This window comes from Balaenoptera acutorostrata, chromosome 4 (assembly GCF_949987535.1).
Source record: "Balaenoptera acutorostrata chromosome 4, mBalAcu1.1, whole genome shotgun sequence".
NCBI classification, from domain to species: Eukaryota; Metazoa; Chordata; class Mammalia; order Artiodactyla; family Balaenopteridae; genus Balaenoptera; species Balaenoptera acutorostrata.
Window position 1 is genome coordinate 125,701,826 of NC_080067.1, and position 72,089 is coordinate 125,773,914.

At 38.2% G+C, this 72,089-nt stretch overlaps 1 protein-coding gene across 2 annotated transcripts; it reads right to left on the bottom strand.

The window, feature by feature from the left end:
• Positions 1-26,437: 26,437 nt before the first annotated feature.
• On the bottom strand, positions 26,438-53,615 carry C4H21orf91 (chromosome 4 C21orf91 homolog). Of its 2 annotated transcripts, none has more exons than XM_007164127.3 (5): positions 53,252-53,615; positions 52,170-52,303; positions 29,613-30,149; positions 28,526-28,588; positions 26,438-26,771 (listed from the first exon to the last, which is right to left on the bottom strand). In XM_007164127.3, exons 1-5 carry the CDS (start codon positions 53,374-53,376, stop codon positions 26,605-26,607), a joined length of 1,026 nt encoding a protein of 341 aa, XP_007164189.2. In that variant the 5' UTR covers positions 53,377-53,615; the 3' UTR covers positions 26,438-26,604. The 2 variants fall into 2 exon arrangements, with proteins under 2 accessions (XP_007164189.2, XP_057401783.1); XM_057545800.1 differs by lacking the exon at positions 26,438-26,771 and adding an exon at positions 26,789-27,471.
• Between the last annotated feature and the right edge of the window lie 18,474 nt (positions 53,616-72,089).

Genomic DNA, 72,089 nt, shown 5'->3' on the forward strand with positions numbered 1-72,089 from the left:
AGAATTTCAAGATGGCAACAGCAGAGCAGAGAGGAAATGTGGGACCCTTCTGAGTGCCCAGGTCACGTGTCCATGAAGTTGGTCTTAACCTTGGCCATGCAAAGACTTCCAGCCATTTCTGGAAGAAAAAGCAAATGCCAGGGAAAGACTGAGTGAGGCTGGGGGGAGTTGTATGACGCAGGTGTAGATGGTGGGGCAGGAGGCTGGTGTTAGAGCTGACTTTGCTGGCCCTTTTCTCTCTCCATGTTGTTATGGTGTGGCTCTTTTTCCCCCTTGGAACAGAGCAGTGAAGGGTTGGCATGTCCCTCAGGGTATATGGACTAGGGTGGTCTAAGAAAGAACGTCAAGGACACCGCCAACCCATCACCCCAGTGGAGCAATGAATAGCCCGCTGGCTGGGAGCAGCAGACCCCCAGCCCACTCCCCCCGCCGCCCCAGAGCTCACCAGAGCTTACCAGAGCTTAGAGTTGATGTTGTTTTCCTTATTTACTCCATCTTTTTCCTTTTATTTGTTTAAAAAACTACATATATTATTTTTTCCTCAGAAGCAATTGTATTTATTTAAAAAAATTAAAGAAATCCCTGTGTTTTCCATGAAGGGCCTACTAGATTACCATCCTTGGGAGCCAGCATCTGTGCCATCCGTCTTGGGGTCCTTATTCCCAGCACAGCACCAGATCCCCAGACAAAGTGAGGTACAATTATGTTGAAAAATTGAACCAAATTGTTTTTGGCATTTGCTCTGAAGCTTCAGATTCTCTTCTAGCACGGTATTAGTGTTTAAATATTAAAAAAGAAGATAGCTAAGTTTGGCACACATTTGGGTGATGACCTAAGGTTTTGCCAAGCTTTATTATGGAATTTTTCTTGTTATAATAAAAACCCTTCGCTGGACTTTGAGGAGGGGTAATTTGATACAAAGTAGCCGTGTGATCTGGGTAGCCAGTTAACGAGTATGGGCCTTATTTTCCTTATGCAATAATTTGTCATTTAATTGAGCAATCAATTCGTTAATACCCATTGATTGAGTCAGATTTTGCTAAGCACAGAGGATCCTTTTTTAAAAATTTTATTTATTTAATTAATTAATTTTTTGCTGCATTGGGTGTTCGTTGCTGCACCAGGGCTTTCTCTAGTTGCTGCGAGCGGGGGCTACTCTTCGTTGCGGTGCGCAGGCTTCTCATTGCGGTGGCTTCTCTTGTTGCAGAGCATGGGCTGTAGGCATGCGGGCTTCAGTAGTTGTGGCATGTGGGCTCAGTAATTGTGGCTCTCGGGTTCCTGAGCGCAGGCTCAGTAGTTGTGGCGCATGGGCTTAGTTTCTCCGAGGCATGTGGGATCTTCCAGGACCAGGGATCGAACCCGTGTTCCCTGCATTGGCAGGCAGATTCTTAACCACTGCGCCACCAGGGAAGTCCCGAGGATCCTTTTTCTAAAGTATTTTTTTTATTGAGGTAACATTGGTTTATAACATTATATAAGTTTCATGAGTTAAACATTATCTTTTGACTTCCGTGTATGCTACAGCATGTTCACCGCAAAAAGTTTAGTTTCCATCTGTCACCCTACAGTTGACCTCCTTTACCCATTTCACCCTTCCCCCCCTTCCCCTCTGGTAACCACTACTCTGTTCTCTGTGTCTATATGTTCATTTATTTAATTTATTATTATTTCATATATGAGTGAAATCATATGATATTTGTCTTTCTCCATTTGACTTATTTCACTTAGCATAATACCCTCAAGGTCCATCCATGTTGTCACAAATGGAAGTTTCAATTCTTTTTAATGGCTGAATAATATTACATTGTATTTATATACCACATCTTGTTTATCCATTCATCCATTAATGGGCACTTACATTGTTTCCATATATTTGCTATTGTAAATAACATTTTGATGAATGTAGGGGTGCATATATCTTTTCAAATTAGTGTTTTTGTTTTCTTTGTATAAATACCCAGAAGTGAAATAGCTGGATCATATTCTATTTTTAATTTTTTGAGGAATCTCCATACTGTTTTCTGTAATGGCTGCACCAGTTTACATTCCTACCAACAGTGTACAAGGGTTCCCTTTTCTTTACATCTTTGCCAACACTTGTTGTTCCTTGCCTTTTTGATAATAGCTGTTCTAACAGGCGTGAGATGATATTTCATTGTGGTTTTGATTTGTGTTTCCCTAATAATTAGTGACGATCATCTTTTCATGCAAGCACAGAGGATGTTAACACAAATAGACATAAGTACTAGTTCACACCTTCTTAACAACTGGTGCTTATGGACATGTAAAGAAATAATAATATGGTTGTGACACATGCCAGAATGGTAGCAATAGGAATAAGGGCTCTGTGAACCTAGAAAAGGAGCCCCCTCTCTCTGCTTGGGGAGTTAAGACAGATTTCACAAAGGGAAGTGTACCTGAGGAGTGTCTCCAGAAGTGGTGGATGAGTGCCCCAGAAATGGCCTCAAATTTTTCCTTTTAAGTTTGTCAGAATAGAAGAGTCTCTAAAGCTTCTTCCAGGGCTACCATATTAAGATACAGTAGTCCCAGCTTATCTGTGGGGAATATATTCCAAGACCCCCAGTGGGTGCCTAAAACTACAGATAGTACCAAACACCCTGTATATACTATGTTTTTTCCTATACACCCATACACACCTATGATAAAGTTTAACTTATAAATTAGGCACAGTAAGAGAGTAACAACAATAACTAATAATAAAATAGAACAAATAATAATATACTGTAATAAAAGTTTTGTGAATATGGTCTTTCTCTCTCAAAATCTATTATTGTACAAATTTAATGCCTTTTCCACCTTCACTAACCACTTCTCCTGCACTGTGGCTGTAACTTTTGCAGTTTGAAGTACGGCAGGAAAACAAGAGCACAAATTTCTTTTTCCTTCTTCATAATTTCATGGATAGAAGATTCTTTCTTTTTTTTTTTAAACATCTTTATTGAAGTATAATTGCCTTACAATGGTGTGTTAGCTTCTGCTTTATAACAGTGAATCAGTTATACATATACAATATGTTCCCATTTCTCTTTCCTCTTGCATCTCCCAGAAGATTCTTTCTTACGTAGGTCTTAGCAACCTCAGCATACAATTTTTTCCTTTCCTTAAGTTGAGAACTTTCACCTTTTCACTTAAAGGAAGCCCTTTATGGCTTCCCTTTGGCATATTCAAATTGCCAGCATCACTACTCTTTCACTTTGGGACCATTATTAAGTAAAACAAGGGCTCCTTGAACACAAGCACTATGATATAGTGTCAGTCAGTCTGATAACTGCATGATTCAGATCCCTGGCTGGAGGGAGCAGGACCACGCAAGAGTTCCTTCCTCATGCCACTCAGAAGGGGCTTGCTATTTAAAACTTACACATTGTTTATTTCTGGAAATTTCCATTTAATATTTTTGGACCTCAGTTGACCAGGTGTAACTGAGATCATGGAAAGCAAAGCCATGTATAAAGGGGGACTACTGTGCTAGGATCTAAGAGGTGGCCTAAAAGATGTTCGAGAGTAGTACAATACTTGTTTCTGTATGCTCTTATTTTTTCTCTCAGGCACTGCCTATCTCCTATTCCAAGACATAACTGTTTTGACTACATGGTTCTGTTTGCTGTAGTGAGCAGACTACTCTTTCATATTTTTAAAAAAAATTTTTTATAAATGTATTTACTTATTATTTTTGGCTGTGTTGGGTCTTTGTTGCTGCACGCGGGCTTTCTCTAGTTGCAGCGAGTGGGGGGGGCTACTCTTCGTTGCAGTGCGCGGGCTTCTCATTGCGGTGGCTTCTCTTGTTGCGGAGCATGGGCTGTAGGCATGCGGGCTTCAGTAGTTGTGGCATATGAGCTCAGTAATTGTGGCTCTCGGGTTCCTGAGCGCAGGCTCAGTAGTTGTGGCGCACAGGCTTAGTTGCTCCGCAGCATGTGGGATCTTCCTGGACCAGGGCTTGAACCCGTGTCCCCTGCATTGGCAGGCGGATTCTTAACCACTGCGCCACCAGGGAAGCCCCATATTTTTATTAAGGAGCATAATTTCTGTCCTCACCACCCCCATATACTGGTTTCATTTTTTTCCCTCTACTTTCTTGTTTTTTTAGAGATCCTTGAAAAAGCCTTGTTTTACAGAACCCTCTTGAGCAAGAGCTAATTAGTTTTCTCAGCAAGATTAAAGGTGAATCATCCTCAAAACTCATAGACCTCTTGAACTTCTAGTAAGAGTCTCTTGTCTTCTGATGAAAATTTTTGCTGATTGTTATTTGTTATGCAAACATCTTCCCTAACTCTCCAGGCAGTGGAAGGGAATCTGTTTCTAAAGAAACTATGTAAGATTTAAGAATTTTGCGACTATATTAAGGAAACATTTTCACTTGACTTAAAAAAAAATAAGGTATAAAGTTTAATCCTCCCAATTCTTTAGAATCTGAGACCTTGTTAAAAAGGGAGGCTGCCAAAGATCCAGAGCCCCTGCTATGGGTAGTTTTGACCTTGAACCTCTCTCTCTCTGTTCTCAACATCGCTACAACAGAATTTTGAAGCTTTGTGGGCTTGAGAAAGACAGCAGATTCTTAGAACTTCAGGTTCTCTATCTACCAAATAAAAACATTAATTTCCATCCTGTGATGCATGATGATGTCACTTCAATGTTATTCCCTCAATGTTGTTTTGAATAATGGGGGGTTGGTGTGGATAGGTGGAGAACATTCGTGTACGGGTTTTTTGGTTTTTTTTTTGCTTTTATAGTGTAACACACATAGTGTTTAATAAGGATCCTTTGGTGATTGCTTGTGTCATTATTGAAGGAAGCAGGGAATATTGAAGCAAGCAGAGAAGCTACTAAGTTTTGTGCTTTGCTATTTGGTACAAAGTTGCTGTGGCCTTCATCTCCCAAATTCTGCTCCAGCCCTGGGGGTGGGAGTGGTTTGAAAAATTAGATAGAAATAGGTTTGATGGGAGGCCAACATTTTCAGCCTACCCAAGAACCACCACTCACCACACCCTTATCCAGGCCCCCATAGTCTTTACACTACTGGGGCAAAGACTGGTTTTTGTGTATTTTATGACATTGCTCTGTTTCCTTCTTTCCCCATTGACTCCTCCTTAAAAATTTTGATCTCCATGAGCAAAATATGCTGCTGTCAGCCCTCAGCAGTTCAAGGAAAGCTGAGAAGGTTGAAATATTTGAGTTTGATCTTCTCCGCTGTGTGTTTGTCCACAGATTCAAAAGCAAAATCCTAAAAAAAAAAAAAAAAAAAAAAAAAAAAAAAAAAAAAAGCAAAATCCTAAGAGTTACTGAAACAGGGTTACTTAGTAACTGTCACAACTGCTAGGGCACCAGTATCCTCTCAGCTTACCTTCACCCATGTGCAAACTGTTTCTTTCAAATATTGCTTCTGTTGCTAAAGACAAAATAAAGATGAAGTATAATAACAAATTCCTAAGAAACGTTGTACTATTTGCTCATTCACACTAAGGTAAAGTCGTCCACTTAAAAAACAAACAAACAAAAACCCCCACCCTGCTCAGCAGAATTTGCTTTTGTTTTCCTCCCTGTAATTTACTGCCCAGTTATGGTTTAATAACACAATATACTCTGTCTCACTGCCCCCATAAAACTGGCGAGCTGAGAAACAGCCACGGTCAGATATGTTCCTGCTCTGGGTAAAGAAATAAAATCCTGAAGTTTAATCTTGGTGGAAGTGGAGTTGGGAAATTATAAGGCAAATTGAGTTTTCAGACATTTTTGCTGAGATGAGGTTGCTAGCCACTCAAGCACTGCAGACCTCCCAGGTGCCCATCTCATCCAGCACACTCAAATGCTCTCACTTGGTTTAATTTCTGAACGCGAATTGGTGTTGTTAGTTTCAGGTGATACAATATTGCCAGAGTTAGGATTGAGTTGAATAGTGCTTCTAGAGGTTTTCCAGAGAAAACACTCTTGGGTACCAGAAGGGTTAAATCTACAGTGATTTCAATGTGGTTTTTACTTTCTGTTTTTTAAAAGAAGCATTTTTCACTTTGTGGGATTGAAGCGGATGCAGGAGGTGATGGGGTATAAAATCACTGAATTATAGGAGGTGTCTTTTTATGTGCCTGTTACAAAATGGGAGTTTTTATGACCTAAGGGTAAGTTTATGAATAGGCCGGTGAATGATGGTTGAAGAAACAGCATTCTTTATTAGTTGTCTCCTACTTTGTAAACTAAAAGATCACCTATGATATAGTCCATTTAATTAATATTGCATGACTATTTGAATGTCTGATTTCTCCTCTCATATAGATACTCTTTAGCATAAGGGCTGTTTGGAGACAAATCTCCCGATGCTTAGAAACCCAAACAAGTGGGAAAACTCATGAGTGATAAGAGCAGTATATTTTGTAAATAGATACTAGAATTGCTTAACGTTGGAGCTAGTGGCTACAAGCCCAGACACAGTTAACCAGAGTGCCTGGTCTCAAATCCCAGCTTCACTATGTACAACTGTATGATGTGGTCAGCTCAATCTTGTTGTGCCTCAGTTTCCTACCTGTAAAGTAAAAGTCCCCTCCTCTTAGGTTTATTAAGAGGACTAACTCATGTAATATATGGAAATCATTAGTGATTATTATATCACTTTTTGTGATCATTATTTGTTATTATCATTGATTCCAAGTTCCTCTGGTCAGATATCCTGATTTTTGTACTATTGCTACCCAGAAAAGAACATAATCTGTAGGTTCAAATGTGCTGGTAAACACAGACACTGAAAGAGTGTGTGTGTGTGTGCATGTGTGTCTCTAGATATGGCAGTCTAAACTTCAAATAATAGTACATCAGAGTACTTCATAGAAATGTCTTTGTCTCCTTCCATCTAGGCTATTGCAGGTGCCTCCTAAGTGATCTCTCCTTAGCCATCTCTCTCACCACCCTGTCCCAGAATGACGTTTCATGTAAATGTTAGGCCTTTCCTTCCAGTGGAAGTTTTAAGGCCACCAGTGATAGTTAGCAGGTAAAAACCTTCCCAAAGAAACGTTTTGGCTGAATAGCTTGTTACAGGCTCTGTTTGCACAAGTCGCCTGTGTGGGACTTTGGAATTTGGTAACTCATCAGTGCTGATAATGGTCACAAATATCAGCTCGAGACCAGGAACATGCCTCCAAAAAACTATATTTTTATAAGTAGTTTTCATTGCTAACCACAATCAGCACTGAATTTACTGTTTTAGGCTTCAAGACTCTTCCTCTGTTCAGAAAACAAAAAAGTGCTTTTACCTTAAGGCCAAAATGTAAATGTGTGACATGTACTTTTCCCCAGGCAAGTGACTCACTGCAGATGTAATGACAAGCTATCCTTCAGTTTGATAGTTGATCAGTGAACTGGATGTGGAACTGCAGGAAATTTGCAATGTTAGGAAATTAGATAAGCAAGATTATCTCTAAACTTAACCTCTACTTGTTAAAATTATCTACTATTCTGGCCAAAGTTAATGGCCATCAAAATTTGGAAGGAGTATATTCTTAGATTCAATTCATTCCCTCAACATTAATTTAATGAGAATCTACTAATGTGCAAGGGATGAGGATACAAAGACAAGGAGATACTGTCCTTGCCCATAGGGCATTTTCAGTCTTTGGTGGAGACCGACCCTAAATAAATGCTTGCCAAAATAGAGCTATAAGCAAAGTATTATGGGAGTACAGAGATTTGGAGAAATCTTTTCAGAAGATTGGACTCTTAGAGTGTGTCTTAAACGGTAAAAAGAAGTTTCTGGAGAGAGAATAGGGGCACGGCATTCCAGAAACGGCCAGAGAGCATATATAAAGGCAGAGAGATATAGGATGTATATCCAAACATTTGTTTGGATGTGTTTGGGGAACTGGCTGGAGGGAACATTTCATAGAAAAGTGTAGTGAGAAATAAAGTTAGTAAAAGTATATGTCAATCCCAATCTCCCAATCTCCCAATTGACATATATACACTAATATGTATAAAATGGATAACTAATAAGAACCTGCTGTATAAAAAAATAAATAAAATTCAAAAATTCAAAAATAAATAAATAAAAATTAAAAAAAAAAAGTTAGTAAAAGTAATTGAGTCCAATGGTACAAGCTTCAAATACCCTCCTGATGGATTTGAACCCTCCCTCAGGCACCATACCCTCACATATTTTTAAGTAGGAGTGTGACATGGATAAGTCTGTCTTTGAAAGCTTACTTGGGAGATAGCCTTGCGTATGGATCAGTATGGGGAGAGTCTGTATAGCAGTAGGTATAGGGAGAGTATATTAGCTCGGGCTGCTATAACAAATACCATAGACTGGGTGGCTTAAACAACAGGTATTTATTTCTCATAGTGCTGGAGGCTAAAATCAGTTGCTGGCCATTCGGTTCCTGGTGAGGCCTCTCTTCCTGGCTTACAGATGACTGCTTTCTCGCTGTGTCCTCACAAGGCAGAGAGAGAGAGAGAGAGAGAGAATCCCATCATGGGCCCCACCCTCTTGACCTTATCTAAACCTAAGTACCTCTCAAAGGCCCCACATCCTAACACCATCACATTGAGGGTTAGAGCCTCAACATATGACATTTGGGGGGACACAAACATTCAGTGCATAACAGAGAGAGATTAGAAGTCTCCTTAATAACCAAGGAATTAAATAGCAGGGTTAGAATTAAGGTTGAGATAGTCATGGTGGCAGAGATAGCTCTTAGAGATGTTTTGAGGGACAACATTACTAGATCTTAGCTGACTGATTAAACTTGAGGAGGAATAAAACTAAAGAATTAAAACTGTCAAGTGTAATGATTAAATACATAGGCACTAGAGTGACACTCTCTGAGTTCACCCCTCTGTGTGATGTGGCGCTAGGTTCTTAAAGTCTCTGTACCTCAGTTTCCTCATCTGTAGAATGGGAATATTAACTGTACCTACATCATAGAGAAATTGTGAAAGTTAAACATGATAATGGGTATAAAGCACTAAGAACAGTTTTTGCCCTTCAGTAAGACTCTACAAATGTTAGCTAGAGACTATTTATTACCAACCATAACTCACAATAGTATTCACTAAACTTTTTGAATTGCTTCGTTCAAATTAGTAACATTTCAAACTCTAAAGATCAGGACTTGTGTTAAAAGACATTAAATGATTTTTTCCTTTGTAAAAACTTTTTCATGTGCTTTTTTGTTTCAAATACTATGTTATCATTGAATAGTCTTAATTTATAATATTTGTTGTTTATCTTCTAGGTTTCAGTGAATAAGACCTAAGAATAACAGGTAAGAATTTTTACTAAATTTTTTCCAATTTAATATTTTTATCATAGTTACACATTTATATCATTAAAAAAGGTCAACTGTATGTTCTTATAAGAAATAGCAGTCTCATGCCTCTTCCCACCCCACCCTTACCCTCACTCCCTGATACCGCTTTTTTTTTTTTTAACATCTTTATTGGAGTATAATTGCTTTACAATGTTGTGTTCGTTTCTGCTGTATAACAAAGTGAATCAGCTATATGTATACATACATCTCCATATCCCCTTCCTCTTGAGCCTCCTTCCCACCATCCCTATCCCACCCTCTAGGTGGTCACAAAGCACCGAGCTGATCTCCCTGTGCTATGCAACTGCTTCCCACTAGCTATCTATTTTACATTTGGTAGTGTATATATGTCCATGCCACTCTCTCACTTCGTCCCAGCTTCCCCTTCCCCCCCGCCCCCCGACTCCTGTGTCCTCAAGTCCATTCTCTATGTCTGCGTCTTTATTCCTGTCCTGCCACTAGGTTCATCAGAACAATTTTTTTTTTTTTTAGATTCCATATATATGTGTTAGCATACGGTATTTGTTTTTCTTTTTCTGACTTACTTCACTCTGTATGACAGACTCTAGGTCCATCCACCTCACTACAAATAACTCAATTTTGTTTCTTTTTATGGCTGAGTAATATTCCATTGTATATATGTGCCATATCTTCTTTATCTATTCATCTGTTGATGGACATTTAGGTTGCTTCCATGTCCTGGCTGTTGTAAATAGTGCTGCAATGAATATTGTGGTAAACGTCTCTTTTTGAATTATGGTTTTCTCAGGGTATATGCCCAGTAGTGGGATTGCTGGGTCGTATGGTAGTTCTATTTTTAGTTTTTTAAGGAACCTCCATACTGTTCTCCATAGTGGCTGTATCAATTTACATTCCCACCAACAGTGCAAGAGCGTTCCCTTTTCTCCACACCCTCTCCAGCATTTATTGTTTTCTAGATTTCTTGATGATGACCATTCTGACTGGTGGGAGGTGATACCTCATTGTGGTTTTTTTTTTTTTGTTGTTTTTTTTTTTTGTTTTTTTTTAAAGGATTTTCTTATTTATTTATTTATTTATTTATTTATTTTTGGCTGTGTTGGGTCTTCGGTTCGTGCGAGGGCTTTCTCCAGTTGCGGCAAGCGGGGGCCACTCTTCATCGCGGTGCGGGGACCGCCCTTCATCGCGGTGCGCGGGCCATTCTCTATCGCGGCCCCTCCCGTCGCGGGGCACAGGCTCCAGACGCGCAGGCTCAACAATTGTGGCTCACGGGCCCAGCTGCTCCGTGGCATGTGGGATCTTCCCAGACCAGGGCTCGAACCCGTGTCCCCTGCATTAGCAGGCAGATTCCCAACCACTGCGCCACCAGGGAAGCCCCCTCATTGTGGTTTTGATTTGTATGTCTCTAATGATTAGTGACGTTGAGCATCCTTTCATGTGTTTGTTGGCAATCTGTGTATCTTCTTTGGAGAAATGTCTATTTAGGTCTTCCACCCATGTTTGGATTGGGTTGTTTGTTTGTTTTAATTTATTTACTTATTGTTTTTGGCTGTGTTGGGTCTTCGTTTCTGTGCGAGGGCTTTCTCTAGTTGCGGCGAGCAGGGGCCACTCTTCATCGTGGTGCGCGGGCCTTCTCACTATCGCGGCCTCTCTTGTTGCAGAGCACAGGCTCCAGACGCGCAGGCTCAGTAGTTGTGGCTCACGGGCCTAGTTGCTCTGCGGCATGTGGAATCTTCCCAGACCAGGGCTCGAACCCGTGTCCCCTGCATTGGCAGGCAGATTCTCAACCACTGCGCCACCAGGGAAGCCCTGTGTTTTTGATATTGAGCTGCATGAGCTGCTTGTATATTTTGGAGATTAGTCCTTTGTCAGTTGCTTTGTTTGCAAATATTTTCTCCCATTCTGAGGGCTGTCTTTTCATCTTGTTCATGGTTTCGTTTGCTGTGCAAGAGCTTTTAAATTTCATTAGGTCCCATTTGTTTATTGTTCTTTTTATTTCCATTTCTCTAGGAGGTGGGTCAAAAAGGATCTCGCTGTGACTTATGTCATAGAGTGTTCTGCCTATGTTTTCCTCTAAGAGTTTTATAGTGTCTGGCCTTACGTTTAGGTCTTTAATGCATTTTGAGTTTACTTTTGTGTATGGTGTTAGGGAGTGTTCTAATTTCATTCTTTTACATGTAGCTGTCCAGTTTTCCCAGCACCACTTGTTGAAGAAGCTGTCTTTTCTCCATTGTATGTTCTTGCCTCCTTTCCTGACATTGCTTTATCACTTGATTAAGGTGGAGCCTTAAAGATTTTCTGTTTCTTCTTTGTAAATAATAATTATTTAGGGGGAGATAATTTGAGATGAGGTAATGAAACTGAGCAGGACCCTGTGGGGCTCCAGGGCACGGAAACCTTTCTGTGTCCTCCCTTCTTTGTTTGTAGGAAACAGACTCCAGCCTCCATGACCTTCCCTGAGTCCCAAAGGGCAGGTTCGAACAGTTGCTAATCAGGGGAGGGAGGGAATGCAAGACAAGGGAGGAGCAGCAAGGAAACAATAGTGCATTCTTGGGGCAAGGTTCTGGTTCTGTCTTAAGGGATACACGTAACAATATCTTTGAGGTCTTTACAGAACTAAAACTCCCCAGCAAATGGAGTTAGCATTCTTCATTCCAGAGAAGACCACCTGAGGCCAGATTAAAGGAACCAGAGAAGCTCATCAAGAGATGACCTGAGACCAGATTAAAGGAGTGCAGGCCCTGCACACACTCAAATCTTATCAGCAGCCCCGCCCGTGAGCCATTGCTATAAAACTCTTCACTAAATCCTCCCAGGTTGGGACACGCAGTTTTCCAGGCATGAGCCCTCTGTGTTCCCCCTTTGCCTGGCAAAGCAATAAAGCTATTCTTTTCTACTTCACCCAAAACTCTGTCTCTGAGATTCGATTTGGCACTGGTGCACAGGAGCCGAGTTTTTGGCATTAATAACTCTCCCACCTCTCATGACAAACTCTCCATTTATTCATTTTTAAAAATCAGTATGGACACATATTTTTAAATTTTATTCAACTAATTCACTAATTATTTTGATACTTAAATCGTCTCCCATTTGGTCAATGGAGCCCCTTCAACATAGCTTCTGTGTTCTTTTGACATGTCCACATCATTTTTTGAGGACTTTTTGGGGACAAAAAGACTCATCTTGTTCTTTCCCTGCCTCAGCACTAAAATCAATCATTTCCCTAAAGGGTGCTGATTTAGTGGAGAATGGTTTTAGAAACTAAGATTTGAGTTCTATGTGTACCCACTGCTTTTGTCGGAGGTCACTCTCCCAGACCCTCTCTGTGGACAAGCACACATGGGTATGTTTGTATGTGCATGTATGTATGTATATATGTATGTATGTATCTATTTGAAAATGATGAGTTTACCTCATTATCTTCAATTCTAGTCAAACCCACAGGGTTCCTTCTAGTTTTTTCCCTTTCCAACTTGTAACTCGTTCGGGAATGAGAAACCAGGCTCCCATTATCCTTGATATATTTACTTATCTGATCAATCTTTGTGTGTGTTACCAATTTCCCATTGCCACTCTTCCCCCTGCAGGTGCCCTCTTCAGCCCACTGGGGCTCCGACACCCCACATCCAGGCTCTTATCTCTGTTGACGCCCCCATGGGTGTCCTCCTTACCCCTCTGGCAGCCTGAGAGCCTGCATGAGCAACCCCCCACCTGCTCCAACTCTAACACCCCATACCAGCAGCTCTACCCCTCTACACCCCTGTGGACACCACCCTTGTTTGTCCCATCTAATAGCTCTCAGACTGAATTGTTCCAGAAGGAAAGGAAAAAGGGCAACATAAACTTTGTGCATTTTCTTAGGTCATTTTGCTGGTGCTATTTCTAGTACCTCCAGTCATGAGAGTTTACCTAAGTTGACTGATCAGAAGAACTCGGCACACCCAGACATGTGGCCAAGCTGCAGGCTACAGCAGGCACGAATTCTTGCTTTCCAGCAGTCCCAAGCAGTGAGTAATGGGATAGGTCCTGCTTTTACTTCTAATGAGCATTAAGTTACTGGTAATGACTAAGAAGAGGGTTATTTAACTAACAGTTTCAGATCTTGTTCTAAAGTTTCTTTGTAGCTAACTAGGTTTCCATTTCCAACTCACTTAGGTATGAGATTGGAATGATTTGGAATTAGGCTTCGTAATGAGCTTCCTTGCTGGTCCCCCTATGTTAGCTGTCTTCTCACTGGTTCTAGGGTATGGTACAGAAATACGTCATTTCTACAAGAGATTAATATAATGTAATGTAATATAATGTAATATAATGTAATGTAATGTAATATAATGTAATGTAATATAATGTAATATAATGTAATAATAATATAATATAATATAATATAATATAATATAATATAATATAATATAGGACATTTGGGGCTTCGTACACACTGCTGCCGTTTCCTTCTGTTGACAGAGGAAATCCCACCCATGCTGTGCACAGCCCCTTGAATATATATGACTGTGATCATATTTGACTTTATCGCCTCTGCTTTGAAGAACCAGTCAGGAGCTGTGGAGTATGTGTTTTTCCCCTTATTTTCTAGGTAAAGCAGTGGGCATTTATAAGCTTTGACATTTCCTAGCAATGAGTTCTGCTAAAACTGGCTTTTTGATATAAGAAAGGCACTTGCTATCTTCAGGTTCTGATGGGAACTATTCTTGTAGCCTATCCTGGTTGCCTTCCAGAATGAGGACAGATAAGGCACTCTCTGGGTTCACTAGCAGTTGTCCTGGTTCAGACTAAATCTTGCATTGCCTAGCAGGAGAAACTTACCCTGCCTTTTCTTGTCCCTCTGTTTTCCTCTCCTGGCTGTTTCTGTGGGCCCTCAGAGTGTGGATAAATGTCCTACAATTCCTTTAGACAGAAGATCTTGTGTGAGAGAAATAAAAACTAGGAGTCCAGACAGAGGTGGTATCCTATCATGGGAGCTCTGGAAATGAAATCAGGAGATTTGGGGTTCAGTCTTTGCCTCTGTGGCTAAAAAGTTCTGTAGAATGTTTGCAAGTTTCTTAAGCGATTTAGGCCAGCTAAGGGGATTAGACTAGATCAGCAGTTTCTAATCGGCACTTTGTGGATACCCAGAGCCTGAAGGTCACTCAGAGCTGCTTTCGGGGTTCATGGTAGCAGTTTTGGGGAACTGGGGTGACAGTCACTGAGAAGGATGTAAAGTGGGCTGTGCTGTGATAATCTCCATTGCCTTTCACTTAGGGCAGCAGCAGCTCAACTTTCATATATGTTACACCTTAGTTGTTCTTGAAGGATTTTTTTTTTGAAGAAAAGCATTCTTGTAAAATAAAACAAGAGCAAATCAAATAAAACCTATGAGACTCTCAAAGTCCCCTTTAGCACCACATATTTAGTGGTCTCCTATGACATTTATGTATCTTACATGCTGGTTCACTTGTTCTCCGAGATGAGCCCCATCTGTGTCAATCTGGGAGAGAAATTCCATCTGTACTCTGATGAAGGGCAGCAGAGCCCCGCAGGACATGAAATCTGCTGGCTTGGACTTTGTTTGAACAGGTATGAGGATGAGAAGAGGTGGAAGAAGCAAAGGAAATGTGGTTTTGCATGTCACTAGTTCGACTCCTCCAGCCTTTTCTGTTAAGTGAGGGAAGCTCCCCGATCTCTGTAGGGCAGCAGCAGTGCCCAGGACCCCACATTTTTTGGGGTGCGTTTGTGAGAAGTAGTGTGGCAGCAACAGTGGGGAGAAACTCAGCAGGGGGCCCAGATGCTGCCCTTCCTAGTCTCTGAGCTATCTGATCAGGACAAAGGGAGCAAACTCCCCGTCGTGAGCTAGCCAGCAATTGAGTTATCTACCCGGTTAGTCGTGGGGCACTGCAGAGCTCTTCTCCCACCCAGCACTGTGTACATTTACCTCAAGAATGTGCTCTTTGGGCTGGTGGTGGTTGAGATTGAGTGATATCTTTCTCTGATGCAGAATAACTGTCTGGAGAGTTATTTGTGGGGTGGAGGTAGGAGAGAGCAAGGAGAATAAGAGCGGCACACCAAACAGTCAATGTTATAAAACCTTCAATGATTTATCTAAAATTACTGGGTATTGACTCTACTAGGGGCCATATACATCTTTTACTTTTTGTATAAAACTCAGTCTTCAAATAATTGAAGACCAACACCATGTTAAGAGAAAAAAAGAGAATTAGGTAACTGTCTTTGTTACACAAAGGATTATTTAAAAAATAATGAAAAGCTGTTCCTCTAAGCCCTCTTAGAACACATGGAAAAATTCAGAATAGTATAAGAACCTCTTGAGTACATTTCCTTCTCTGGAAATCATAGAGACCTGAGCTGAGGGGCTGGAGGTGGTGCTGCTTAGAGGCAGCTGCCTGGATGAGGTAACGCCGGATCCATGGTTTCCAGACTTATTAAATTCATGGAATATTAAAATAAACATAGAAATCAATTGTGATGATTAATTTTATGTGCTAACTGGCCTTGGCTTTTGTGCCCAGTTGTTTCAACACCAGTCTAGATGTTGCTGTGAAAATATTTTTTAGATATGATTAATATTTAAGTCAGTAGACTTTGTACGAAGCAGATTATGCTCCATAATCTCCATAATGTGGGTGGGCCTCATCCAACCAATTGAAGGCCTTAAGAGAAAAGACTAAGTTTCCCTGAAGGGGAAGGGATTCTGCCTCCAGACTGCTTTTAGGTCCAAGACTGCAACATCAACTCTTGCCAGGGTTTCCAGCCTACAGCACCCACAATTGGGTAAGCCGATTCCCTAAAATCAATCAACCCCTTCCCCACCCCATCTCTCTGTCTGTCCACCTACCTACCTACCTATCTATCTACCTACCTATCTACCTACCTATCTACCTATCCGTATTGGTTTTGTTTCTCTGCAGAGCTCTGAATAATGCACCAATATAAGATTGTGGTTTTAATTTTTACCAAGTAAGGACTCAAAACCAAACAAATAAATAAAAATGAAAACCAACCATCTACTGTTATCACTTCACGAAGGAAAGAACAATTTTCTGCTCCCATCATAGGAAAGAAGTAATCTCAGATTAAAGGACAGTTCTATTAATTGAAGAAATCATGTCCTCCCAAACAGCTTACTGCACTGACTTTACATTTGTCATTTTCCATTCACAGGTGGAAATGTCTGAGCCAGTCTTTAGGAGTTGTGCTCTGGGTGACCCAGCTTCTGACTGTGTGGGAGAACAGCCCCACTGTCACTCCTAAGAGAAGTCTCCCCAAATACTTTTCCCTGATAAGAGAATGTGGGAAAGTAATGAGATGTCAAGACTTACTGTCCTTTTTTCCTTTCCACAAACAGTACCTAGAGAATTGTAGAGTTGTTTATGAGCCATGTGCATTCTGCCGTCTCTTCTCTTTGTTTTCAGATGGTCATAGAAATATCTGGTTGAAAAAGCACCTCACTGTTTCTTCTTAATGAAACCACACTTCCTTTATGTCCTTTCAGCTCAGTTCTGCTGTTCATGCAGAGGCGGAAGAAATTTTCCATTGCAAGTTTCTTAAAATTCATTATCCTTACAGAGTGTAAGAGCTGGCAGTTCCCCTAAAGATCACAATGTTCAAGTCTACTTTTGACAGGCGAGATAACAGAGGCTAAGAGAGGTGGAGTGGAGCCCAGGAGTGGCAGAGGAGGGTTAGACCCCAAGTTCTCGAATTTCAGTATAGCAATGGCCTTGCTCATTAAAACTTCCTCTTCTAGGCAAAGAATATACAAATCAATTTTCACTGCAGAGTAAAGGAGCTGTTACAGTGGAGGATTACTGGACTGAATGTCAATATTATGACATAGTATGAGCGTGTTTCATGTTTGGTAGTTGCAATCGTTGTAGCTTTTGTTGTGGTCATCCATGTACAATGCTTGGTGTCAGTCTATTTATCTCTTGTAAAAATAAAATACAGTGTGTGTGTGTGAAAAAAAAAAAACTTCTGCCTTCATCACTTTCATTTCAGTTGACTCTTTCCCCCAGAAGAGCCCTTCTCCCTTTACCTCTCCTTTTCTTTGCTTTGAAGTTACAGATCTGACACTCAGTGTTTAGCTATGCCTTGGCTTTCTCCCACATTCTGTGTACGGATGGCCTCTCATAAACCTCCTTTTATCTAGGTTTCACGTTTCCCCACTTTCCTCTGCTGAAGCTTGATACCAACTGACCTATAAGGGCTTGTCCTTCAAAACAGCCTTAGTCCACTCTTGCCTGTAGGACCAATTACCGAGAGGACAAGTGAAAATAATTGCTTGGAAATTATTGCTTAACTTAAAGCTACAGAATTCATTATGTTTCCTACATACTATTTATAGGAACTTTTCAAATTTCTCATTTTCCACACACTTGAAATTTTATCTATTGGGTAGGGATTTGTGAATTTTTGAGCCACAAATTTATCTGAGTTTCAGATTCTGATTTATTTCCAGTAGTGCTCTGTTTAGTTTACTCCAATTGCAAAAATACTCCTCTGTAGGTATTTAGAGTAACAAACTCTGAATGCAAATTTAGAGAAATTCAATCAATGGTGAGTCATGGGTGCCAATCTCCACCTCATCTCAACAGTCCGGCAACCCTTCCACTTGTAGCCAGGACTTTTCTCATTCCTCAAGAAGCAGCTATTCACCCCTTCCCTTGAGCTTCTGACCCCATCATCCTTTCCTTTTCTTTCATGGAGAACAGAAACAGCCAGGTAGGCACTTTCTCAACTTACCCTGCAATGAATCTCCTTCAAATACTTTCATCTGCAGTTTTACCTTCTCTCTAATATCAAAGCCTGAGATGATCCTAGACCTCTTCAAAGACAATTCATTCTAGGTGTGCCACATTGTTCTGCCTCTTCAGTACTTTACTCCTTTGATTATTGCTGCCTCTCCATCTTCAGCCTTTCCACTAGATCTGTCTTCTCAGAATTTACTCATGTTTAAGTACTGATACTCCCCAACTTGAAACAAAACAGAAACCTTGGACCCACAATTCTGACTTCCTCAACTTTGTTTTATGGTTAGACTTTTTAGAGCCCATACCCCAAATCCACTATCCTACTTGCCCACACACACTTCAAATCATTATGATCTACTTTTGCTCCCATAGGTCCAGTAAAACTATTCTCATTAAATTCCTAGTTGCTAAATCCAGTGGACCTTTTTCAATCCTCATTTAATTGCTGGGCAGAATCCTTTTCAGTTGGCCAATATAGCTCTGTTGGCTTTTATATCTCTTAGACCCAAAGCCTACAGGGTTTGTTAAGAGTTCCTGGAACACAATCTCAATTTGATGAAATAATTAAAATGGAAAATAGGTGGGAACCAAATGGTGAAGGCTTTTAATGCTGAGCTGTGAGGATTGATCTTTATTCTCTGGGCAGTGGTAATCTATAAGAGTCTGAGGAAGGAAGTACAATAGTAATATCACATCGTTTGGGAAGTGAACGCTGGGGCAGTGGATGGTTTGGAGCAGTGGTTTGCAAAGTGCTGTGCAGGGCAGCAGGGCCAGCATCACCTGGGCATTCGTCAGATGAAATTCTTGGGTCCCACCCTGATCTACTGATTCAGAGGCTTTGGATGTGCAGCCACGTGACGTATGTGTCATGAAGCTCAAAGTTAGAGAACTACTGGTTTGGAGGAGAAACAGAGACAGAATAAGTACTAGTCATCAAAGGCCTAAAATAGAGTCACAAAAATGTTGTGGAGAGTGGGGTATGTGAAGAGGATGTGCAGTATTCAGTCACTGGATGAGGGCCTTAGGCATTTTTTTTTTTTTTTTTTTTTTTGTAGCTACTGACAGAGAGAACATGCAGTCCTGGTGCTGCCTCTGAAGTCTTATTCACTCCTTCATTCAACATATGCTTACTGTGTTGGGGTCATTTAGTATGACCAGGGAGAACACAGGCCAAGCTCAGAGCTAAAGTTATGATCATCACTGGTTTATATTAGATCACTTCCTGCAAGATCCTGGTAGATACAAACTGTGAGCACTTAACAGTTAATTCGTGGAGGACAGAGAAAAGTGCTCCAAAGTCACCCCACCTATGAACAATGAACACTTTTTTTTTTTTTTTTTAATTTATTTTATTTTTACTTTTGGCTGTGTTGGGTCTTTGTTTCCGTGCGAGGGCTTTCTCTAGTTGCGGCAAGCGGGGGCCACTCTTCATCGCGGTGCGCGGGCCTCTCACTATTGCGGCCTCTCTTGTTGTGGAGCATAGGCTCCAGACGCGCAGGCTCAGTAGTTGTGGCTCACGGGCTTAGTTGCTCCGCGGCATGTGGGATCTTCCCAGACTAGGGCTCGAACCCGTAGTCCCCTGCATTAGCAGGCAGATTCTCAACCACAGCGCCACCACGGAAGCCCAACACTTTTAACAGGAAAACAGACGTCTACATTACCAAACGATTTAATTTCTCTTTAGAACCTTTACATCAGTTTCAGCTGACCCAAGGCAGACCATGTGGTCCTGAGGGATAGTTCCGCTATGTGGTAGCTCTCAGCAGTTCACTTTTAGAAACCAACTCTGTAAGATCTCAGAGCGGGAGAGCACTGAAATGAGGTGTCACAGCGTTCTCAGTTACAAGCCAGAGAAGGCAACTGGTTGATTTAGGCCGAAAAGGAATTTATTCAATGGGTATAGATTGCCCAGGAAGCTTGGAAACCAGGCAGCGACAAAGGTGATTCTTCAGCTACTAGGTTCATGGCCAAATTCTCAGAGCAATGGCTGCTCAACACCAGATGCTAGGAGCTTACCTGTCGTCCCCATTGGATATACCAGATGTTTCCCCTAGTGATAGTTAGACGCTGCTGCTCTCAGCGTGGATCCTCTCCTACCCAGTTTCTTTGCTTCGCCAATTAGGGTGCAGTGTCCCAGTTGCAAGGGAGGTTGGGTGAAGTTTTTGCTTCCTCAGGTAAAAGTGGTCTGTGCCATTTGAACACTGGAATGGGATTCAGATGCAGAGCACATGCCGCCCCTGCCCCCCAAAGAAAAATCCACTGATGTAAACTTGCAAGTCGTGTGTTGAACTTTAGAAGGGATCTAAGACATCATCTAGATCAGATTCCAAAGATAAAACCTTTTAAAACCTTTTAATTAATAATTTAGAACACCAATATATAAATGATTTAAAAGGCGTTCTGCCTGCAGCTCCCCCTCCTTTCTATTCATCATTTTCACACCTACTTACCAGTCTCTAAGACACCTACAGAGGATTCTGGGTCCTATAATGACATTTAAAAATGAGGGCGAACCAATCATTTTACAAGTACTTTGAAAATTCTTAAGGAGGCTCAGAACCTGTGCAGGAACAAAGATGATGAAGCAGAAGGCTTACATTTTACCAACTGTTGGCTCTAGCTTAGTGAATTCAAGCTTAGAAAAGTTTAAGTTATTGATTTCCCTTAACGTCACAAAGCAGTTAAAGCTAAATAGGAGAACAACTTCATTTGTGGTCTGGTGCTCTTTCCAGTACTTTCTCCAAACCAGACTCTCTTGATCTTCATCGCCTCTTCTGGAGAACAAAGTGGTCTTAGACTGTTAGACTTTGAAGAGACCTTCAAGGACGATCAATCTTCTTTGCAACCCATTAAATGTTTCAATTCTCAAACATCCCTTATTTTGTAATCTCCCTCTTATCTCTTGAACAACTGTTTCCTAGTTTCAAACTATTACCACAAGGTATATAAATTACTTTAAAAATCATTTGTGGGAAAAATGATCATTAAAAAAAATTCAGATTCATAGTGCTAACCATGAGTAATTTTGAATACTTTATTATTTTAATACCCTTTTAAAAGCCAACTTAAAAATATTCACAACAGCTTTAGTCATATAACCTTAAACTGGAAACAACTCAAAAGTCCATCAACAGGATGAATGGATAAACAAATTATAATACACACAAAAGACTAGTCAGCTAGAAAAGAGGGAATGAACTACTGAAGCTTGCATTAATATAGATGAATTTCAGAGCAGCCGGCTGAGTGAAAAAAGCCAGAAGCAAATGAGCACATCCTGTGGAATAACATTTATGTCAAGTTCTAAGGCAGGCAAATGCAAATTACGGTGATAGAGATCAGAACAGCGGAAAGGAAATGGCGAGTGAAGAGATTAGAAAGGGGCCCAAAGAGGGGATGGTTACACAGTTGTATACACTTATTAAAACTCAAACAACACACTTAAAATCTGTGTATTTATTGTATGTAAAGTACACTCCAAATTAAAAAGTTGTATAGACATCCAGAAAGCCACAGGAATCTTATTTTCTGCTTCTGAACTCTTGGGACAGAGGGAATATTAAGTATCAAAGAAAGATTCTCACAAAAAAATTAAGAAATTGTTAGATAACAATTCTAAGTATAGACTCCCTAATCGTGAAAAACAAAACTTTTCATTTAGGTCAATAATTTAAAGAAAATATACGGACACAAAAATATCCACTGAAGCTAGCAGATAATAAAATATTTATTTTATTGTTGTAAAATTAAAAATAGTAGACAAGCATATGTAGTTACAGTTCCAAAGCAGAGCAATACAAATATATAAATTATTGCAGTTTTAAAAGGAAAATATAACAGCCAAGTAATGTCTAAATAAACTTTTTTGAAACCAACGTGGTTTTCATCACTGCAGCTTCATTTTCTTTTCTCAAAGGTCTTAGACAATTTTGTACAAATTTCTACTCAAGTTTAAAGCAAGATTAACACACAAATTGTAAAAGTATGAATGGCATTTAACAGAAGTCACTACTGAACACTTTCTAAAATGCCTCTTTTGGAGGCAGTAGAATGGAAATAAACATTCTACACGTTTGAAAGAAGAAATACACATTTACTAAAATTCCCTTTGCTTTCTGTGCAGTTGAGGGAAGTTCAACTAACACTTTTTCTGAAGGGAGGGTGGAGGGCAATACTCATCTTCAAGATTTCTAAATTTGTTTTTAATTTGGTAAGGTTAAAATTGTGGACTAATTCAACATCACTGAAATGCATTAGTAATCTGGATTATTTTAAACTAAAGAGAATAGGAAAAGCATATGTTACAAACTAGGTGCTCAAGAAATCTCAACACTAGAGACTTGCTATGATATGGTTCATAGCAAGGTGACCAAGCTGCTTAATAGGTTAGACAACATTATCATAAGGGCAGTTATGAAAGGATGAAGTGAATGAAAATATTTAAGACGCTGGACGGAACCTTGTTATTCCAAGCACAGTATTACAGCCCTCCTCCAAGATACCTTTACTTGTGCCAGAGCCTTATTACCTTATTATTTTGGTAAATAAACTCTCTCCCACCCCACCACCACAGTCCTCAAATAATTATTTCCACCAACCTAAAGTTAAAAATGCAATTGAACACTGAAATGAAATCAATTATCTTTGCTTTACAGCCACATCTGAACAAAAGATATTTAAAAAAATCTATTTGTAGAGTACTAAACTTTTTATTAAGTACTTAAAATTACTCACGTATCTTACTTCAGCATAAAAATAACGCTACAAGAACTTTACACTGTACCATTTGAAAGTTTTTTATGTCACGTGACTTAATTTTATGGTCACTAACCTGAACCTCCTACTAAGCTACACAAGTAATTTCTTTAAAAGTTCCTACTGAAGTTTTGAGCATATACATTTTCTATTACATTTTACAACATTAATAACACTAGCAGATTTCTTCCAAAACAAAACAAAATAAAGCCAAAACTGGTAAACATTAACACACAGACATCCATCCCAAAATATTACAAAAACAAACAAAACGCAGCAAAAACTGACCGAAAGCCTCAACATGGTAAACACCTAGGTAAAAAAATATATAAACAAAAAAGAATGAACTTTAAACCATTTTCAGTGGTAAAGAATACAGTAAAATAAAAAACCCGAGAAATCTCAAGATGCTTGTCAAGATGCCAACAAAACAATATATTTTGACTATATTACTGAAATCACTTTCCAACATGAATTTATTTTAAAAATAATCCTCAAATGCATATAAAAATGGGCACTTTGTGGTGAAATGAACATATAATATGAAAAACTAATAACATTTCTCTGCTCCAACACTGTGTGTAAGCAACTACATAATGGAAAGAAACACTATCCTGCTGTCTGCATGCATCATCTATTATTGGTCTCTTAAGTGCATGCCTTTAAGAAAAAAAAAAAAAGACTAATTTGGATACTAAATACTAGGTTCAAAGGATAATAATTACAAAGTAAATAGGTTTTTTTTTTTTTTAAGTTTTATTTTTATTTTTATTTATTTATTTTTGGCTGTGTTGGGTCTTTGGTTCGTGCGAGGGCTTTCTCTAGTTGCGGCAAGCGGGGGCCACTCTTCATCGCGGTGCGGAGACCGCTCTTCATCGCGGTGCGCGGGCCTTTCACTATCACGGCCCCTCCCGTTGCGGGGCACAGGCTCCAGACGCGCAGGCTCAGTAGTTGTGGCTCACGGGCCTAGTTGCTCCGCGGCATGTGGGATCTTCCCAGACCAGGGCTCGAACCCGTGTCCCCTGCATTAGCAGGCAGATTCTCAACCACTGCGCCACCAGGGAAGCCCAGTAAATAGGTTTTTAGCTTAAATAAAAGGCTGTAAGCATTTTAAATCTTTAAAGAGAACAATCTTGTGTGGTCAAAATAACTTTAAACTTCAAACTGATTTTTTAAACTTAATTCAACTTGTCTAATTATGAAATCTAAAGTGAAAAAATATTAGTCTTATTTCACTTCCTTTAATCATATAAGCTGTGAAAATGTCAATAACGGCTGATTAGCAGTCTCTTTTTTACCATTTTTGAAACTAAAGGTATATGTGAGGTTTTCTTCTAAACTTCCTCAAAAAGTACTAACAACTCTGCAGAAAAATAGCCTAGTATGGTAACCAATATTTGCGGTATTTCATGTTCTCTGAAAACTCAACTCTATCCCTTATCCTTATTTTAGCATATACAATAATTGCATATTCAAGAAAACTAACATAGGAATATAAAATAAGTTGACCAAATATTTGGATAAACTGCTGTGCAAAATACTTTTGTCAAAAATTTTTTTTAACTAGGATACCCTTCCAAATTAAGTACTAGTGCGAGTACCAGCACCGCAGGTATTTTTTAAGAGCACCTTGCGTTTGAAGGGCCTAAGTAGAAATATCTAAATGAAATAAATTAGAGTCCTCAATTAAGACCTTCGTATATACGCTCCCATCCAACTGTGCCAAACTCATTAGTAACGCTATAAATTTGCCAGAAACTCTAAGAAATAAGCAAACACTTTCTTTGGATAACACTGTTGTATTTGGGACTGCACCATATGGCTCATGTTCTGGCAACAAGCTACTACTTACATCAAGGCAACACATCCCAAACTTTTACGACTGTCCCTAAGTGATCTAAATAGAACCACAAATGTGTACAAGCACCCTGGCTGGGAAGATTCTTAATGAATTATGCCAAAAAAGAGTAAAGTCAAATTTGAAAATCTGACCATAACAACGAAGCACTGAGATACTTACCGGCTTCATCAGGAAATGTCTTTATTCAGCTTATAATTTATAGAGATTTTGATATTGCACACATTCAATTAAAGCTTATCAAAACTAAGGCAATGCATCCCCACTCCCTGGATTTTAAATTCATTCTGGGTGACTCAACGGATTGAGAGAAATTGAAAACATCTTTCAAAAGCTCCCTCCGAAAAGCAGTTATGTCATACTTCAATGAAAACAACATCAGTGAGATATCAATTGATATCCTCAGGCAAATTTAACACATTTTAGCATTACAAAAAGTTGTTTTCTACTAGATTGAGGTGTTTCTTTGCTTAGTCAAATACTCTTTGTGTTCAAGACTAAAATCTGACCCAAACCAGGGCAGGCTGCCAAATTTAAGGCAGAAGTTATTCATATCTTTATGCGTGAAACTGCCAAGTTAATGGGCTTTTCTGTGGATTCTTTCAAGCAAAGGATCCTACCTCATAAATACATTCTAAGTACCAGTTGAAAACAGAATTTAGAGCCCATTTTAATTCTGCATTGGTTTTAGCTTTTACTATATTATTTGAAAACTAATCTAGCTGTTTGAGACAAACTATTAGTTCGGAACTCTTTGGAAACATGATAGGCAAAAAGAGTATCCTCTTAAAAACGGACTTTTTTTGAATTAGAGTTCTGTTTTTCTGTGACTAGCAATCTTCTCTTTTCCTTTAGATTCTAAAGTTTAGAAAATGCTTTCTTTGGGCACTCCTTTCAGTGATGTTGATAACAGAATTTGGACAGTTGAAGGATTCTTGAACTTTTATCTGAAGTGGCACACAAAATGATTTTAATTTTTTTCAAAGATAGGACAACAATTTCATGGCATATTATATTTGAAGATAGACATTACATTTGACTTGGAAGTGAGACTTAAATTCTGTCCAAATCTAACACATCAAAGTCATCAGAATGAAAGTAATAATGACATAGAATAGGCTTTTACTTCTATGGAGACAAGCTGACATACAGAAACTAGATTAGCATTTTCTTCTTGAACTCATAACTGTTTTTGTTAGAAAAAATAATGTCTTTTATTTTCCTGTATACTTGCTTTAAAAGTTATTAATTCCTCTTTCATAAGAGTTATTAGAAGTCAAAACAATTCAACTAGATAAGATTTCTATGCCAAAATACATTTATCTTTGGAAAATAAGATAACAGCTGTAAAAACATTATTAAGAGAATAAAATGCAGTGATCTGAAATACGGGTAACATTCACACATGAAAGTGTAAATATAATATACAGAGCCATTCAAATACACATTTATAAACAGAATGAAAAAGTACCTAAAATACTATTTTTATATATAAAATTTTCATATTAAAATATTGCTCAATAAATAAGAGGTGATATTATGAATTCCATTTACCTCTTAAATGTTATCTTTAGTATTTTAGACTAACCTAAGAACTTTGTTAACCTTCTGTTGTTCTGACAGGTGAATTACATTAAACCATGTTTAACAAAGTCACACTCTAACAGTAATATTTAAGTAGTCACATGTGGTAAAAGTTAGGGAGGGCTGTTTAGTAATTATGGGAAAAAAGATTTCCCAAATGAACCAAAATGATTAACCCTAGAAGACTAAAGTGTAATGATCTGCTTTATTTGACAAAGATGATAAACACTGCCTTAAGTTTTGCAAATTTAATGACCATAAAATAATTGACCATAAATTTCTTCAACTTCTTCAAAGTGTGCATGCCCGGCAGGCCAAAAAAATGGCAGGCCATAGGAAGGATGTGTAAGTTTAGAGTTCAGTTGTTTATGGGTAGGTGTGACTTCATTCCTGTTCGTCCCATTTGCAGACACGGTAACTTGGAATAGTTCTTGAGAAGCTGTTCGATGGCAATGTGGCGGACATGGAGCTCTGAGGCCAAAGAATCTTTTTCTTGCACTTGGTGGGCTAACTCTTCAAAAACTTCTGTAAAGATTTAAAAAGTAGTTCCATTTTTAGTACACAGAAAGCTAATCTATGATTTATATTTCAAGTACTTTAAAATGAATGCACTGGGCAAATGTTTGCAATGAAAGTAGTTTGAAATCAAGCAAACGGTTGTGTTTTGATCATCCTAGGAAGTTGTATGCTTTGCATAGCCAACTGGAATACTGTTTTCCTTTTCTCCATCAAATGAAATTTGAGAGTCAAGCAATGACTTAGAGATGCATAGCAGAAATGGCAGTTACAACTACCTCTGAGATACTTTTCTCAATCTGAACAGATCAACAGGTTCAATCAATTTCTAATATGACTTATGGACAGTAAAGTGCCCATTAGTACCCAGGTCTGGAACCCCCCTAAGAGGCTTTGGAATCAGACTACCGGAGTTTTGAATCCTTGTTCCGACTCTCACGAGTCTCAGGCAAGTAACTTAAACTATGTTTTTTTTTTTTAAAATAAATTTATTTATCTATTTATTTGTTTTTGGGTCTTCGTTGCTGCGCGCGGGCTTTCTCTAGTTGCGGTGAGCGCTTCGTTGCAGTGCTCAGGCTTCTCATTGCAGTGGCTTCTCTTGTTGCGGAGCGCGGCTCTAGGCACGTGGGCTTCAGTAGTTGTGGCACATGGGCTTAGCTGCTCTGCGGCATGCGGGATCTTCCCGGACCAGGGCTTGAACCCATGTCCCCTGCAATGGCAGGCGGATTCTTAACCACTGCGCCACCAGGTAAGTCCTAACTATGTTTTAATTTCTTCTTATATATAACCTCGATAATGAAAGTAAGCACCTCACAGGGTTATTGTGAGTATTAAATAAGATCATACTTGTAAAGTACTTACCGCAGAGTAAGTACTTGATAAATATAAGGTGCTATTATTATTATCTTATTATTCTGAGAGGGTGTGTGGTCAAGAAAGACTACTAGTTTTGGAGTTAAAAAGACAGGGGTTAGAATCCTTAATCTGTTACTGACTGAATGCATGATCTCTGTAAGCAACTAAAGCAACTGTAAGCAACTTAATGTCTCTGAAGCGCAGTTAGTTTCCTCACCTAAATGGGAATCAATTGTAGGAAAAAAAAAAAAAAAAAAGAAACAGTTGGGGAATGTGAACACTGTTTCAGCATCCTATTTGATGATGTTAACAAATTACTAGCCATTTTCTTTTAAAGATGTGATAGAGGTGGTGATTGCCTAAAAAATAATGTTATTTTTTTGAGAAAATCCTACACTATTTACGAACAAAACAAAATGTTGTCTGGGATTTGTTTTAAAATAATCCATGCTGGAGGTAGGGGTGGGTCGAGGGGAATGGGTGCACGCAGAGATGAAGGAAAATTAGCTACGCTTTTGATTATAGTTGAAACTGGGAAAGATGGGTCAACGGTTCCACTATACTATTCTGATTACTTTTGTGTTTGGAAAATTTAATAATAATTAAAAAAAACAGGGCCAATACCACCTGCCTAAAAGAACTGCTAAGGAGCACACCTGCACAGTGCCTGGCACAATAGTAGGTAGTCAAAAACATGTTAGTAAGAGGTAGAGATTAAGTTGTTGTCTCCGTTTTCACCTAAAAAAGAACCTATTTCACCTGCAGTTCATAAAGAAGAATAAGAAGAATTCTTTTTGCTCTGGAAACTCTAACAGGTTCTAATCCCATAATTTAAATGCAGATGAAGCTAACGGGATTTTCTGTATCAAAATTTGCACATGTAAAAAGCACTGACACTGAGTCTTTACCCTGTATTTGTTGTCGGAGCTCTGCATTCAGTTGCTTTACCTCACCAAGAGTCATCGAATTCACTGAAACATGAAAATATATTCATTATTACCATGACAACCTGGGAAAAGAAGTTATCTACACCACCAACACAATATCCTATTTAAAAGAAATATTTGCACTTATATTCCCACATAACATTCGGCAGGGCCCCAAGAGTCATTCATTAACTCCTGAAGTGTTGAGTTTTCAAGTTCTGACCACAACCCACAGTTAGAAACATTTCACTCCCAGTCTACCTCCACCTGTAATAAAAGGTTCACTGAAAAATTCTTAGCATTAGGTCCAGGGGATTCTGATATTTCTCATTCTGTTTCAGTTTTTAAAAAGTGCTAGTCACTACCCATCAAGTTGATTTTGCTTAAGCACTACATGCTTCATGATGTGTAGCTTGAAAAACACTAAAGCGCTGTGGAAATAGTTTGAAAAATCAATTTGTCTACCTAGCTATGTAACCTTAGATAATTCATGTGTAGAATCATGGAGTTTTATAAAAATATACCCAAGGGCCCTTCTAGCTCTAAGATCACTTGATTTTAAGTCAATTAAAATTATCTTAGCTCCTATGAGTTTTTGAAGAAATATATGCAGACTGAATCAGTCACTTTTTCCAAGTGTACACATTACCTTTGGCCTTTAGTGAAATGTCAGATTTCTGCTTTTGAAATGCCACCCCCAATTAGTCTTGTAGGGATTAGCAATGTGCCAGTGTGTGTTTGTCAATGGTTGAGGCTGTACTTCTAAATTATATGAACCCTGAACTTTCCAATTCACAGTTGTTGATTCCATTCCGTTAATAATTTAAAATGGCAATACAAATGATGGGACTGCAGAATTCCAATGGTTTAGGACATACTAAGGAATATTCCAAAGAAATGACAAAGAGTTTTAAGACATCTCATTTTTGCTAGGGTGAACCTGTCATTTAAATACTGTATTTACCAAATCTATAATATCACAGCAAAATTCTTGACACATCACATCTATAAAACATAAAAAAACCCAACAGAACTCCAACCTTTACCTTTTCTTCCTATTTTTACTTACATTCTTCTCTGCTGTAATGTGGATGCTGGGTATGGACATTAGCCTCTGGATTAGAGACTGTCTCTTCTTTCTTCTGTTCCTGGTTGTGACTATGAGGCCACAATTCACTATTGTGGCATAAAGTGGCACCTGAATCTTGTAACACAGCAAGCTCAAAGTCCGTATTTTCCCTCTGTTCCAATATTCTTTGTGTACAGTTTGAGAGGCCACCTGCATTTCCATCTATCCACTTTGCAGAATACTTTGGTACTTGGGAGTCAAACTGTGGGAGTAACTTTTTATCTGGCTTATGCCTGAAATTAAACAGGTGATGCTGGGGATTTTTAGAACATTCGGAATCTGAATCCAGATCCTTATTTTGTGCATATTGTACAATCCAGTTTATCTTCTTACTCAAAATGGTTTTAACTTCTTCGTAAGTACTTTTTGAAAGCTTAGATCGAGGACAATCCTGGTTTGCAATCAAATGGTATTTTTCAAAGCAGTCTTTATGGCCCCTTAATGATTTGGTGTGCAAGAGATTAGATTTTGGTATTCCTAAAGAAAAAAAAGAAACAGAAGAATTGAGACAGTTTTGTTTTTTATAAGGTGCATTAAGAAATACAAATCTTAGTAAAACACAGTCACTGATAATTTGTAAATCAGAGGAAAAATGCTGAAGAATATTGGTATTAATATAAAATACAGCCTAATAATTTATGCTTCAATTTAACTATTCAGTAAATTCTGAATAGCAGAAATATTAAATTCTTATGAATAGTAAAGCCTTTCTAAGGGCTTAATGATTCAATTTCAACCTCAGCCCAGAGGCATGTTGTTGCATAATATTAAAAAATACTACTGAACCAGCAGTTTACATTTACAGAATCTTGGCCTTGATATTATAGTGCTTTCTTCACTAATCCTCCTGAAGTACACACTTGCAAAACATTTCTGTTATAGGCTCAGTAACAGAAATGCTTGACAATTTTTTTCCCAACAAAAAAACACAGTAAATCATGAACTTAAGTTATTAGTTATGTTTTTACTGGGGAAAGATAAACCAGAACCAGAAAAATACACATTAATAAAAGCCTCAAAAAGTCGATGAACTGTTTATTTTTTTGAGTAAGAAAAGCATCTAAAATGTTTTCACATGTTTGATACTTATTAAAACTTTATCAAGATAATTTTATCTCTAGAAGAAATGCATTACACACAATTATTACTCATATAGCAACACATTCAGTCTACCAAAATACAATAACCAGTATAATTCTTCAACTCACAAGTGTTCATTATGCACCATAAATAATGGAAATATTCGTATTACATGTTTATATTTCCCAACTTTTTAGTACGGCTTAAGCATACTATCTCAATTGCTTTTTAAAATACAGAATACCTTTTCAAATACACAACACACTTCGAAATATAGAATACATTCGTACGTTTTCATAAGTTCAAACCATTTAAGTTCAAACCATTTAAGGTCAAACAGCAGTGCTTTTATACTGAAACTGAAAACTGGAACTGAAAATTAATGCCTGCCAGAATTAAGCAGTCTAAATCTGCTTAGCTTTGAAAACAGAGTTAAGTGGAGAGCCACTCAGGTGCTAGGTTAAAAAAAAAGTTTTAGCTGACTCGTCAGAAAAAATTACATTCTGTATTCACCCCTTGTTTTAAAAATTGAAGTCGTAACAATTTTATTAACTGAACTGCAAACGCTGGCTAATACTAAGATAATGAAGTATTTGTACTTTTTTTAAAAAATTAATTAATTTATTTATTGGCTGTGTTGGGTCTTCGTTTCTGTGCGAGGGCTTTCTCTAGTTGCGGCAAGTGGGGGCCACTCTTCATCATGGTGCGCGGGCCTCTCACTATCGCGGCCCTCTCACTATCGCGGCCTCTCTTGTTGCGGAGCACAGGCTCCAGACGCGCAGGCTCAGCAGTTGTGGCGCACGGGCTTAGTTGCTCCGTGGCATGTGGGATCCTCCCAGACCAGGGCTCAAACCCGTGAACCCTGCATTGGCAGGCAGACCCTCAACCACTGAGCCACCAGGGAAGCCCCGAAGTATTTGTACTTTAACGGCATTAAATCAGGTATAAAAGTGCTTGTGAATACTAATTTGTTCCAAAATGACATAACATCAGCCAATGGCGGGTCCTGCTAAGACTGCCAAAACCAGTGCTAACTGGGCTGTCAGTTCCCTCACAAGTAAGCTATGGGGCGCACCTCCTAAACACTAACAGTTTAAGCAGACGAGAGCCAGCGACTCTCACCAGGTAAATTCAACTATCTCAGCCTTGTTTCTTCCACTGAGTATAAAAACTTAACTTAAACAGAATTTCATACACGTTTTATTTACCCCTTTGGTACTTGTACTGCAACTGTGTGTGTATATATTTTTTACCAGTTATTGTCTGGTTGGGTCCAATTTCCAGCAGAATTAAAATATTTAAGCGCAAAACCTCACAGCTGTATTTCAAAACCTGGTAAATTAACATAAAAAGGAAGTTCACAAACCTTGATTAGAATGAAAATATTAAATGTATTGTTATTATGCATGTTTCTTATCATAAATAAGACAAAAAGGTAGTTAGTATCAATTATAGACAAAATAAGAAATACCTCCATTCTGCTGTTTGATTCTAATACTTACTGCTAGGCAGAGAGAACCTGATAGCTTGCTTACTTTACTAACTTTGGAAGATTCATCAAAGAGCTTCCTTACTCTTTATAAACTCTCCTAGGGCTCACTGCCCTAAGATGAGGCAGACGGCTAGCCAGTCCCTGAAACAGTAAACAGTCTCATTCTCACTCGGTCCACTGCCACAGCACCAATCATGTAGCAATGATTTAGCTGAATCTGAACACTGTAAATTGTTTCTCCTTTACTATGTATGAAAGGAAATCCTTCAGCATATAAAAAGGGTTCTAAACTAGGCTACAGAAAGGCATTATTTTTTGCTGTTATATTTTGTTTTTTTGGGTTTTTAAAATTCTATTTGGAATGTTCAGAAATTGTATTAAAAAAAGATAAAAAATTATATGAAACAACAAATTTCCTGATGTACCCCAGAGCTTCAACAACAAATCAATATAATAGATGTTTATTTGAAGAATAATGTGGGCTTTTAAAGATATTTTTACCCAACGTTGCTTCTTAGTAATTCATGTAATATAACTTTTTGTCCTCCAGAAATAATTTTTTAACTTTTACTTAAATCCCCAAATGAATGCTTGGAACCCAGTAAGCACATGATTATATGCATATTGGTAATCTGCTGAGATAAACAGCAAGTCAGAGAACTACAGTATTCAATTTACTGTGAAAATACATAAATGTAAAATAAATTTCCGATTCAGACACTCAGGTGAAAAATCCCCTATAAAAGACATAAAAAAAGTCATGGCAGGAAGAGTTCTGAATGTGGGAAATATTTCTACTTAGATGTCCCATAGGCTCCTTAAATTCACCTTGCCTAAATGACACTCCTCGTCCTCCATTTTTACCACCCAAACCCAGTCCTCTTCCTGAGTCTGGTACCACCACCTGCTCAAGGAAGAAACCTGGGTGTCCTCCTTGACAGTTCTTCCCTGCACCCCCATCCCAGATGTTTTACTGTCCATCTTAACAGATTTTGTTCCCCCTGAAGTCTAGCAGTACAGCATATTAAATCCTCCTTCACTCCATTACTACTCCCACTACATTATCTGGGTCTTCCTCACCATCCCGTCTAGTTCTCACTTCCTGTAAAGAAGGCTTTTCTAACCAGTAACGTCTGAGTTAATCACAGCAGATTTTACAATTGCTTCTTCACTGGCCTTTATCTCCTGCTAGAAGGTCATTTCTGTGAGAAAGGGGACCATCTGTTTTATATGCATCCTTATTGTCCTAGTGCCTGGCACATAGCGAACACTCAAGAAAAATGAAATGAATAAAGGAAAATTAAAATTATATTAAAAAACAAACCTAAAACTTATTACCAGTTATTATTGGAGGTCTACTGCCATGAAGTTTTGCCCATCCTAGCAAGGTAACTAGGATGTGCAGATAGGCCAGGCTCTCAGAAGTTAAAGGCATCTTCCAGTGAAGTTACGCCTATGTTTATAGTTTAACGTGCCATTAGTCCCAAGAACTAATGAGTGGCACTGATACAGAAATGGCATTCCTGTGGCATCATTCAATCTGCCAAACAAAATCAGGAACTTCTACTCAATTACATATTTTTATTAGAAATGTACATACAGTTAATATACAAGAAGGCTATTTTATGTAAACTGTAGCTCATTCATCAGATCTGTACCTGTAACTTCTTTAGCTCACTAAACATTTAAAACTTGAATCAGTTTTAAAGTTCAATTTGAAAATGTTTGTCTTATAAACACAGTTTAAAATATCCCATGCAGTAGCAGAAGAAACAAAAAATTTAATACACGGACTACTTCATATACTTGAACAAATTACTTTTCAATCTAGAAAAGAATGTGAGTAGCCCACTTAATTTGTATCAGCAATATAGGTGTAATTGTATGAACTCCTGAAGTGATTTTGTTTTTTCCACTTTATCAGTTAGAATATGAGAAACAACCACTGCTATTATCAGAGATCCCAGTGAGTTTCCCAACTGACCTTACAATTTTAATTGCATTTACAAGTGTAAACAGCTCTGAGCACCATTTATTTCTTCAGCAGCTTTTGAAAGGGAATGAATCTAAATGCAATTAAATAAGTTGATACTTTTGAGAAACTGAGTTATAAGTAATTTCCAAACCAGTTCAACAAAAATTGCACTAAAACTTCCTTACTAATAAAAATTCTGAGGGCCAATATAATTGACATCTTAACTATCATAAAATCTTTAAAACATATCACAAAGATGTCCATGTAACTGTGTCTTGAGTTCATGATTATTAGAGAACCAAGACCTTACTTGGCAACTATAATTGCTAATATTTTTAAAAAGTATGTACTAGTTTCTTCTGGATAGAGGCTGTTTAGAAATTTATATAGGCAGTGCATTTCTTTTTTATTTATTTATTTATTTTTGGCTCTGTTGGGTCTTTGTTGGTGCATGTGGGCTTTCTCTAGTTGCGGCGAGCGGGGGCTATACTCTTCGTTGTGGTGCGAAGTCTTCTCATTGCGGTGGCTTCTCTTGTTGCTGAGCACTGGCTCTAGGCACGTGGGCTCAGTAGTTGTGGCACACGGGCTTAGTTGCTCCGCAGCATGTGGGATCTTCCTGTACCAGGGCTCGAACCCGTGTCCCCTGCATTGGCAGGCAGATTCTTAACCACTGCGCCACCAGGGAAGCCCCTAGGCAGTACGTTTCTGTATGAACAGTGGTATTTTAAAAAGTTAAGCTGTTTCTATTCAATAGTTTTCTTTTTAAAGTCTTCCCACTTTCATTTCTGATTTTGTTACACCATTCTCACATACTTTGAAAACCCTCCCACTAACCCATCTGGCATTGCTATCCCCATTTTTATTCTTTAAATTCCTCTTTAGGATCAATTTGCTTTAAGAAAACTCGGTTAAACTCATAAAAGAGCAAGAGCCACTTAAATGTAGATCTTCCTGTCTACCTATCACTGTCACCCTTTTAAAATAAAGATATTTCCATGCATATATTTAATATGCCTATTGTAGTAACATAATTTTTCCTCTCACAGGATGATACTCCAAATGGCACTAAAAAATAGCCACAAAACCCAAAACACTTAAGAGTTCTATGACATGTCCCATTACCTTCTGCTTTTACCCCCAGCCTCTTGAAGAAGATCTTATTTATGATTTGGTGGTAATTAGGTAAGCTAAGCAATCTTTCCCTGATGGTTCCCTAGCTGGTCCTGTCAAACAGTACCATCTCTCAGCCGACTACACTGATGCTACAAGCCTTTTATTTCACACGTTCTCAAATATCATATCATCTGACTGACTGCCTCATGCATGTTTACTCTCTGTCAGTTAGCCTTCCTTCTGAATTTGACTACTATATTTCATTTCTCAAAGGACTGGCTTCATATAATTTGGTATTCCATAGGTACAGCAAATATAATACAACCAATAGTTGGATGTAAAGCTGTAATACATGTTACCATATCAGGAGACTGGAAAGCTCTAAGGGAGTAAGCACTTCGACTTTTACTACAAACTTAAAAGAACCAGAATTAGAGAACTGGCAGTATTTGTTTTCCAAATGGTGGGTTTGTGTGTTCTTTCTTAATTTTTAAATAAGACAAGATAATTTAGTTATGATTTAAATTCCAGGTTGTTAACAGGCTGTGAAGAAATTTTAAGCACACTGCCTTTAGACATGACCAACGTTTGTGCAACCATTCACGCAGTACTGCTTCAAAATCTTTTTTATGGAGGCTCACATTTTGCCCAGAGTAAAGACTTTTCCAAGAGTTAAGGTGTTTTCTTTTTATGATGATCTTATCTTGGTTGCTAGGAAAGGGAGAACAAGCACCTGCATGTTTACATGTTGCCCATATTAAGCCATGTTTATGTGCTTCTTTAAGTAAGTGTTAATTGTAAAGATGGAGGGAGAGCTAAACTTTGTTGTACTACGAATGGAAGGACTGAGCTGCTACGCCTTTGTTTTTGAGGATCAGGTTCCCATTTCTGATAAAAGGACTAGAGGAAAAGTTCTGTAAGTAGAGGTGGCACAGCCACAGCCTGCAGTCTGGATCCATACTGCAGCAAGTTAAGTTTAGCCTACAAGTGTTTTTTTTTTAAAAAAAGATTCACTTACAATTTTCAATTTCTTGGTTTCTCTTAAAAACAAAATCAGAAGATCTGACAGCAACTGGCTAGTAATGAGAAGCAGCTACTGCCTGAAAACTGGGTAAGTTTCCTTTCTCACGAAAGGAAGGATAAGGACTGGAGTGTGCAGGTACTTGTGACCTAGCAAGCTCCGCGGCCATGTTGGTTAGTGACTCTCATGCTATACTCAGACTCTGTGATGACATAGGTCTGGATTGCTTCTGTGTAAATAATGGCTGTCCCAATGATGCTTTGACACCCAAAGCGACCAGGCTACTCTGCATTTGATGATCAAGCAGCAGCCAAGCCATGATTCAAGAAGAGTTATTACCATTATATCTACCGCCAGTCACACACGCAGTGGGAGGATATGCTCAGGTTGTCTATCCCGTCACTGACAAAAGGCAGATCAGCCCGAAGGTGGGAAGGCGAGGATGGATAGTTGGAGCACCTACTTCCTTCCTGAAACCCACAATAGGACAGGCTTCTACCTCTTGGAAAATTTTACCAGTTGTCCTATGTGCCTTAGTGAGTACTATGATAAACAGTGCTCCTTTCCCCACCCCCTCATTGCCACTTACAGTCTGCCGTATTCAAATACCCAACATAGTGTTTAAAAGTAATAGGTAATTGCTTATGTCCACATTGGAAGCAGATGGAATTACTGGCAACTGTACTAAGCCGATATACAGATGGGTTCAGCAACTTGCTTCTTCCACATTTTGAGAATCACTGCCTTAAAGAAAGACATACCAACAGGTGGTCTTTAGACAGCATATTTCTGCTTAGGAGATGTTTATGCCATTTTAAAATTTTTGTGTGTGCTAAGAGGATTAAGCAGTTGGTCAAAGCAGCTTAATCCAATAAAGGAATTATAAGGGCAAATTTCAATCAGCAAACTGTTCAGAGAGATGATGTTAAAAGATAAATCTCAACCTCAAATAACCAAGGTAGCCACAGTGGAACTGAGTTCTTGTATTGATGGATGTATAAACTGCAAATGATTTGTCAAAAAGAAAACCTTTCTCAGTGAATTTTACTTTTTCATTATAATGGTTGGGAAATTGGGGAAACACACCTACATAACAACTGTTTATTACTAATAGGGTACAAAAAAATAACAATCCACACTCAATTCTGGTCTCAAACTTAGCTACCTGTTTTAACGAGAAAGGTCCAATAGAACTCTCTGTGAAGATGGACACGTTCTCCATCTGTGCTATACAATACGATAGCCACTAGCTACATGTGGCTACTGAGCCTTTGAAATGTAGCTAGTATGACCCAGGAACTAAAGTTTTAACTTTAATTTTAATTAACTTAAATTTAAATAACCAAATTGTGGTTAGGTTACCATATTGGACAGGGCAGCTTGTCCATAGGTAATTGATGAAGTAAAAGGGTACTGGAAAAAAATATGAATGGAAGCTATCCATGGTCAGGATGCTAAGCTCACAGCAGCACAGAATATAAAAAGCTAAAATTGTTTTTCTAGCACATTAAAATATATTATATTTAGACTATAATTTTTAAGTGGCACAAAGAACTAAAAGTTATATTATAAAAAATTTTAAGTCAATAATCCAGTTGACCCAAGTAACCCTCTACTTGTTCCATTTTTCTCCTAAATAAAACTTCCCTAAAAATAGGCAAGGTTAAAAAGATACACATTACCTAAACAAAAAACAGTCTGGAAAAAAGGCTTTCATAGTAACACCGGATGAAAGAGGATAAACCATTAAGACAAAGGAAATTTATGGGTTCAAAAGCAAGAAATGTGATAGCCATATGCACTCTGCCCTTTATCTCCTGAACTGCCTGCCATCTGCCCAGTTAAGGTTTTGACTGATTTATTTTCTTACAAATAAGAAAAACAAAATAAAAAGCTGTCCTGCAGCTATTTATAAAACATCTGTTTTGCATCTCAACTTCTCTGCTTATATTTGAATCACTGTTCCTGAAATTCTAGTTGACTATTCCTTATATAAATGCTTTATAGCAGTATCTATTAAATTAGAGATTTACTAGCAAGTGAATTTGAAGGCATTTATAATTCAATTACTACTATAGGTAGTAAATGGTAAAAATTAAGACTGATGGGAAACAATCACTACTATTCACCAACCATTTGATTAGAAAAACTAAAGATTAAAAAAAGGCGATACCTGATGAATCATACTGCAAAATATTAAAAAAAAATTGTGACTATGTATTATAATTGAATCATAGCAATTCTAGAGTAAAAAGAACTTTGATTAGAACAAAGGGTTTGGAGAACTAGTGTACAATAAAATCATTCCATGATGAAACAAAGTTTTAAAAATTATGGTCCAATGCAATGCAACCTTTTACAAAAATATCAGCATAGTAGAATTTTACCTATTGACACGAAAAAGATGTTTCTGATATATTAAATTAAAAGACTGGTTATAAATAGTATATATAGCCTGATTTCATTTTTTAAACACAATTTACCACGCACACATGCATACTCTACTGCAGAAAATAATTCAGAAAAACAACATACCAAAAATATTAAGAGATTATTGGTAGATGGGTGGGATTATAAATCTTAAAATTCTTCTTGCTTCCTGTATTTTGATTTTTCTGTAATAGGCATAGTTTGCTTTTTTAATGGGAAAAAAACTTTATTATGGGAGAAAGAAAATCTTTTCTCATTTTAAATAGTGAAAATTTAAAACATTAAAAAAAATGCCCATAAAGAAACATTTTGGTTTGGGAAAGGAAATAGTGTTCCTTAGTCCGAGACAAATTAGGTTTTGTACTGTATGTTTCAATGAACTAAGTAAAACAAAAAATTTACAACTGAAATGGTAAAGATACACATACCTAAAATATACCAATATTCTGAATTTTTTTTTTTAAACTGAGAGTTTCCTTAGGCTAACAATGTATCTATCAAAGGATAACCTTCAAATGAAAGAAGTCCCCCTCCCCCAAAGTAAGATTATAACGACAGTACAGTTTTATCTGGCAATCCTTGTTGGAGGCCCGGAAGGCTTCAAAGGGAGTGAGGGAAAAAGACACTGATACATGAACAGAATTCATACTGTTGAAAGACACTGTGGGGAAAGGATTGGCTGGGCAGCTCCTATGTGAAGGAAATTACGGCAGCTAGAGCAGAAAAATCTACTGAAAGCCAAATTATAAAAAGGTAAACTCAGGATAAAGTCAAACCTCCTCAATGTACATAAAGAAATGAATTATTTTGGCAATGGAGGAGTTGTTCAATATACAAACAAATCATAGTAATCTTTTCAGTAGAATTTCATCTTTTCAGATGAGATGAAAACAAAACCCTTCTATATTTCAATTTAAATCAACACGAACATTTGCATCACATACTATATTTACCAAAGAGCTCCTACATTCATCGTCTTTCTGTGATCCTCGCAGCAGCACTGTGAACATAGGCAACAGTGTAATTTATCATCACCTCTATTTAATACATGTACTCCAGAACTTAAGCAATTGCATACTAGGAGGAAGAAGTCAATGGTTCAAGACAGAGGGAACTAGATAAACAAAAGTGTGCAAGTGAGAAAGAAATGGAGGAAAAGAGAGGAAGGGAGAGAGAGCATGCACAAATGACTGGCTTGTAGAGTGCCTTTGAAGGGTAATGAAAGATCAAGGTAGACAGTTAAGCAGATACCTGGTCATGAAATGTCCTACGTGTCATGTTAGGGAGTTAACAGCCTAACCAGAAGAAAATAGTAAGGAATCGAAGAGTTCTAGGAAAATGAACAGCATGATCAGATTTGCATTTTAAAGACCTTTCTGGTGATACTGAGAGAGAACTAGGGGTTTGCGGTAGTGATGGGGAAAGGGGGATAAAGTCTATGAAACTGATTAAGTGGGTCTTGAAGTAGTATTGGTGAGAAGGAATAAAGGCCTGGTCAAAGGTGTAGCAGTGGGAATGAAAAGTCAGGAACAGATTGGGGAGAATCAACAGTACTCAGGGACAGACTGCATGGAGAGGGTGGGTGGGAGGGAAGCAGTGAGGGAACAGGGTAGGGTTGCTGCAAGGCCACAGGCCAATTTGCCTTTGAGAACTGAAAAACCATCCCTGCCAGGGTGCATGGCTTGAAAAGCAGAGCTTAGGTAAGATTTCAGCCATAATTCATCACTGCATCTACACAACTTTATATGGACAGTCCTGAAGAAACTGGAACCACTCATTCGCTAAGGGCAGTTTTTCAAAGTTTGGTCCTGAAACCACCTGCATAAGAGTCGGCTGGGATTCTTATTAAAATGCAAATTCCTAGACTCAACTGTAGACCTACTGAAACAAAATTTCTGGGGTGTAGGGCCTGGAATTCCATGTGAACCAAAGATGAAGGAAATAAAAATGCATGTGTATATGGAAATAAGGAGAGAAATTTAGTTTGAGAAACTTAAATTCAAGACAGCTGTAGAATATCTAAATGGAGAGGTCCAGCAGGTGGTTGGATATATATTGATAGGTCTGGTGCTTAAAAGATAGATTTGGCCTGTGATATGTTTGTGGAGTTCCATTAGCTTACAGAGGTATAGCTGAAGCCAATGCAGTGAAAGAAACAGATGAGTGCAATATGAGAAAAAAAGAAAGACAAGGACAGAATTCAATGAAACACTAGTATTTCAGGGACCTGTAATAAGCAGTGACCCTAGGAAGAAAAGAGGGCAGAAATAAGAGGCCCGAGATATTTTATCACAGAACCCAGGGAGCTGAGTGTTTCAAAAAAGAGGGAAATGTTAAATGTCAGATTTTGAAAACGGCAGGAACATGAACCTATTTATTGTGTTGATAACTAGGAAGTCACTGGTGAAAGCAAAGGAGGTATGCCAGTTACAGGGGCACGGAAGATTAATTTGGGAGGAGAGACAGAGGGAGACAATGCATGAACACCGCTCTTTCAAGAACTATGGCTTAAGGGAAAGAGAGGAAAGCTTTTTCCCTTGATTTTTTCTTTTTTTTAGACATGGGCGACATGAGCATTTCTGCCATTCTAATCATCTTTTTGGTCAATCTGCCAGGTTACGACGGAGAAGATTACTGTAGGTAGGCAAGATGATGTGTCAGTATACGATAAAACAAATGAAGGAGAGGATAAATGAATGAAGAGTGGGTGGTAGAAAAGAGAGACAGAATGTAAGAAGCATGAAATTAAATTGTTCTGTAATTAGTCTCTACCGAGAATTGTGATATTTTCTTTCCGCAGATACTTATGACTGCTATTTCATTTGGTTAGTAAATACACTGGTAATCTAAGGCTGAGTTTTCTGGAGAACTGTCTGATTTACTATATAGGAATTATATTTTATTATATTGTATTTATTCTACTTTGTAGTAGAAATATAGCCAAATTGTTGATTGACATTGAATTGAAACTTGATTGTTGATATATTGAAATTATTCTGGTGAGATTTGGTCAAGATTATGAAGGATACTTTAATACTAAATAACAGAAATGTGCTCAGGGCAAATACTAGGAACAGTGTTAGTGAGGAAGTAGTAAGAATACAAAACCTTTAAAATCTTTCCCAACACTTAAAGATACTAAAGATCCTCTTTAATATTTGAAGATAAAAATCTAGAAGTATGAATAAAAGAGGACTTCATGTTAATTTTGAAACACTTCCCCTCCAATAACAACAAACTTCAACATGTGAACTCTGTTTTCAAAACAGACTAGGAATTATCATTCACTAAATTCATTGTAGATATTATTCCACCAGTTATCATGAGTTTTACATATTAAAGATGTCATTTAAGTATATCTGTATAACACTTTAGAGGTTGGAAGGCGTTTTTACTGTCTATTAAATTTAATCTCCACATTATATAGGAAATAAACACTAAGTGTGAATTTTAAATAAGGTAATACATGGAAAAATGTATCAGCGATTGAATTTATTATTCATAGAAGGCAAATAATCCTATATCGCCTTCCAGTGTACCATATAACTTATTCTAATGTCTTTGCCGTCCTCTCATGTAAGCGTCACAAGTTTATGTTTGTTTTGTTAACTGCCTTATCCTTAGCTACCAGAACAATTTCTGGCACACAGCAGTTGCTCAATTAATATTTACTTAATCAATGTGTATAAAAATTGCTATGAACATAGCTTTAACTCTGAGATTCAGATTTTGATGGGTACACACAAACCATTATTTTGCCTTACTGTTATACAGTTGAGACAGTAATGCCAAAAAGCTAACAGAAATAGATACACTAGTTTAAAATTTTTTGTAAATAAACAGACACTTTTCCCCTTTATTACAAACTATAAATCCAAGCCTCAGTGTTTAATGGGTTTATTCCCCTTTTCTAAATGCTAATGTGTGCCAAACTGGATTAGAATAATTTAAATCCACTCTAACTAGAACTATAGTTGATAACATTTTGATAATTCTGCAATGTTACTTAGCCACTTTGATTTCAATCATTTATATATTTTGCATGTAACACCTTATCTGAAATTCACAATGTTAATATCCTTTATAATATGGAGATTAAATTTAAGATGCTGTAAAAGCACCTTTGAACATCTACAGTGCCTTATAAAGTTATGTTGTCTTACCACCTGTTTCTTCTCTCTCTTTCTGGAAAAGTGTTCCAGGCGACTACCGGGGCAGATGAGCAAAAGGAAGATAGCGTGCTAATTCCAGGATTGGTGCTAATCTTTTCACTGTTGTTTGCACTGTCTGCCTCCACTTACTTAGAACCCTATTCCCTCTTCAGAGGAAGACTAATCAGGATAAGTATGTTAGCCTCTATTACTTGAATGGTTGGAAGGACAGAGAGCAGTGTTAGAAGAACTGCCTCATCACCAGCTGACACCTGTATGATTCTGTAGCAAATGTCAGTGTACAGCTCAACTTCCTTGTCCCTTCTAGGCAGGGACTAGCAAGACTGTCATGTGTGTGCCTCTTCTTCCTAGTTCTTTCCTCCTCTCTGATAATCATCAATCTAATCCAAGAGTTCTAAAAGACCACATTTTCTTGACAGACTATTTAGATTGTAATCTATATAGAGATTGCATCATCCCACTCTATTAGGTCATGAGAAATGTCTATTTTTGGATATTCCACCAAATGTGTATTAATCAAATAATATCATAGGTAGAAATAACTTTTAAAAAGCAAGCATTTCTTGGGACCCAAATTTTGTTCCTTGCTTGAACATTCACATTTGTGTAATTCATCTGTAACTTTGCCTGAAAGTTACTTAATATCTCCTAGATTCTTAAGAGTTCACGTAATTTTTTTTGGAAGGAGAAATGATTTAGGCACTTGGACTTTTTGGAATCAGATACCTTAGGTTTGGACTTCCACGCTGTGTGATTTTGGACTAGTTTCCCAGACTCTCTACTCATTTCCCTCATTCATCAAATTGGGATAACCTAGCACCTAGCTCATATAGTTGTATTAAGAACGAAATAATGCATGTAACACAGAATACCTGACAAACAATACCTGACTATTATTTAGGTAAGTCACTTACCTAAAAGTGTAAATCAACTGTCAGAAGTATCTGACAGTTGGACTAGCTTCTCCCAACTAGAGAGTGATTATTTCACTTCTTCCAGAGTAGACAGAGAAACTTATCTTTGTCTTCTTTCTTCACAGGCATTATTTTGCATGCAACAGAAAAATTACTCTTTATTTCTGGGAAGCTAATTTCTCTTTATTAACTCTCCAGTAACAGTTATTCAAATTATTTCAGTCATGAAAAGTGTATCCCTTTTCTGAGAATAGATATTAATATTTTTGACCTAAGTATTAAAAGATTTTCAATCTAGATTTAATTTGTTTCCGTATAACTCATAAAACATTTCTTTTCATCTTTGTCAACACACTGGAAGGAATGAATTATGAATTTGAATCAGAATGTCATTTTTATCTAACAAATCCTTTATTTATAATTATGATGTTTCTATTAATAAGATATTCTGGGTTGTATATTGTTTCTTTGTTTTCAACTTTAAATCACTGATTTAAAGAACATACTTTTATTATTACTGATTTAAAAAGCACTCTGGATCATCAAATGCCTTGGGGGTCATCATAATGAGCAAACATCACTATGCTGAGGTGTTCTGAATAACAAGAGTTGCAGTGTGTAAATGAATGCAGAAACTCCCACTCTAAACACAGCTCTGTTTAAGACTTCTTGTTCTGTGTTTGGAGAAAAATACTATGTCTGTTTTCTATCTTCCTGATTGAAAAAGATAACCAGATATCACTCTTAGTATTATTCGCTACATTTTTCTTCTGAATATGATACAAAGTTCTTCTATTAGTAAGATTTGTAAAACTTTTAGGAGACTCCAGAAAGATCTCAGGCAATTCTGTGAAAGGGCAGAAAAATAGCAGAAGAGTTTCACTGTGGGCCAGTTTAAGGGAAAAATATAAAAAAAGACAGTTCTCTCAAGTCTCCTTTAGACTGATTCACTCATCAATCACATACTCATTCATAACTTCTTGTCAGTCCTTGTACTACTGCTGATAATATACTGGTAAATAAAAGACTCTAATCCATGTCTTTATGCAATTAGAAATGGGGGAGGGGTGGCGCATTAAACAAACACATAAGCAAATAGTTACAGCAACAAATTATAGCAAGTGCCATGAAGGAAAGGGCGCTATGAGGACAAGCAGGTTGGGGCTGACAGCGGTGGCAGGGGCGGGAAGAAGTGCTAGGGCAGGGAAGGCCGCTTTGAGAAGCACCTTTCCAAGCGCCACGGCAGGCAGGTTCTTTCCTGTGGCGCTGCCTCGCACGCATTTTTGCCAGGCATGTAAGTCTGTACCTTCTCCACAGTGCGCTTCCAACCCCAACGCTTCTGATTGCAAGGGTGGAGGGGAATTCACTTATTTAATTTACTCATTCATTTCGAAAGGAGATACACGTGGTACAGGAATAATAGTTTAACTTTAGACATGTAGTCGGAAGTACTTACAGGCTATACAAGTGAAGATGTCTACAAACTAGTTGCATATATAGATGTGTAGCTTGGGGGTGGGGAGAAAGAGGTAGGAGGAGATCTGCTAGTTATCAACACATAAAAGGCCATGAAAGCCCAGACAGAGCGACCATGGAAGGTCTAGGACAGAGCATGCCAACATAAAAAACAACAACAACAAAAAAGACACTACAAAGATTATCAGGACTAATCAGAGGCATTAGGAAAACCAATAAGTGAATGCCATCAACATAGCAGGGCTGGTCTGCAATTTAAAACTTAAAATATGGCAAAGGTCAATGTCCATTTCTCACAGTGGTTACAACTGCTCTGACACCAGAGACCTGATCTGAATCCCTTCTGTGTCAATTACTATCTGTATGATTTTAGGGTAACTTTATTTGACCTCAGAACCTTCATTTTGCCACATATAATTGAGGGTACTACTATTTACCTCTTAGTCCTGATGAGAGACCTCTATAAACATTAGCTGCAATAAATGCTCTATTATGCTTAAAAATCAGTTGGTAAAGTAAGGGTTTACAACCATCCTAGTCACTTCTACAAGCATTTTAGCCATATACTGTTATCACTAAATAGGAGAAAATAAATATTAATCATTTCCTATTTAAAACATACATGGGCATATACCTGTAGCTGAACTGACAGAATAGTAATATACACAGTGGGAATTCCCTGGAGGTCCAGTGGTTAGGGCTCCGCGTTTCCACTGAAGGGGGCACAGGTCGATCCCTGGTCAGGGAACTAAGATCCCGCGTGCTGAGTGGCGTGCCCACCCCTACCCCCCAAAAAAAACAAAACCAGAAGTAACTTGCCTATGGTCTCACAGCTACTAAATGTGGATTCAAATCCAGAGAGTCAGGCTCTGGAGTGAGTGCCCCCACCAGGAGTTTTTGGACCTCAGTGGCACAGAATTAGGAACCTGTGCTCCTAATCACCACGCTACAATTACTCTGCAGCTTCATTGTGAGCATCAAGGGCAAACAAATAAATCTGAGCTCCACTGCTTATACTGCCAAGTATTCTTGGAACAAATGTCAGCAACTGGAGTTCAGCCTTTTGAATTAGATTCTGGCACAATAATTTCAAGATTAAGAAATAAAAATATAAAACTGCTCTTACTGGTAACATTTGAGAACCAGTATGACACAATAAACTTAGGTATCTTGCCAAGAAAACCCAACTAGTAAGTGGCAGGGTCAAGATTCAAGGTCTGAGTCCAAGGCCCACATGCTTAATCACTAGAGCAGAAGTGAAGCAGTAGCAGATGTATCCAGCTGTAGAAAAGCAATCTTCCCTGTAAAGGTATGAGGAAGGTGGAATTACCACGTTAGTCTATCATGAACAGAGGCTGGGAGAAAGCAGGAAGTAGTTTTCCTAAGTTTATAATATCTAACATACCTATAGTGAGCAGTAGCATTAATCATCACATTTTATGTACCGAGATGGGTCAGAAACTTGAAAATTCTTTTAAGCTTTTTGGCAACAAGTTCACATGAGATCTGGCTGCATGCCTATCCTCAGAATACAATGCCTCATTCTGTAAAAATCCCTTCTAGTTCAAACTCCTGGGTTAGAAGAATCACCAGAGCATTCCTTGTTGGTCTTAGTTTTAGCTCAAATAGTTTGTCTTCAATGTGGTAACCTTTAATTACTAGAAAGGCCTCTCTATGGCCGATTTTGCTAGGTGCACACTCAATGTCCTTTGTCCCTTTCTTTGGAAAACACTGATTTTATTTGGAGCAGCTTCTCTTGAAAGGGCAGTGGAAATTATAAGAAATTGTTAGGTGGGACTTTAGGAAAAGCTCCTTTTTAGATGCAGGAGAGAATGCTAACATGTATCTTTTGTCAGATGTCCTTTCTTTTCTGTCTGAGAATAAGGAAGCAATGGCTGGAGTTCTAGCATCCACCCTGGCTCATGAGATGACTGACAATGGCAAATATGTGTTAAGGAAAGTGGATTAGAAAAACAGAAGCAGCTTGAGTCTTTCTGATCATGGAGCTACCATACCAACTCCAGATTCAACTTCTTTTAATACAAGACATATAAATATCCATTCCATTTTATTTCATCATTATTATTTGGATTTTCTATTACATACAGCCAGACCTAACTCCTAATGGAATATACTATTCCAACTGAAATTCATGTACGATCTCCATTTTAAATTCATCCTAGACTTTAAAATTAGAAAGCTTAAAGTTAAAAGGAGAAAAAGTTGGGAGTAACTAAAAAGAGGCCACCATTATTAGGACTGGGATAAAAATCTGGAACCTGGCTCCTCAGATGTGGGTTGTGAGTTAAGTCACAAGTCTTTACCAGATGTTGTTAGCCTAGTTTTATTTTTAAAAAATATTCTATAATTTAAAGTTATCACCAATTAAACCTACATTTCACTTCTATCCCTCCTTACTCCTGTCCAAAGAATGAGAGTTTACTATCAGAGCCATTTAAAAAGTGTTCAGATTTATTTAAAATGGAATTAAAAGGCAGTTAAAGAAAAAAAAAAAATTAACCTTTCATCTGTATTTCTAAGTATATCAAAGATAGCCAAGCTAAAGTTCAAAAGGTATATTAGGCTTTATATTTAAAAGTGCTCTTTTAGTTAATAGCACGGCATGATGTTTGTCATTACGGGAAACAAGAGAAAGAGGTTAATGCCAGATTGAGTTAGCAATATACAGTCTCCTTATCACAAGTAAAGTGGTGGGCTTTTACTTAAGTGGGAAGATGCTGATGTGCCAGAAGCAAGTCAAAGGAAGAGCTGTTGACAGGCTTTGTAGTTAATAATCAGTCCTGACTTCCAAGCTAAGTCAAGATTTGATATTGAGATTCAAACTGCTTCCTGACTGCTGACCATGTGAACCATGTTTTGGTCAAAGACAGAGAATCAAGGAAGAATGAGATTAAAAGTGAGCATTGGGGGCTTCCCTGGTGGCGCAGTGGTTGAGAATCTGCCTGCCAATGCAGGGGACACGGGTTCGAGCCCTGGTCTGGGAAGATCCCACATGCCGCGGAGCGGCTGGGCCCGTGAGCCACAACTACTGAGCCTGCGCGTCTGGAGCCTGTGCCCCGCAACAAGAGAGGCCGCGATGGTGAGAGGCCTGCGCACCGCGATGAAGAGGGGCCCCCGCTCGCCGCAACTAGAGAAAGCCCTCGCACAGAAACGAAGACCCAACACAGCCATAAATAAATAAATAAATAAATAATTAAAAAAAAAAAAAGTGAGCATTGGGTTCACTGGTGCCTTAACCAACAGAAAAGACCTATAGACTTTTCTGGCTGTAAAGATTACTAAGGATCTGCATTAGGGTCTGTTTCTAGAAAAGTTCCTGGGAAGTTCATCAAATTAGAGGAGAATGAAGTCTGAGATGGATTTTACAGTGCAAGATGGACTAGTAAGCATTAAAAATGCTTCCTAATCAACTAGCAAGATCAACTCACACTGAAAACTTTGGCATAAGAGGAACTGATCTTGTCTTATAAAAAAGTTTCTCTCTGTAGAATAGAAAGGAAGTCAATTATTAAAGGAAGGTAAAAATACTAATTATTTGCACAGTATTTTGGTACAAAATGAAAACTGACAGTATGAAGTAATAGATTGGAGCCCTGGATCTCTCTCCCATCCCCCCCCCCCCCCCCCCAACCTGTAGTTTCATTTCTGACTTTCTTATATTACAGTTGAGTTTCATTACTGGCTCCTGACCACTCTGGGCTACCTTCCTCCCAGACTTAATAGCCTAGGGATTGGTAGTCAGTAAATAACTTTAGAGATTTTAGCACCATGAACCATGAGGCATATTAATGCATTTGATCATACATGCATATAGCGTCTTAGTGTCAAGGACAGGCCATCAGTATTAAGAAGTTTAAGCATCTATCTCCTAATCCTAGAAGTAGACAAGTAATTCTAATGGTGAATTATAAGTGCCCCCCAATCAATCTCCTTAAAGTGCATTTCTTAGGTCCTTGAAGTATATCACCTATGGGTTGAAAGTATATGAAATGTAGGTACTCGTTTACTTTTAAGTACTGTAAAGTGACAGAAAAAAAGGCAACTTAGAGCCAAGCTCAGAATATGAAATCTCTCCTACAAGATTAGACTGTCTTTTATCTAGCCTCTTAGCTGAAAAAAGAATAGAAGGCTTTAGAGCAAACTCAGCAATTAGAAAGCTAAGAAACCAAGTAACAGAAACATTACCATACTACAAAAAAGTTATACCAAAAACAGTAAAGTTAAATGTCATATTTTTTTAAAGTCCCTCTTACTTATCTATTTATTGACTGGCACTGTGCTGAGAATTTGGTAGGGGAAAGAAAACTTCAAAAACATTTTAAAAGGTTTACTGACATAGACAAAGAATATACTTTGTTATTTTTCAGGTATGTGATTACTTTATTATCACTTTTTTCCACTGATTTTTTAAAAACCTGTATACTGATATAAAAATCGAAATTTTGAGAAATTCAGGGTTCTCATTTCCCTCCTTTTCCCCTAAAATTCCTAATACTTAGAAAAAAATCTCATGATATTAAAATGGTTATACGCACAAGCTCATCACTGTAGTGAATCTAAAATGTATTTGTGAGATCCAGGAATTGACTTCAGATAAATTGAGAAGAAAATTCTAAAGTAATTTTTCTTATGAAGATTTAATTGGCATTTAAAAATATAAAACCTTGAGTGTACAAAGAATATAGAGGGAAACAGTTCTAATATAAATTGAGAATTATTTTCATCTTTTAAGTTAAAGACAACTCTTATTTCAACACGTAGGGCTTATGACAAGCTTATATACTGAGTTAAATGTTATCAGAGATGAAATATTTATAAGATGGTACCTGAGGAATACTTGTATATTCTCTATACAATGATGAAGAACCAGTTAAAAGGCATTAAAAACAGGCTAGAAAAGCAAATATGAAAGTTTACATTTTGGTAGAAAAATCCTATCACAGCATGAACAACACTAATGATTTAGCAGGAAGCACTGATAAGGAAAAGTTGGCTGACCGAATATCAAGGAGAGCAATTAGGACTCAGGAAAACAGGTTTCTAATATTAGCCCTATCAACTAAAATAACTACTGACAGTAGATCAATGGAATTAAAATCACATATACTAGAACTAGATTGGCAGGCTTCAAAGCCCAGCACTGTCATTCATTGCTGAGCAACTTCAAAGTGCATTTTTTAGGTCTTGAAGGTTAGACTCTATCAACTTTAAAATGGATAATAGTAGCCATCCCAGAGCTATTTTGAGCTGAATAAGATAATCCATGTAAGGTGCTTAGTACAATGCCTGGCACGTAACAACAGCTTGCCATCACTGCTAGAGCAACCTTGAACAGTCCAACTACCTGGTTGTCAGTTTTCCTCAATGTAAATACAGGTTTGGCTGAGTCATTTGTAATGCCTTTGCCCATCTAAAACTAAAATCTACAATGTAAAAGAATATATAGGGCCAACTCTATGTCTAAAGAACATACATTTATATCTTTCACTCTAGCATGATTAAGGACATGGTAATTTAAGTGCTACAGAAGAATCATGTTTTTAAGTCATCCCTTTGAAATTAGTTATAATGCTACATTTACTAAAGCCACAGTTTTATGCGTTCTGTGCAACCCACAGGAAATCCATGATCTTCCATCTATTATCATGTTTAGCAACTACAGTTCTGAGAGTACAATGGCAAAACTGTCAAAACCAATATGATCTTACATGGAAAATGAATGTCATATAATTAACTCTACATGTTTTTAGTAGTCTACTTATGGTTATAATTTTGACTTTTACTACAGTGTCTAAATATATTAATTTGGTGCCTACAACAATTTCTGAAAAACAAGTCTTAATAGGAATCTCAAGGTAGATAATCCTATTTTTTTTTTAATGGCACGAACATTTGATATTTCCTATTTAATAAATAGAACAAGTAGAGATAATACAAATTAATCTAAAGATCTAACAAAATCTCTCTACTGAAATGTTACAATTCAAAATTCAAATGGCAGGCCAACTTTTTTTACTGCCAGAATATTAAGATGCTTTTTTAGTGTGACTCAAATATTAAAAAAAAAAATCAGAATTTATCATGGTAACATCAAGATTAAGGAAACATATCCCACATGTTTCTCAGGGACAAACTACTGATACCCACAGACACATTAACTGTGCACCAACCCAAATACTTTAATAGAGATTTTTTTTTAAGTATTTGGAGAACTCTTTTTCGTATACTCTTAAAGATACTACTGAGAAATTTTAAAAGCCTTTTTAGTTTAAAAAAATTATTAAAGGTGTGTGTGATCATTGAAAAGAGGTTATCTAAAAATTTTAAAATGTGTTGCAGATAATAAGATAGCACTGGGGAAAAAAGTTATAGCTCACCTCAGTTAGGTACTAGCACAGTAGGCCAAAAGAATAAAATTACATTCGCCTATCAATGTAAATGTTTGGTTATGTTATTTCATAATATTAAAACAAAACAAAACACACACACGTGTTAAAATCTGACAACTTAATAAGCTCTCAAACCAGCAAAGTTTACTAGTCAATACTCATTCCTCATTTTTATATTAGTAAAATTGGGATTAATGCCGTGGGAGTTAAAAAAAAAAAAAAGTTTCTCTTAAATTCATAGCTGTGCTACCTTCAGTTTCATTTCCAGAAACCCTTATCTTTAACAGATCTCCACTTCATACTTGACACAATTTACAATCATTCAAGAAATTTTAGTTTTACCTTGTAACTAGTTCAGCATAAAGTAGTTCTGTAAAGTTCACGCCATAAAATTAATCTACACTGTGTCCTTACCATCAATATTTAGCTCAAAACAAACGTGGCAGAAGGAGAGTGTTTCTTTGTCTGTTCCCAGTTTACAAACACTGCAGATGTTGTCATCATTCAAATCAATGCTTACAAATTGCTCCTCTTCGTTCATAGTGCCCCTATTAAGAAACAGAAAAAGAAAGTTATACAATTTCAAGAACTTGCCATTACGGCAATATTAGGAACTTCTAGGAAGACAGAAGGATGCTGTTCAGGTTATCTAATGCAACAGCCCCATCAAACAAGCACTGCCACACTTGTACTTCAATATTATACTTTTATTGTGCAAAGACACAAAGCTAGTAAAACTTAAAGCCTAGCCGTAAGTGACACTACGCCTAAGCGCCTTTTTTGGTCCTGTGTTTTATTTAGTGGAGGGGCTCTGACGGAAAGCAGTTTTCGGGTATTCTAGTCCACCCCCATCCCCGACCAGGTGTAGAAGGAGCTTAGCAGCGACACCTATTCAGCTACCGGGGTCTGTCAACCTACTTAACGCTGTTAAAGGTAGGACGAACGATCTGCTCGGGACACTGCTTTGCTAACTTCATTGTGGGAACCTTAGATGCGTTTCGCTAGCTCGGCGTAGCGAGGTTTCCTATTCGAGATCCGGGGCAGGAATAATGCACATGGAAAAGTGAACACTAGGGATGGGGGCCCGGCCGTTTACAAAGCATCCTCACGGAAGGTCGGGCAGCGGCTCCGCTGTGCGGCCCGGGCACGGCCGGAGGCGGGGTGGCCAAGGCAGGCTGGGGATCCCGGAGCCCGGCCGGCGGGAGCGCCGCGTCCCCTCGCCCCGGGCTTCCTCCCACCCAGGAAGAAGGCGTTCGAGGGCCACGGCAGCTGGTCCATCTGGACTCAGCGCCTCTGGGAGCCGGGTCCCCGGCGCTGGGGGCGCGCGCTTGCCCCTCAGGGTGCCGCGGACCCGTGTCATTCTCTCCGACCGTCCGTCGGGGCAGCCCGCGCGGAACAGCGCCAGGGGCCGCGGGGCTCAGAGTGCAAAGGCGGCGGGACCGAGGGGGTGGGGACCGGGGCGCAAGCAGTCGTGTGCAGGGGAGCTGGGGCTTTACCGTCCGCTTCGTGCGCCGCCGCAGCCGATCCGCGCGGCCCAGGGTCCTCCACTATTGTTTCCGGCCGGCGGCCACCGCGGAGAAGGCTGCCGTGCGCCGGCCCCGCCCCCTCCCGCCGGTGCCATCCCTCGGAGGCTCTGGGGGGGGATGGGGGACGGCGCGGCTGATAGCGAAGCCGCGCGCTCGCTCGGCGGCCGCGGGCACCGCCGTTCCCCTGCTGCACCGACGCCGCGGCCTCAACTCGGATTTTCTCTTGACTCCGCGCCTCTTGGCCGGGGTCTCGCTGTTCTGTGGAAGGTAGCTCCTCACACGCCCCCTCCTCTAGGCAAGTAGATAGAGGAGTCCGTTAACCACCTCCCCCTTCAGCGTAGTGGAAACTACTGCCCCCGGGCGGGGGCCGCAGGGGGCGGGGGCAGAAAAGTGACGAGTGGATGGGTGAGAGGGCCAGAGATGCGTGGGTGGAACTTCGTGTGAAATCGGTAGACTGAAGCAAAATAGTATCATTGAACTTTGAGTTAGGTGCCAGTTGAAGTATTTAATGAGGGAAAAGTTCGTTTTTAAGTTTCATAATTTAGGGATAATCTTAAATACAGAAGCTTATTTTTTACAGATTGTCTTAGAAATGGGGCGCCCCTCCCCTGTAATATGGCGCATTCCTTACACGCCCACGAGTCTAATCCCACCTCTTACTTTAGGTCCTGCCTCTTTAAAAAGATGATCTCTTTTTGCCCACTTTGCTTGACATTTTAAACCATTTTTTTTAAGGTTATAATTCATGTAACACTTTCACTTACATTTTCTATTGTAATCCTCAAAACAGCCAGAGAAGAGAAACGAAAAGAGTTCTCTTCTTTTGCATTCGAAAAATGACTAACCCAGATTATCTATTGGTTAGAAACAGAGCTGGGACTTGAACCCAAGGCTGCTGACGTAAAATCGCTGCTGTTTTCCAGAGGATCATAAACAGCTGTCCTGGTTACACCAACAAAGAGAAAGGGGACTAGGTTGTCAGTCTACATGTAACCGGTGGTAGGAATGGATTCCATAGATCTTGGGAACTTCTAGACCGAATTGGCACTTGATATAAACCATCAGTGCCCCAGACAAGTGGTCTGTGTTTTTGCTACTTGAAGTGTAGGAGATGAACCAGCAACATCGGCCTCACCTGCCTGGTATCTTGTCAGAAATGTAGACTATCGAGTCTCACCCAAGACTTCCTGAATCAGAACCTGCATTTTAACAAGACCCCCCAGGTGATTCCTATGCAGATGAAAGTTTGAGAAGCACTAATTGAAATAGAAAAGTCTATGCGTTTTCTACTTGAATTTCACATTCTAAGTAAATATGACGAAAATGTTTTACATCTTGGATTCTACCCATCTTTTCAATGAAAGTGCTTTCTCAAATCACTAATGAGGGGCTTCCCTGGTGGTCCAGTGGGTAAGACTCTGGGCTCCCAAAGCAGGGGGCCTGGGTTCGACCCCCTGGTCAGGGGACTAGATCCCACACGCATGCCACAACGAAGATCCGGTCTGTGTGCTGTGGCTTAACGATTTTCTTGTATCGAACAAGTTCTTTTCATTTCTCAGGGTTATCTCTCTTTCTGTGGCATTTTGCCTTTTTAACTCTCCTTAAAACTTTCACCTTGTTTTTTATTTTTAAATTATTTTTAAAAGTCTACACATTGGGGTTTAACTTACAGAAATAAAATGTTCCCGTTTTAAAAGTACAGTTGCTGAGTTTTGTCAAATGTATACAATAGTGTGTCCACCACCCCAGTTAAGATACAGAACATTTCCACGACCCCAGAATTCTCTATGCCCCTTCTCAGTCAAGCCTCCCACCAACATCTGATATAATTTATATCACTAAAGACACGTTTTACCTGCTCTAGGACTTTATGTACATGGGAATAAATGGTATGTATTCTTTTGTGATTGCTCTCATTCAGCATGTTTTTGAGATTCACAATGTTTTGTAATAGTAGTTCCTTTTTATTGCTGAATAATATTCCACAACTTGTTTATCCATTCACATATTGATGAATACTTGAATTGTTTCTAGTTTGGAGACTATTATAAAGCTGCTATAAGTATTAATGTAAAAGTCTCTTTGTGTGTTTATGTTTTCTTTCTCTTAGGTAAATAACTAGGAGTGGAATTGCTGAGTCGTATGGTAAGTGTACACTTACTTTTAATTTTAAAAGAAATTGCCAAACTGCTTTCCCATGTGGTTATGCCATTTTACATAGTTAGGACTGTTTTGTTTTCTTGATGATTTGACCCTTTTATCACTGGTGGTATTTTTATCTCTGGTGGTATTTCTTCTCCTGAAATCTACTTTATCCGATATCAATATAGCCACTCCTGCTCTCGCATGATTAGTGTTTCCATGTGTTTCTTTTCTCCTCTTTTTATTTTTAACCCCTCTATGTCTTTATATTAATGTGCTGCCTGTTTCTATTAACAGACTATTTTTTCCCCTGCTGGGTACGTCATATTTTCTTGCTTCTTATATGATATGCATTGATTGGTTGCTGAACAATGTAAAAGTGATATTGTTGAGTGTAGTAGGCAGAGTAGCTCCCCAATGATGTTCACACCCTAATCCCTGCATCCTTTGAATATGTATGTAACATAGCAAAAGAGATTTTGCAGATATAATTAAGGTTGTGGACTTTACAAGGGAGATTATCCTAGATTATTGGGGGGTGATCCCAGTTTAATCACATGAACCCTTAAAAGCAAAGAACTTTCTCCAACTAAAGTCAGAGAGATGCAGCAGAAGAGGAAGTCAAAGTGATTGGAAACTTTGAGTTAGCATGGCTGTAGGAGCAAAGACTGGATCCCAGCTGACAGCCAGCAAGGAAATGGGGACTTCAGTCCTAAAACTTGGAGAAACTGAAGTCAGCCAAAAAACTGAATGGATTTGGAAGTTCATCCAGTACCTGGCTGACCTCTTGATTTTAGCCTTGTGAAATTCTAAATGGAGGATTAGAAATCCATTGTACCTGGACTTCTTACCTACAGAACTGTGAGATAGTAAATGGTATTGTCTTAAGCCATTAAATTTGTGTTAATTTGTTATGGCAGCATTATAAAACTAATACATTGAGTGTCTAGATTTTTAAAGAGTGTTGGGCTTTATTTGGGAGTCTGTTACTCTAGTAGCATATTAAACTTTGTGAGACTCTAGACTATCCTTTTGCTATAAGAATTTCTAGTTCTCTCTTAAGGAGTGGCTTAGGCTTTCTATTGTATGTCACAGGTCTTTAATAAAGTTTCTGTACTCTACTTGGAGAAAACTCAAATTATTACTTTCCCTATGAGTTCCAGTAGTTGTTCATATTGTAGTTCCCAAGTAATTCTTTTTTCCCTGGTAATTAATTTTTGCCCAGCCTCTTGGAGCTTCACCCTGTACATGCACAGCTTAGTATTCAGGCGAAGACTTAAAGCGTATTCTGAAACTCTTTCTGTGTATAGCTCTTCCTTTCTAGCATTCCTGATTACAAATTCCAGACATCTTGTACTCCCCAGACTCAATCTTTGTCTCCTCATCCCAGCTTTGCTTGGATCTCCTCTTGTGGACCATGGTTTGAAAGTACCTCCAGGCATAAAACCAGGGCAATTGTAGGGCTCACCTCATTTGTTTCCTTTCTTTCTGGGATGACATGTTTGCTCTGCGTGTGTTTCAGTGTCTGAAAATAGATATTTCATAAATTTTGCCCTGTTTTCTAACTTTGAAGAGCTATTCTGGTACTCCTTACTCCATCCTGGCTAGAATCCCTTGTTATTTTGTCGGTGGATCCTTCATTCATCAAATAAGAGCTTCTTCCCAGGTCTCTTTGCTTCTGATCTAGTTTTTTTCACTCCATCTTTCACAGTCCGTTATGAAATAAACACAGGTGAACTCCCCTTCTCAAAAACTTGTCATGGCATCTTGCCTTTCTCATAACAGTAATACATGAATCTATTCAGCATTTAGACAGTTACAATGGGATTTCCAGTTTACTGTCTCATTTGATAAAACCTAACATTTACTTGGATAGTCAAGGATTTTGTTTTTATGTATTTATTTTTTTAAAAAAAATTATTTATTTATTTATTTATTTTTATTTATGGCTGTGTTGGGTCTTCGTTTCTGTGTGAGGGCTCTCTCTAGTTGCGGCAAGTGGGGGCCACTCTTCATCGCGGTGCACGGGCCTCTCACTATCGCGGCCTCTCTTGTTGCGGAGCACAGGCTCCAGACGCGCAGGCTCAGTAATTGTGGCTCACGGGCCTAGTTGCTCCGCGGCATGTGGGATCTTCCCAGATGAGGGCTCGAACCCGTGTCCCCTGCATTGGCAGGCAGATTCTCAACCACTGCGCCACCAGGGAAGCCCAAGGATTTTATTTTTAATTAACTGCAATCCTTTCTAATTTAGTAACTGAGTAAAGTGTGCAAAAATGTGTTACAAACTGTAAGGGGCTATACAAAGATTAGTTGTATAATTTGTTCTTGACCTAAAACAGACATTACCTTGACTTTAGGCTTAAATCAGTTAGGAATCCTTTCAGATGAAAGTAACAGAAAACCTGATTAACAGTGTCTGAATCAGGTAAGGTTTTATTTGTTTCACCGAACAAGATCTGAGGAACCATCTCCCGGCAGTGGTTCACTGGCTCATTATATCAGGACTACCCTCTCTGCATCTATTCTGGCTTTCCCTTTCAAGAGCAGAATGGCTGCCCTACAGTTAAGCAACATATTGTCTTCCAGGCAAGAGGACAGAAATGGAAGATGTAGGGAGAAGTGGGAGGGAAAGCTGCCTCTTTCATTTTTGCGAGGAAGGAAAAGCTTTCCTGAGAGACTCCAGTAGATTTCTGCTTATATCTAATCACTAGAAATTATATGACAACAATGGATTCTAGGGAAGTGAGTATTTAGTTTTTTCAACCTCTATAACAGAAGGCAAGGAAAAGAAGTTAGGTGTATAAACCAACAATGACTGCTAGAAAGTTTACATAATTTTCTTTTCTGAATATCATTTTTATGTCTGCTCTGGTGCAAATGACCCTCGCTCATCATTCCAATGAATGTCTGCTATAAAAATTTCTCTAATCTTCTCGCTTTTCTGAATCCCCACAACTCTTGTTCATGCCACTGCTATTCTTGGTATTTTTTCTGGCATGTTCCTATTTTAAAGTAAAGGATTCAGTATACTTAGTGTATCTATTCATCCATCTATTACCTTTGCTGTCTTTGCTTCTCTTTATGTGTTAATTCGTTCTCTGCCTTTGGAGATGTGCTTCATCCATTTAGCCTGGAAGATTGACGCATGCAGCCCCAGGCTTAGAGCCTTCCAGTACCATGACCCTAAAGGACCCAGAAACTCAAGATGTGTGCGTAATCAATTGCATTATTATTTCCACTTCTTCATACCCTCCCTCTGCCATGTGACTTCATAGCTCACTGTAGTGGGCAGAATATATTTCCCCACCCTGTTGGAATATTAATGAACATGACGTGAGCAGAGACCTTAAATGTGCTGTGTGATTTAGCTTGGCTTCTTGTGCCTCTGTCATATATCACTAAGAGAATTTCGCCCAGATAGTTGCCAGTGCAAGGAGGATGAGAGATGTGGAGAAGACCTGCGTCCAATCAGCAGCCTAAAGCTAGGGAGGCCTACCTGACCTACAGACCTGTGATAGATGCTTGTTGTTATAAGCACTGAGTTGTGGGTTGTTTTGTTATGCAGCATATTGTAGTGATGGTTGTTAATACAGCAGGATTCTAAATGGCCAAGTTTAATTCATATGCTCATTTCTGAATCAATTATAGTGGCTAGTATTGGGATGGCCAAAAAGTTCATTTGGGTTTTCCATTAAGATGGTACGGAAAAGCCGAATGAACTTTTTGGCCAAACCAATATATATATATATATTTTTTTTTTTATAATTTTTTTTTTAAATTTAATTAATTAATTTATTTATATATTTTTATTTTTGGCTGTGTTGGGTCTTCGTTTCTGTGCGAGGGCTTTCTCTAGTTGCGGCAAGCGGGGGCCACTCTTCATCGCGGTGCGCGGGCCTCTCACTGTCGCGGCCTCTCTTGTTGCGGAGCACAGGCTCCAGACGCGCAGGCTCAGTAGTTGTGGCTCACGGGCCCAGTTGCTCCGCGGCATGTGGGATCCTCCCAGACCAGGGCTCGGACCCGTGTCCCCTGCATTGGCAGGCAGATTCTCAACCGCTGCGCCACCAGGGAAGCCCCAAACCAATATTTTAATTGGCCAGGCTTGGATTACATTCCCACCTCTCCCAACTCACCCCTCCCCAGAAAACAGGTTGGCTCAGGAATGGGGCTGCAGGGATTAAAATTTGATCTCATAATATGGGAGAAGAACTTCTCCAAAGCAAAGTGGTTGTTGTTACCGGAAGAAGGGAGTTGGTTTGAAAATATAACAAAGAGGCGAAAACTATTGTAATTCACTCTGGTGTTCTTTATATTTCAATACTCATTGCTAGAATGTAAGCCGGTTGTTTGCAAGGAACCCTGCTTTAGTCATCTTGTATTTCAACACTACCTTACAGATTGTGCTTGTCAGTTAGGATTAGGTTTCACTGCAGTAATATAAAAACCCTGAATACAAGTAACTTTAAAAGATAGGACTTTATTTTTTCTCTTACATTAAAGTCTGGAAATGTGCAGTCTAGGGTGGGTGTGGTGGCTCTGACCCACAAAGTCCTCAGGAACGCATGCTGCTCCTAGTTTTCTACTCTGTCATCCCTAGGACGTGGGCTCATCTTTTTGTGCAAGAGATAGCCCCTTTCGTTAGAGACAAATGTTAAACAGTAGGGTGGAGGAAGATGAGAAGACAGGGCAAAGAATATATACCAGCTGCTTTTTAAGGATATTTCTGAGAAGCTGCTACAAAACATTTCTGGTTACCTCCCACCCTTCCAGTGGTAAGAGCCTGGATGAAAGGGAGACTTGGGATCAGACCTTTATTCCAGCATCCGTGTGCCCAGCTAAAAATCAGGGCTTCTAAATAGGGACAGTGTATATTAGAATAGTCAACAAGCAATCTCTGGCACAGTACTCAATAGATATTTCTTGAATGAATGTGTTAAGTGAATGAATCATATATTAAAAATTAAAATTGGTCAATAAACTCTGAAGACTAAATTTTCAATCTTAGATTCAATGCTGGCTTAAATAACCTATTTGAGGTAAAATACCTATCCTATTTCTCACTTTTAGCAAGCAAGAAAGCAAAAATTGACTGTTTTAGAATTATTTTTGCTTTACACTCAAATTGAACAGTGTGGTAGGCTTATTTCAGTGTTGTTGATCCATTTTCTAAAAGTCTAAGTTTTATAGGATTATAGACAAAGTTTAGTGCTGCTCTATTGGAATTCTTAACTCTGAAGAAAATGTCTCTCTTAAAATTATGGGTCCTCTTAAGCTTAGACCAGCATCCCTTCGAAAGTTTGGGCTACAAATATTTGCATTAAAGGGATTTACCACCTGTAGTTTCAGTAACGCTGACTTTATGGGTAAGCTGTCTGTTGATCCATTGTCCTGTTGTGCCAGCAGAACAAAGCAAACCTATTTCCAGTCTGTAGATGAATTCACTGTTGGCATTGCTGGGAGAAGATTGGGAGTTAACTACTAAGCTATTGATTTTTTTTTTTTTCCACTGTGGTTCAAATCCAGTCTTTAGTAATGTGCACAATTCCCGCTGTTAAATTCAAGGTGATAAAAGGAAAGTTTGAGATTGATGTCTGAAGTTAGAAAACAGTCTGTTTCACAATATTTTACCAGAGGTTTATTTTTATATTTCATTGTATAAATATCAGATGTCTGGGTGTGGAATACTCAAGCTAGAAATTGAAATCCCGACATATTTCTCAGTTAACTATTAGTGCACCTATTGAGTTAGATAGAGAATTTTAAATTTCAGAATTTTAAATTTAAAATTTTCAGGATTTTCTTTAATTCAGAGAGGTTTGTGGATGGGAGATGATAGCATTAATGGTAAGTGAAAAAGAATACAACTTTTTTGTTTTTGGAATTTCTACTAAACGTGTACTTTTTCACGAAAGTTAAAACTAATTCAATTTTTAAAATACTTTTTTTCATTCATTTAATCATTCATTATTTGTTCATTTAACAATTTCTTATTAAATGCTCTTTATATTTGAGATACTTTTCTAGGTATTAGTTATACAGTAGAGAGCAAGAGAGTGCCTGCTCTTGAGAAATTTACCACTGATGCAAGGGTCAGGCATTAAGTAATTGCTTTTGGAATGGAGTTTTTAATGGCATTGAAATATATTTGCATTTTAATTGCCATAGCACTATAAAGATGTCTAAGTACCACATTGGCATATATTTTTGTATTCTGCTTTTTTTTTCATTATTCTGATAAATTTTACATGTTAAGTATAGTAATGATTCACTTATCTATAATCTGTAGGAAATGAGGGGTTCCACCACAGTTTTTTTTTTCCAAAATAACTGGAAAATGATAGTTTTTAAAACTTTAAAAATTTTAGCTATTTTGAAAGAAAGCTGCAATAGACTGAATGTTCTCCCCAAATTCATATGTTGAAATCCTAACCACCAGTGTGATGGTATTTGGAGGTGAGGCCTTTGGGAGGTGATTTGGTCATTAGGGTGGAGCCCTCATGAATAGGATTAGTGCCCTTCTAAAAGAGACCTTAGAGGGCTCCCTTTCCCTTCTGCCACATGAGGACTCAGTGAAAAGGTGGCTGTCTATGAACCAGGAAGTAGGATCTCACCAGACACTGAATCTGCCAGCACCTCAATTTTGGACTTCCAGCCTCCAGAACTGTGAGAAATAAATTTGTGTTGTTTAAAAGCCACCTAGTCTATGGTGTTCTATGGTATGGGTAATAGCAGCCCAAACTAACTAAGGCAAAAGTTTTCAAAAATGTATCAACATTATGTTTTTTTTTGCCATCTTAAACTATATAGAAGATAATTTCTACATTAGCTGGGGAGTTAAATTTCTGTGTTAGAGTAGACTAAGTTGTAGTAAAAATAGACTTAGAAAATCAGTGACTTAATGAACAAGAAGGTTATTTCTCCCTCATGGAATAATCGAGGGTGCTCCAGGTTGGTAGCAACTCTCTTCCACATGGTGATTCAGGGACCCGGATTCTCCCATCTTGTCATCTTGTGACTCTTTTATCCTCTGACACCTTGTCATCAGGTCAAGGCTTGTTCACCACCTCAGGCTCAACCAGTGGAGAGGGGAACAGTGTGGATGAGGCACACCTCTCTTAAAGGCTGGAGTACTGAAGAGGCAGGTGCATATCACAGCTACTCACATATCATAGCTGAGATTTTAGTCACATGGTTACATCAGTCTGCAAGGGAGACTGGGAAATGTGACCTAATTATGTGCTAGGAATAAGGAGTGGATGAATATTTGTGGGCAGCTAGCTGTTTCTCACATAACCTGCAATTCTGGCTGCCAAGTGTTTGCGTATGTCCTTCTCACATTCATCCTTTCTCTATGCAAGACACATAGAGCACACTCACCCCTTTCCCAAGGGAGACTGCACAAAGTTCCATCTACTTACTGTATCCAGCTCAAATCCAAGGATTTCTGAGTGATGTTTAGTCTTTTCACTCAGGTCCAGATGTAACTCAGGTAGGTCAGGGCGGCCCAAAAAATTAAAACCCCTATTCAGGTAAGAAAACAATGAGAGACACAGCAGTCATTGGTCCATAGCACTGATGGAGACCAGCTGGGCAGGTGTCTCAAAGACCTCTGCTCTGGCAGCGGTGGAAGTTCCTTGATTGCATCCTGTTTTGCTTTCTGGGAGGGAATTCTTAACCATTGCTCTTTATGGTCCCTTGCGCTACCTTCTGGAAGGACCTTCCTCATCTATTATTCTTCTTGGCCACATCTGAAATGGGTTGTGGGAATATGTTCCCCTTAGGGGCTGTGTGTATTTTGCAGCTGTTTGTAAACCTATAGGTTGTTTTAAGGCTCAGAGTCAGATGGCTCTTTGGTTCTCAGGCTTATAGATTCTTTACCAACACAATTTCCTCAATCTTAGTAAGCTCTTAGTTTATTTGCTTCCAATATGTCTGTAAGCACAATCAAAATTTTTTCTGGATATATTCTATACAGTACTTCAGTTTTTGCTTTCTTCTTCTTCTGACATGTTCTTTTATTTTAGTCGCAGTTATCTTGAGGCCATCTGAAAAATTAGGGTGGACTGGGAAGGCAACAGTCTGACCTTTTGCTGTTTAATCACTATCACTCCCTTCGGAGGCCTTCTCTGATCACCCTACTTAAAGCTTCCACTCAGTCCCACCTTGCCCCAATCTTTAAAAAAAATCATTACTTTCATGTATATATGAAATATATATATATGAGATACATTTATCTTATTTATCATACTTATTGTTTATTGTCTGTCTTCCTCCTCTAGCATGTAAATTCCATGAGGTTTGGAAGTTATATTTTCTTCTCTCATATATCTCAGGGACAGAGAATAGTGCCTGCCAAATATTTGTTGAATGAATAAATGAATGAATGAATGATTTGAGAGTGTGCTGACTTTTCAGGATCTGCTGTATACTATTTTGTTAATGAGCTATGCAGATACTGCTGGTTATAGCCATTTCCTCCTCTTCCATGTAAACAGAATCCTCATTTTGTTCATTGGTAGAATAGGGTAGGGAGGATCCATCTTTGTTCTCTGTTCTCTAGCCATAGAGAACTCTTCTATGCCAGTTATGGAAATTCCATTCTTCTTCATCTAGTCTAACAATGGACAAGTTTCAGTCTTGGCAAATGAGAGGTAAGCAAAAATGTGGTAGAATGGAAAAACCTCTGGAAATAAAAAAAAAATTCTGCTCACCCCCTTCTTTTTGCTTTGGCTATTCTTTACTCTTGTGTTGATGTGATGTTAAAGCTTTACCTGCCATCTTGTGACCATGAAGGCAGACATTGCTAACATACTGAGGTTAGAAGAGTGGAGAGATAGAAAGGACCTGGACCCATGTGGCATAATTGAATCACTGCAGCAACCTTGGATTCACCTTTTTTAAAATAAGATAATAATGTCTACTTCATTTAATCCATTTTTGGTCTGCTATTCTGTTACTTGTTGATTGTAGCTGAAAACATCCTAATTGATAGAGTAGCAGTATCTTCAGTAGCTGCTGAGACTAACTGACCACTATTCTGTTCATGCATATCCTTGAGGAATTGACAATAAGGGTACAAATGAATAATCACAGAGTCATCTATCTAGCACACTGTTATCACAGAGCAAGTGCTTATTAGCATTCAAATTCAGTATAACTAGTGGAACTGGTTAGTCTTTTAGGCACTCCTAGTTGGATAGAGGTAGTCTATCCTGTCATCTCTGCAATGGGCCCACATGGATTCTACTGTAAGGCACCATTTGAGAGAGGCTCTTTTCTATTGCCATAGAGGGAGTGACACCAGTGTAGACAATTTTGGCCATATTGTTTATTTCTTATCCACTCAGACATAAACTCATTGGTGGTGAAGATTATAGGGTTAAGGAGTTGGGTGGGTTAGTTTTCCTCTTTCTCCTCCTTCTCTACCCCTAGATACTTCTTAAACACCCAGGAGAATGGAACTGACTCTGGCTAGAAAGTGTTGATCAATTTGTGGCAGCTTAAGTACTTTGCTACAGGCTATTGGTAACATTTGCATGTATGCCTAGAAAATAAATTAGAATTTCAGATTGTTAAATATTTCAGTTTAATCATCTGGAAAACTGTAGTGTTTTTTTGTCTTCAAAAATAAAACAAAACAAAAAAAGCCCTGCAGCTTTATCCGCCCAAAGTAGCTATCTAGTCATTGATACATTGAACTTTTTTTTTTGCAAAGTCATTCAATATGTGCAAATGGTAATCTTAGCTGACAAATGAGGATGTGGGCTTTCTATCTGGAACTCAGTAAGAGAAGACTATATCCAGCTCTTTTTCATAATTAAAGTTCAAATGACAAATTCATGTATTCTCAGGATGAGTCTCAGTCTCTCTACAGTGCATCATAATATTAGGTTCATTGGCTTACTTTTTATGTTGGGCTCATTAAAAGTTTCTGTAGGAAAAAGGTTTATATAGCAAAACTCTAAAAAAAGTAGTGACTTAGAGTATTATACTGATTTCTGATAGACTTAACAGATAGATTAATTTATATGCTCATGGGAAACTGTTCAGGAGCTACTCTTAGTTTATTTAAAGTTTGTATCAAGTACCTTTAAGTATAAATATCCTTAATTTTTTTCTGTCTGCTTTAGAATCGTTTGGGGATTTCCATTCTTTGTTTCTGTCTACTCTCTGGTCACTAACTTCTCTAATGGTATTTGGCTCTTCCCTTTGTTTGCTTCTGGTTTGTGATATTTAATGGTTAGGTTCAGTTAACCAGATGTAGGGGAGAGATTATAATTTTCATCTTTGATACACATAAACTTCGTATTTTAAAAAGAGGAACTGCTTATGTATATATCTGAGAGGAAAACAAAAAATAGAATATTGTCAAAAATGTCCGGGAACGTAAGGCTAGCAGCTATGCCTGTACCTAAACATGTTTTGATTTTCTTCTGAGGAGGTCAAAGTATTTCATATATTATTTCATGTTCATGACATTCCTACTGTTGTACAGGAGCAGATGCTATCTCCACTTTATGTTGTGGCATTGAAGAATGACTTATCTGTGGGACAGAGATGAGAATGAGTCTAACAGCAGTGAATTTCCCAATCATAAATTCTAGAGTCCCTGCAAGGGGCCTGCATAGTTATGAGAGTCATCACATGCAGGGAGCCCCAAACTGTGGTTTCCCACCAGGTTTTTATAGTTCATGTATAGTTTCTCTCCTGCCAGATGCAATTTATAATTTTTATATCATAAGAAATATTGCCTAGTAGCACCACTTCCATTCTACCTTTTTCAGATTTCCAGGGAAACAGCGCTGTAAAGTTAACCAGGGTCAAGTTTGTTCATAAAGGACAAGAGGTTTTGTTAATGCTTTACCTGCAGTTGTGTAGTCTCTTCTGGACTATTAAGACTGAGTTGGAGTCTTAGCAGATCTTGGTCACTGATCAAGTGTACACTCACCCTGGTTCTTGAAAAGCTGGAGTGGGTTACGTGTAATTTTATAGCTAACAAAAATATTTTCCAACCTTGTTATTTTATAAATAAAACCCTGTTATTCCATGTTTTGTATTTACAACTTTTGGTAGAGATTGAATTAACTCTTGGCACTTGCCCAGTAGTACAGATCAAACGTAGTGGAGAACACAGCCCCACTGTTAGGAATTCCCACTGAATTAAAATGTTGTAATCCAGAGTGAAACAACCTTCAGCACATAATCTGACTCTCTACTTAATACATCTAAAAGGGCATAGACAAAGACAGATCTTCCCAGGCATGTAGGAAATACAGGCATACCCCAACAGGATTTCTCCTAGTTTAACATTTTTCTAGTAGAATGCCTGTGACTTTTAATATGTCATAAAGTATACGTATCTCAGCTGTAAGAAAAATTTATACTTGTGCTTCTAAAATATAATATGCTCTATATTTTTTAGGTGTAATTTACATGTGGTGAAATGCACACACAAATTTCAAGTACACAAGTCAATAATAAATCAATACACGCAGGCAATCCACACCACTGTCAAAATATAAAACATTTTCACTACCTTAGAAAGTTCCCTTGTATCCCTTCCTGTTCAATCCCCTATCTTTCCCCCTACCCCAAGGCAATCACTATTCTAATTTCTATCAATATCAATTAATTTTACCTGTTTTGAAATTCATATAAGTGGAACCATAAAGTATGAACTCTTTTGTGTCTGGCTTCTTTTGCTCATCATATTTTTGAGATTCATCTATATTATTGTTTGTAGCAGTAGTTCATTTATCATTGTATGAATATACAGTACTGCAATATGTTTTTCTGCTACCTCTTGTTGGACAATTGTGTGGCTTCCAGTTCTAAGCTATTATGAATATGGTCGCTGTAAGTGTTTTTTTTTTTTTTTTTTCTTTTCTTTTTTTTTTTTTTCCTGTAATGTCTGAAACATTTATATTAACATATTTCCATACATATTTCCATACAAATACAAATATAAGATTTTTAGAAATTTCATGTAATGTCTGAAACATTTATATTAACATATTTCCATACATATTTCCATACAAATACAAATATAAGATTTTTAGAAATTTCATGTAATGTCTGAAACATTTATATTAACATATTTCCATACATATTTCCATACAAATACAAATATAAGATTTTTAGAAATTTCATGTAATGTCTGAAACATTTATATTATATTTTCATACATATTTCCATACAAATACAAGATTTTTAGAAATTTCATGTAATGTCTGAAACATTTATATTAACATATTTCCATACATATTTCCATACAAATACAAATATAAGATTTTTAGAAATTTCATGTAATGTCTGAAACATTTATATTAACATATTTCCATACAAATAACCCAATGAAAGTTTAGTATTAGTTGTTTTGTTTGTTTTTTTATACTGCAGGTTCTTATTAGGCATCAGTTTTATACCCATCAGTGTATACATGTCAATCCCAATCGCCCAATTCAGCACATCACCATCCCCACCTCATCGCAGTTTTCTCCCCTTGGTGTCCATATGTCCATTCTCTACATCTGTGTCTCAACTTCTGCCCTGCAAACTGGCTCATCTGTACCATTTTTCTACGTTCCACATACATGCATTAACATATGATATTTGTTTTTCTCTTTCTGACTTACTTCACTCTGTATGACAGTCTCTAGATCCATCCACTTCTCAACAAATGACTCAATTTCGTTCCTTTTTATGGCTGAATAATATTCCATCGTATATATGTACCACAACTTCTTTATCCATTCGTCTGTTGATGGGCATTTAGGTTGCTTCCATGACCTGGCTATTGTAAATAGTGCTGCAATGAACATTCGGGTGCACGTGTCTTTTTGAATTACGGTTTTCTCTGGGTATATGCCCAGTAGTGGGATTGCTGGGTCATATGGTAATTCTATTTTTAGTTTTTTAAGGAACCTCCATATTGTTCTCCATAGTGGCTGTATCAATTTACATTCCCACCAACAGTGCAAGAGGGTTTCCTTTTCTCCACACCCTCTCCAGCATTTGTTGTTTGTAGATTTTCTGATGATGCCCATTCTAACAGGAGTGAGGTGATACCTCATTGTAGTTTTGATTTGCATTTCTCTAATAATTAGTGATGTTGAGCATCTTTTCATGTGCTTCGTGGCCGTCTGTATGTCTTCTTTGGAGAAATGTCTATTTAGGTCTTCTGCCCATTTTTGGATTGGGGTGTTTGTTTCTTTGATATTGAGCTGAATGAGCTGTTTATATATTTTGGAGATTAATCCTTTGTCCGTTGATTCATTTGCAAATATTTTCTCCCATTCTGAGGGTTGTCTTTTCGTCTTGTTTATGGTTTCCTTTGCTGTGCAAAAGCTTTGAAGTTTCATTAGGTCCCACTTGTTTATTTTTGTTTTTATTTCCATTACTCTAGGAGGTGGATCGAAAAAGATCTTGCTGTGATTTATGTCAAAGAGTGTTCTTCCTATGTTTTCCTCTAAGAGTTTTATAGTGTCCAGTCTTATATTTAGGTCTCTAATCCATTTTGAGTTTATTTTTGTGTATGGTGTTAGGGAGTATTCTAATTTCATTCCTTTACATGTGGCTGTCCAGTTTTCCCAGCACCACTTATTGAAGAGACTGTCTTTTCTCCATTGTATATCTTTGCCTCCTTTGTCATAGATTAGTTGACCATAGGTGCGTGGGTTAATCTCTGGGCTTTCTATCTTGTTCCATTGATCTATGTTTCTGTTTTTGTGCCAGTACCATATTGTCTTGATTACTGTAGCTTTGTAGTATAGTCTGAAGTCAGGGAGTCTGATTCCTCCAGCTCCATTTTTTTGCCTCAAGACTGCTTTGGCTATTCGGGGTCTTTTGTGTCTCCATACAAATTTTAAGATGATTTGTTCTAGCTCCGTAAAAAATGCCATTGGTAATTTGATAGGGATTGCATTGAATCTGTAGATTGCTTTGGGTAGTATACTCATTTTCACAATGTTGATTCTTCCAATCCAAGAACATGGTATATCTCTCCATCTGTTGGTATCATCTTTAATTTCTTTCATCAGTGTCTTATAGTTTTCTGCATACAGGTCTTTTGTCTCCCTAGGTAGGTTTATTCCTAGGTATTTTATTCTTTTTGTTGCAATGGTAAATGGGAGTGTTTCCATAATTTCTCTTTCAGATTTTTCATCATTAGTGTATAGGAATGCAAGAGATTTCTGTGCATTAATTTTGTAACCTGCAACTTTACCATATTCATTAATTAGCTCTAGCAGTTTTCTGGTGGCAGTTTTAGGATTCTCTATGTATAGTATCATGTCATCCGCAAACAGTGACAGTTTTACTTCTTCTTTTCCAATTTGGATTCCTTTTATTTCTTTTTCTTCTCTGATTGCCGTGGCTAGGACTTCCAGAACTATGTTGAATAATAGTGGTGAGAGTGGACATCCTTGTCTCGTTCCTGATCTTAGAGGAAATGCTTTCAGTTTTTCACCATTGAGAATGATGTTTGCTGTGGGTTTGTCATATATGGCCTTTATTATGTTGAGGTAGGTTCCCTCTATGCCCACTTTCTGGAGAGTTTTTATCAGAAATGGGTGTTGAATTTTGTCAAAAGCTTTTTCTGCATCTATTGAGATGATCATATGGTTTTTCTTCTTCAATTTGTTAATATGGTGTATCACATTGATTGATTTGCGTATATTGAAGAATCCTTGCATCCCTGGGATAAATCCCACTTGATCGTGGTGTATGATCCTTTTAATGTGTTGTTGGATTCTGTTTGCTAGTATTTTGTTGAGGATTTTTGCATCTATATTCATCAGTGATATTGGTCTGTAATTTTCTTTTTTTGTAGTGTCTTTGTCTGGTTTTGGTATCAGGGTGATGGTGGCCTCATAGAATGAGTTTGGGAGAGTTCCTTCCTCTGCAATTTTTTGGAAGAGTTTGAGAAGGATGGGTGTTAGCTCTTCTCTAAATGTTTGATAGAATTCACCTGTGAAGCCATCTGGTCCTGGACTTTTGTTTGTTGGAAGATTTTTAATCACAGTTTCAATTTCATTACTTGTGATTGGTCTGTTGATATTTTCTGTTTCTTCCTGATTCAGTCTTGGAAGGTTATACCTTTCTAAGAATTTGTCCATTTCTTCCAGGTTGTCCATTTTATTGGCATAAAGTTGCTTGTAGTAGTCTCTTAGGATGTTTTGTATTTCTGCGGTGTCTGTTGTAACTTCTCCTTTTTCATTTCTGATTTTATTGATTTGAGTCCTCTCCCTCTTTTTCTTGATGAGTCTGGCTAATGGCTTATCAATTTTGTTTATCTTCTCAAAGAACCAACTTTTAGTTTTATTGATCTTTGCTATTGTTTTCTTTGTTTCTATTTCATTTATTTCTGCTCTGATCTTTATGATTTCTTTCCTTCTGCTAACTTTGGGTTTTGTTTGTTCTTCTTTCTCTAGTTTCTTTAGGTGTAAAGTTAGATTGTTTACTTGAGATTTTTCTTGTTTCTTTAGGTAGGCTTGTATAGCTATAAACTTCCCTCTTAGAACCGCTTTTGCTGCATCCCATAGGTTTTGGGTCGTCGTGTTTTCATTGTCATTTGTCTCTAGGTATTTTTTTATTTCCTGTTTGATTCCTTCAGTGATCTCTTGGTTATTTAGTAACGTATTGTTTAGCCTCCATGTGTTTGTCTTTTTTACGTTTTTTTCCCTGTGATTCATTTCTAATCTCATAGCGTTGTGGTCAGAAAAGATGCTTGATATGATTTCAATTTTCTTAAATTTACTGAGGCTTGATTTGTGACCCAAGATGTGATCTATCCTGGAGAATGTTCCGTGTGCACTTGAGAAGAACGTGTAATCTGCCGTTCTTGGATGGAATGTCCTATATATATCAATTAAATCTATCTGGTCTATTGTGTCATTTAAAGCTTCTGTTTCCTTATTTATTTTCATTTTGGATGATCTGTCCATTGGTGTAAGTGAGGTGTTAAAGTCCCCCACTATTATTGTGTTACTGTCGATTTCCTCTTTTATAGCTGTTAGCAGTTGCCTTATGTATTGAGGTGCTCCTATGTTGGGTGCATATATATTTATAATTGTTATATCTTCTTCTTGGATTGATCCCTGGATCATTATGTAGTGTCCTTCCTTGTCTCTTGTAACATTCTTTATTTTAAAGTCTATTTTATCTGATATGAGTATAGCTACTCCAGCTTTCTTTTGATTTCCATTTGCATGGAATATCTTTTTCCATCCCCTCACTTTCAGTCTGTATGTGTCCCTAGGTCTGAAGTGGGTCTCTTGTAGACAGCATATATATGGGTCTTGTTTTTGTATCCATTCAGCCAGTCTATGTCTTTTGGTTGGGGCATTTAATCCATTCACGTTTAAGGTAATTATCGATATGTATGTTCCTATGACCATTTTCTTAATTGTTTTGGGTTTGTTTTTGTAGGTCCTTTTCTTCTCTTGTGTTTCCCACTTAGAGAAGTTCCTTTAGCATTTGTTGTAGAGCTGGTTTGGTGGTGCTGAATTCTCTTAGCTTTTGCTTGTCTGTAAAGCTTTTGATTTCTCCATCAAATCTAAATGAGATCCTTGCTGGGTAGAGTAATCTTGGTTGTAGGTTCTTCCCTTTCATCACTTTAAGTATTTCATGCCACTCCCTTCTGGCTTGCAGCGTTTCTGCTGAGAAA

Coding starts and splice junctions, on each gene's coding strand:
- C4H21orf91 (XM_007164127.3), bottom strand. CDS start 53,376: ATGGCACCGGCGGGAGGGGGCGGGGCCGGCGCACGGCAGCCTTCTCCG. Junction 30,150..52,169: donor TTTTGAGCTAAATATTGATG/GTAAGGACACAG, acceptor TTTTTTCTTTAG/GAATACCAAAATCTAATCTC. Junction 26,772..28,525: donor GCTCCGACAACAAATACAGG/GTAAAGACTCAG, acceptor AAATCTTTACAG/AAGTTTTTGAAGAGTTAGCC.